This window comes from Mastigoproctus giganteus, chromosome 13 (assembly GCF_048544385.1).
Source record: "Mastigoproctus giganteus isolate SK-2022 chromosome 13, ASM4854438v1, whole genome shotgun sequence".
Lineage (NCBI taxonomy): Eukaryota > Metazoa > Arthropoda > Arachnida > Uropygi > Thelyphonidae > Mastigoproctus > Mastigoproctus giganteus.
Window position 1 is genome coordinate 54,753,043 of NC_143587.1, and position 72,089 is coordinate 54,825,131.

Below are 72,089 nucleotides of genomic sequence, written 5' to 3' on the forward strand. Positions count from 1 at the left end.
GCAATTTTTTTACAATTTTTTAAACTCTTATTTTGAAAATCGACACTGGAGGGTTATTTTTTTTAAATTAAAATTAATAAAAAATTAATTTCGATTTACGATGTCCCATAATAGGTTATCAAATTTGGCAATAATATCTAAAGAAAATGAAATATGCCATGACCTTGATGAGCACAGAATTATTAGACAATTTTCATTAACAAAGCCAGAAAAATATATGCTTTCTTTAAAAATTTAGTAAGAATAATGCTGCCGTTAAAAAAGTTGATTTGCTTTATATTATCTCAGGCTATATTATTTATATATTTAATAAATATTATTTGTTTTATATTAATATTGTTATGTATATTGTATATATTATACATTATATAGTCCATTGTAATTAAAGTATATTATAGAAAAAAATTTATATATATTAAAGCACGGACGAAGATGAGCAAGAAAAATTGGGAGCAAAGCTACAAGCAACACAAAAGTTAAGGGTTTAATGTTGTATAATTAGTTGAAAAAGAGAGGCAGACTTCTGAATAGCTACCTCAGAAATACCTCATTCCACTCGATCTGACTTCTCAAAAATTGAGTGATATCGAATCGAACAGAAACTAAAGCTAATGATTGGTTGTTGTTGGGTTTTAGGTGCATTAGCAGCTTAGGCAATATTGGGCTGTATACTGTATATAACATATCAGTAAATGACGTGTCTTCTGCTGTCGATTTGCTGGTTACTGGACGAAGAACCCGAATTTCCAGGAGAAAAAACCAAGCTAACCTCGCCTGAGACCGACTAACTCAGCCATGTTGTGAAAAAATGCCCATAAAAATTCTTCTCGTCATTGACGGGATTCGAACTCGAGTCTTTTCCACCAGGTGTGGAGAGGACGGTGATTGTACCAACTGTATTACCCACGAGGGCTAGCTAATGGTAATGTTATATTGGCTATATGCATATATACTATCTTTGGATGAAACAAAAGTAAAGACGTGTTTACCGTATTTCATCGAATCTAAGATGCATATTTTTAAATTTAACGTCTCTGAAATTGGGATACGTCTTACAATTGCTTTCAAAAGAAAGTTGCGGGAGAGGTAGTCATCGGGCGAAAGGGAGATCGCCAGGTGTGCGGGAGTGCCTGTGCAAGCGCATACATATCTGTTCATCCTGTTGTCACTTCAATTGAGTTATATTCATTGGTGCTAGTACACGTGTAACTAACATTTGGCACCTAATATCCGTTTAAAATGCCTTCAAAAAGATTTCACTATGATGCCGCATTGAAACGAAAATTTATCATGTACGCAGAAAAGCAGGGAAACAGAGCAGCGGAGGGGGGGGGATAAATATGATATTAGTGAAACAAATATTCATAATTGGAGAAATGACCGCAACTCCACGTTTTCTTGAAAAACAACCAAGGCTTCACAGAACCTAAGAAAGGAAGATACCCACAGATAGATGAAGCCGTATTACGTTTTGTTACTGAGATACGTAGAAAAGGATTGCCCATTACACGCCAAGCAATGCAACTGAAGGCAGGAGAAATTGCCAAATCCCTCGGAATAGATGAAAGAAATCAAATCAACGAGTGGCTAGTTTTGACCGATTCATGCGTCGTGTGGGACTATCGTTAAGGCGTAACATCGTTTGTCAAAACCTCCTCCTGACTTTAAACAGAAGCTACTTAACTTCCAGAGACACATAATTTAGTTGAGGACAAGGCGAAACTATGATTTTAGTCAAATAGGAAATTCTGACGAAACCTCGGATTCTTCGATATGCCTCGAAATTATACTGTGGATGGTAAAGGTGCTAAAGAAATCAAGATCATTAGTACTGGTTACGAAAAGCAGTGTATCACTGTGATGCTGCTGTGCGTAACTGCCGATGGTCGAAGATTGCCGCCATGTATCATTTTAAACCGTAACAAAATGCCAAAGAATGAGATTTTCCCCAAAGATGTTATTGTGTCAGAAAAAAAAAACAAAAAAAAGGATGGATGACGGCTGAGCTGATGGACGACTGGCTAAAAGTCGTCTAGACGAGACGTCCGGGTGCTCTACGTAACCCACCTAGTATGTTAGTTCTTGGTGCGTTTCGTGGACATTTATATGAACAGTTAAAAAATAAACTGGGCCAAAAGTATAGTGACTTGGCTGCTATTCCTGGTGGATGACCAGTCAACTGCAACCGCTAGACGTTTCAGTAAACAAGCTATTTAAGGACTATTTGAGGAAGTAATGTGGTTGTTGACCTTCCGTTGACACTTTCTGGTAAGATAAAGAAAGAGCCGCATCCAAACTTTCAGAATGGGTGTTAGCGGCTTGGAAGAAAATCCCGAAACATTAGTGGAGCACGTTTTTAAGAAATGCTGCATCACCAACGCTTTAGATTGCACAGAAGACAATATAAATAAATATTCTGTTTATACTCCGGGACGACCACCTGTCAGAGGAGTTCACAAAGTAGAGAGAAAACATTATTTAGTACCGTATTTAGCAGTCACGGGATTGAACACTGGTCACTTAAGGCACGAGTACTTATGTATCCTCGCGCTGACCACTCGGCTACGCCGGCCTATAATGTGAGGGAAAACACGGACTACGAATCGAAAAGTGATTCAGAAGAATTAGACTCTGAACGTGAAGAAGTCTTAAACTATGATACTGCAGAAGCAAATGAAGTATACCATACGATATTATAATTTTTTTTTTGTCAATTTATTTTAGCATTTCATTTTTTCCTTGTTAGTGATAGTACTGAAAATAATGGTGCGTCTAACAATCGATGGCGTCTTAGAATCGATGAAATACAGTATTCCCCATTGGTGCTCCAAAATGAATATTCCGAATTTATTAAAAAAAAAAAAAAAAAAAAAAACTTATTCTGATTCATGCAGAGTAGTTGTAGATATTTTTAAAAAATAAATCATATGCAAAACATATTAATAGTTTCTTTATTTCGCAGAATAATTATCTTATGTGTGTCATATTGTAAATAATCTACCATTTTATTAATTCTGGCACAACACGTTCATTTTTCCTCTCAAGGTGTTTATTGAATCAAATGTGCTGAAATTCATGACTATAAATATTTGCTCGATCCAGTGAGAACCTTAAACAAATCTTGTACCGCATGCTGCATAGTTGTATTTCATAAATGACAAGATCAGCTAGATAAAATGAGTTGACGATCTGCTTCGTGTATGAAATAATTTATTATTATTTTGTCAAATGCGAGAAATCTGTCCATGTATAAAATAATAAAATATCACCAGGATGAAAAACGAACTTGTCTTTAAATTGGCACTTCATCTTATTATGTTTTATCGTCTGCAATATCTTGCGATGAAGCATTTGTCAGTCTTGCCAAACGTGTTGTCCTCTTTCTGTTGATGCTAATCACTGCTACTAAGCAAACACAAAGAACAGATAAAACTACAACCAGAGCTACCATTCCCCACGTGACATTCGCATAAGATTGATCACTTTCGACTTCGGTTTCATCGTCAGTACTGACTCCCTGCAGATCAGGAACCAGCAAATTCCAGAAATCCATGTCCACTTGACGGTAGCCTTGTTTATTAAATCCAGAATTGCTTTTTTCAACGCTATAATAATTCATTTCCGGTTCCTTGAATGGAATCCAATTAATTCTAGCACCGGACTGTGGTACCCTGCAACAAAAAGATATTTGATAAAATATGGCTGCTATTAAACGAGTCAACAATTAATTAGAATATGTTTCAATGAAAGTGCACCACTTAGGTTTCAACATTTTAATGTTTATGTTATTTTACGATAATAACAAAATTTTAATCAAAAAATAATAATAATTCGTTGCGAGAAGGATATTACTGGTAGTTCATAATGAATTTTACATTGATACATTTAATTGAACCCTGTACCCTCTACCCTACACAGGCAGCAGCAGCCTTCAAATCTTTCTTGATTATGCCTGTAGACATCCAACATGGAATGCAGAAACGTCGACAATTATTAATTAGTTCTATTGTAGTAGTAGTGGCATGTGATGCAAGAAAGCAAGTGTATGAGCTTATGCAGCATCAGCCAAAAAAAAAAAGAAAAAAAAAAGTCACACCATTCTCTCCAAATGCTTGTCCAGTTCCTCCTTAAATTTATTCAACCAATCAACTTCCACAACGACAGATGGAAGTTTGTTCCAGCAATTAACCACCCGCTGGCTAAAGGCAAATTTCCGCATATCTATTCTACATCTGTCCTTTCTTAATTTGAATTTATGCCTCCTTAGGTACGTAATCTGAACAAGTGGAAGGATCCCATCAGAATTCAGTGTGCTCAACCCATTCAAGGCCTTATACACCTCAATCAGATCACTGCGCAGGTGCCTAGTCTCCAGCCACTGCAATTTGCAGAACTTAAGCCGCTCTTGGTAACAGGATCCCTTCATTCCCCTCACCAATCTTGTTGCCCTTCTCTGTACACGCTCAAGCAAATCTACATCCTTCCTAAAATGAGGCCTCCAGACCTGTACGCAGTACTCAAGACGTGGCCTGACCATTGCCTTATATAGAGGGACAATCACCTCCTTTTTCCTGCTAGCAAAATTCCTATATATCATTGACAAAACCCCATGACCTGTCCTGGCAGCCTGTCTGCATTGCTCAGAAAACTTCATATCTGACTGCACAATTACTCCCAGGTCTTTTTCATTTTCTACCACCTTAAGTGTAGTACCACACAGTTGGTACTTTTCTCTGGGGTTACTTCTACCCATATGCAGTACTTTGCATTTGTCAAGGTTAAACTTCAGTTGCCACTTCTTAGCCCATCTGCCCAAATTATGTAGATCCTGTTGCAGTAGCACACTGCCATTACTGTCATTAACAACCCTGCCAACCTTTGTATCATCTGCAAACTTCGACATTAAGCCTGATATATCTTCATGTGCAGGAGTTTAACTACTAATATTTAATGTAAAACGTTTTACACAACAAATTTCACATGGAAACAACAATTCAGTTTAACTAGTGTTATTCATTCAGTTAATTCATTTCTAGACACGTTCGCACATGCGTAAAGCGTCTATTGTTATCACCATGTCTGTCCCTCCACATGTAACTGGACTCTCAATGGATGGATTTTCATGAAATTTCATATTCGGCTCTTTTAGAATGATCTGCCGCGCCACCACAAATTTCTTTAAAATCGAACCAATAGAAAACCGACAGTTATTTCCTTTTTTCATATATACTCACAGGTTATCCATATACCGTATGTATCAGTTCAAGAACTGCATATTATGTTTGTTACCATGCAATGATTGGAGGAATAAATGAGAAATATGGCTGATAAGCAGAAACAAAATGTTTTCGGTCCGCGCATAAAGGCTGCTCTTTGAGAAGCTCATTATTGTGTTATCCGTTTGCAAAATATATACCTCATGAATTGTTACTATTTGCTTATTATATTAACCACTGCAGAAATGTTATGTTTCAATTGCTATTATCCAGGAAGAAACAGAATAATTGCATTATGAATGCGTTTATGGTATGCTGCTGTTGCGTGATTTATTATTAAATCATAGCGCCTGAATTGTTGTTGTTGTTGTAGGATTTTAGGCGCATCAGCGACTTAGGCCACAATGCGCCATACTGTATATATGTATTGTGTCTGTAAAATGAGTGTGTTCTGTGGTCGATTTTCTGTTTGCTGGAAGTAAAAACCGAGTTTCCGGGAAAAAAACCATGCTACCTTCGCCTGAGACTGACTAACTCAGCCACATTGTGATAAAGACCCATAAAAATACCTCAAGTCATTGACGGGATTCGAACTCAGTCTTTTCTACCCCTTGTGGGGAGGACTGTAATTCTATCACCCGTGCTATCCACGAGGGCCTGATATAGGAGTAAGATCTTTTCTACCCCTTGTGGGGAGGACTGTAATTCTATCACCCGTGCTATCCACGAGGGCCTGATATAGGAGTAAGATTTCACTTTCAGTTCATTACAAAGTATTCCAAAATGTGTGGATATTACTATTATATATTTTAGTTAATTAATTGGTAACAACATAACAGGTAACATAGACACGCGTTTTTTCTGATGATATGGGTCAAAGTATTGGACACATCTTGAAAATTCTTATTTTTTGCCACAATAGCCAGTTGACAATACAGTCTGCGGGTGGCAACGTTTCAAATGCGCAGGTAAAGTTAAGGAAACAAGCCAAAATAACTTCATGGGGTGTGTCAGGGTAGTAAACTGTAGAAGAATATTTAGTCTTAGGTGTGTCTACAGTAATGTCAGGAGTGTTACCAATAAAATGAAAGCGTTTGAACTCCTAGTTAGGACAACTAAGGCTAACATAATAGGGCTAACAGAAACGTGGTGCCACCGGGAAATTGGGGATGACGAGTTTCACTATGATATGATTAATGTATTTAGGAAAGATAAGGAAGATGGGAGGGGTGGTGCTGTCACACTTCTTATCAAAAGCAGCCTTGAGTGCGAAAAAGCTTTTGCCGAGTCAGGAGTTACGCCCGCCAGCATAGAATCTGTGTGGTGTGAATTAGTTCGAAGCAAAGGTATACCAGAGGATTGTGAAGAGTATGACGAGTTAAAAGGAATATTATAATAGTATGACGAGTTAAAAAGAATATTATAATAGTATGACGAGTGTTTCTATTGCAGATGGAATGGGCAAGAAGTGTGAATATCTTATTAGGGATGACATCAATCTGCTTTCTAATTGATTAGAATAAGTGGAATAATTCACCGTGGGGAACATAAAAAATGATTATTATTTGCACCAGCATATTAGAGAAAATACTAGGAGCAAGAATATTCTAGACCTCATCAATACCCATGAATGAGATGACATCGTAGGGCTTACAGTACAGGAACTGTACTGTAAGCCCTACGATGTCAGTACAGTTCATCGCTCTATAACTTTCTATAACATCGCTCTATAACTTTCTATAACATCGCTCTACGATTACAGTTCAGTTCCTGTACTGTAAGCCCTACGATGTCATCTATCATGACTGCATGATCACTATTTGGCAAGTAGTGATCATGCAGTCGTTAGTTGGAAGATGAAAAAAAATGTAGTAGTTAAAGATAAAGGCACGGGTTTTAATTTCAGAAAAGGGAACTACGACACTCTAAAGGGCTGCATGGCATCTATTAATTGGGAGGATTGCAGAGTGAGGGCGAATATACTTGAATTATTGAACACGTTTAAAGCAAAAATCACAGAAGCCATGAACGCATACATACCATTAAGAAAATATTGAAAGAGGAGGATGCGGGGTAGATGGATACGGAACTGCCCAGTCTAATAGAGCAGAAAAACGCTGCACGGGAAAGTTATAGAGCGATGAAAAGTACTGAAACCTACAACACCTAAAAGTTGATCTGTAATAGTACCACAGATAAATTTAGGGAAGCCAGGGCTGAGTATGAGAAAGCACTGGCTATGAGAGCACAGAATGGGGTCAAGGAGTTTTTCATGTGAATACAAAGAAGAAAACAAATCAGATCGGACACTTGTGTGCTGGGTTTGGGAAGGTCCTGGATAACCGAGCTGATTTTGCTGATGAATAAACACTGATACTTCACATCAGTGTTTACTGACGAAAGACCATGCTGAGAAGTGGTTGTGCGAGTGAGGCTGAGACATAAATTAGTGATTTCAAAATTACAGATGACTGTTTATTATAAAATCTTTTGAGCCTAAAGGTAAGCAAGGCTCCTGGATTTGTTGTCATATACCCAGTAATTTTGAGGGAGGCGGCCAGAGGGTGGATTGAACCACTGAGATTAATTATGAGGACATCGTTTGACTCGGAAGAAATTCCTTTAGATTGAAGAGTAAGGAGCTCTGAGCTGGATGTAGGGAACATTTCGACATTACACTACGAACTCTCAAATCTCGTAACCTTGAAGCAGATATACGACTGATCCGAAAGTTCAGGGATTGGAAGAAGAAGTAATGATAGGAATATCCGGTCCTCCTCACTGGTACCGAAGAGGTATCTTTATTTCGATTTAGACAGACCTGTTCAGAGCTGATCTTCCTTAGGATCAGCCCTGAGCAGGTCTATTGCTGGATTTCAAAATGACAAGGTTATCATATACTCAATGGCCAAAAAATTAGAAATCTTTATTCAATATCTAATAGAGCCACCTTTTGCCCAAATTACAGCCGCACACGTCGTACTAAGGATCCCACTAGATGTCTAAGGGAGTCCAGCTCCAGATTTGGCCATTTTTCCTTCAGCTGCTGTGTAGTCGTCGGTACAGAAATGCCGATTTGCGCTTTCCAACATATTCCAGGCATTCTCAATTGGATTCTGATCTGAAGAATTAGGCATCCAGGGTTAACGTTGGAAGTCTTGAGTATGTTCCTCAAACCATTCAAGATACAAATTATTTATGTTGGATAGTTGCATTATCGTCTTGAAAGAACCCATCGCAATCCGGCTAAAAAATGAAGCGTTTCCAGGTGAAGTTGGTACGATTCCAGAGAAAAATATTCACTGGAGGTAACATGACCTCCTTCTAATAGTATGAGCAGACAGTCCGTACCAACAGAATATATCCCGTTCCATGATATCACCTCCAGCCACTTGAGTGATGGACACAAGGCAATCTGTATGCATGATTTCGTGAGATTCACGCCACATTTTCACCTTCCACTAGCGCAAAAGCGTAAATTGAAACTCATCGGAGCACATGATCTTTTTTCATTGTTCCACAGTCCAGTCGAATCTTTCGATTTTTTACAGCAGTGACTTTCACATGGGCACACAACTACTAAATATCCCAGATTATTCAACAAAGTCCGAACCCATTTCAAACCAGTCCGCATAGTTTGGTATGAAATGGATCTCTCTTTGCCTAAACTGATTTTTTTAGTCCTTTTCACTGGACCTTCTACTCTGAAGCACAATCCGCTTTAAATTCCTGCGGTTTCGTTCTTGGAGAACCGACTCTCTGCAGCATTCTTCCTTTTAGAGATGCAGTCACCTTTCGTCTTCCACTCCATGTGTACTTTTGAGATGGTTGCTTTCGACATACCAGTAACTTTGTTTTTTTCAATTGTGGAAAATTTGCTCCAACAAAGAAAGACCACCTGTCTTCTTTATGACCAGATCTACTAAGAATCCCGAGGAAAGCGTATGGTATTTATCTGATACCAAGATCTTGTGATTATACCATGTGTACCAAATTAAATTTGCATACTGTACATTTAATTATATGTTATTGCCAATTACAAAAAGGTTTCTAAATTTTTTGGCCAGTAAGTGTAGTTATCATAGGTGTCATTGTCATAAGTAGATATACACTGATGATAACTGAATTATAACCACCTACCTAATACTTCGTAGGTCCTTCTTTTGCCCTCAGTACAGCAGCTATCCGACGTGGCATTGATTCAACGAGATGTCGGAAACGTTCGGGAGATATGGCCAGCCAAGCTGTGTGTAATGTGGCTAGCAATGCAGGTATTGAGATGATTGGTGTATCGACGCCTGATATGCCTTTCCATAGTGTCCCACAAGTGCTCTATGGGATTGATATCGGCGGAATTCGGAGGCCAATCGATATGCTAGAAGTCAGAACTGTGTTTCTCAAACCATTCCTGCACATCAAGTGCCCGATGGCTCGGCGCATTGTCATCTTGGAAGACACCATCGCCATTCAGGAAAAATTGTAACACAGCGGGGTGTACAGTCAGCGAGCAGTTGATGATAGCGGAGACCAGCGATACATTGTTCCACATGCACCAGGGGTCCAAGTTCATGCCAGTGGAATATGCCCCACACCATACAACCGCCTCCACCGGCCTGCGCTTTTGATACCATGCATGATGGATGAAGAGCCTCATGTTGTTGACGCCAAATTCGTACACGACCATCCACAGTGTGGAGTAAATAACGTGACTCATCCGACCAGCACACCTTCTTCCAGTCTTCTAACGTCCAACTTGCATGCTCTTTGCACCAGGCGAGTCTTTTACACCAATGAACCTTGGTTAGGAGAGGATGCCATGGGGGGTGGTTTGTTGGTATAGCCCATGCGTGTGACGCATGGTCATGGCAGATATTGTTCCGGGTTGGCCCATGTTGTATTGGGCAGTTAACTCTTCAACAGTGCTGCGCCTGTTCGCCTGTACGAGTCGTCGGACCCAGCGCTCACTTCTAACATCAACCTTTCGCTGACCTTTGCAGTTTTGCCGTAGGGTCGTTGTTTCACCATTTTGACGCCAGTACTGGTAAACTTTAACAACGGCGGCTCTCGAACACCCACCAGTTCAGCCGTTTGGGAAATCGAGGCACCAGCTCGTCGAGCTCCCACAATCTGTCCTTATTAAAGTCCGATAAATCCTTCCTTTACCCATCACGCTCGGAATTATACTACCTACTGAACCACTGACACCTTATCTATGCTACGTAGGTCGACTAACTGCTCATTCTCGTGGTCAACGGGTCGCATTTAGTTTTCATAGGGGTGGTCATAATTCAGCGATCACTCAGTGCATATTGATAGATGGTTATCATAGGCATTACTGTCTTCCCTTATAACGAGTTTATTTGACACTTTCACAGCGTCAAGTAAAAAGCACTTCACCTCTAAAAGGGGGCGTTCTTTAAAAATGCAATAGAAACTGAACATATGTCCTTTTACTATTTTATCCACAAAAGGTAGCTTTATTTTTATTTATTTGTTTAAGTAAAAATTAAAAAGCTCTTTCTTGATGAGCTTTTTCTTACTTGCGAAAAAAATGAAAATTCATCTTAAATTTATTTTCTTCATTTGTATATTTCCACATGACCGCTTTGATTATACATGTATTGGGACTTACCCATTGGCTGCAAATTTAGACCACATTCCAGTCATGAATTTGATAGCTATGCTATCTGCAGGCGAGGAAACAGCAGCACCACCAGCAGCACCACCAGCAGCTTGATCATAAGTAGTATTGAAGAAGTAGAATACGTCGTCCATATGAGCAAAACCTGAACATAAAACATCACATAGTTGGCGTAACAAAGAATTAACAAACATATATGTATAAACTTTGCTATTTATTTTATGTTTCATGTGCTATATAGGAATAAACTGTTAATTTTTAAATTCTTGCATTTAATCGTCAGATTGGTGCTGTAGATATGTGACGTTAATGATATTATATTATATGCATATTGTTTTACTTAGGGCATGATTTTATTTATTTTGGGATCCGTTTTTGCTGGATGTATTTATAACTTGGATGGAAGACATTAAGGCCTAATGGTACTGGCAAGCAATTTGTTCTAGCAGTAGTAATGTTAAATTATAATTTTACTAGTTAAATACTAAATTTGAATTTGTATGACCTTATAGCAAAATAACCACGTTGAAAAAATCAATAAAATAAAATAAAAAATAATAATAAAAGAGTCATTTGAAAAGGAATATTAAAATGTTGGGGAGGAAATGGAAAAATTACATTCCTCCACTTGGCCATCTCTCCGCTACTTCGTCAGGGGTTTTAAAGAACTGACAGATAGCCATGAGAAATTAATGTTTCATGCATACCCGTTTCTGTAGCCCCAATAACAGTTTTACTATTATTAATTGTAAATTTTCAATTTTGGTATATTCTATTTAATTTTGATAATATGTGACCGAAAGTTAAATTTATTTTATGTTTGGTACTTTACAGCAAATTGGGATTGGAACCCAAATCCCAGTGGGTATGCATCTATTTACCTGAAATATCCGAAAAACATTGCGAGTAGCAGTCGGTAGGAAAAGAGACCGTATATCAGACTGTGGCTGAATTTATAGGTTGCAAGGGGCGCCATCTGGCCAATTTGATGGCCAGTCAGCAATCATAATTATGTTATCTAATTTTAGGTTTTCACAACTCTATGTTAATGTTGGATGAATGGAAAATTTAGATATTAACGGATCATTTTGATAACTAAAATTTGTCAATGTTAATGTAAAGACATTTTTGATATGATTAGGATTAAAGGTAGATATAGAGAGGGGGGAATAAGTTATAACGTAATATTAATACTAAATTATAATATTATCCACTTGGCAAGGACTGGTATAATCTTTCTACAGTATAACAGTCAATGTATGCCCAGTGGGATACCTATTTACGTATTTACATCCTCGCACAGTGGTGATTTTTTCTAGCTCTATGGTGTGCATGGAATCAATGTTTAACTGTTTGGAATAATATGTAATTAACTAGACTGAATGGAATAGTGAGATGAAGCAGGTATGTGTACATTTGTGATATGATTTTATTTATGTCAAATAATATGCTGGAAAATAAAACTCTTAAAAACTATTGAGGGAAAATTTGTAGAGAAATTTATAAAGGACAAAAGGGGAAAAAGAGAAGTGGGCGGAATAATCCAGACGCGGGTCAGCTAGAGGATTATTGATTTCAAAAGTGAATTGTAGGATTAGTTGCTATAGATCACGCTTTTTCTCCATTTGGCTTCAGCTTACTATAGTTGAACAACCTGTGCAGTCATTTAAATATATTAACTACTGTATAGGTATATATGATGTGTTAATATAATAAATATATTAATTAATATACTGCATTCATACCACACTGCATTGGAATGGGCAAGTGAGCGTGATTGTCTTATTATGTGTCATTTTAATTTGCCTCTAATTGATTGGAGCAAATAGGAAGGAAACTGCACATGGGAGATAAAATTTTTAAATCAACTAGATGATTTTTATTGGTACCAACATGTCAGGGAAAGTACCAGAGAAAAGAATATTCTAGACCTGATCAATACGCATGAACCAGATGACATAATACAGCTGACAGTACAGGATCCAGTAGGAGGAAGTGATCACTGAGTTCTACATTGGACGATGAAGTGAGAGGTAGCAGTAGTTAAAGGCAAGGGAATGGATTATAATTTCAGGAAAGGAAATTACAACAGCTTAAGGTGCTGAATTGGGTAGAATAATCACATTAATCACAGAAGCCTTGAATACTTAAATACCATTAAAAAAATACTCCACGAGGAGGATTCCAAGTTGGATGAATAATGAAGTTGCCAGATTACTTGAGCAGAAAAAGACGGCGTGGAAAAGTTACAAGCAATAAAAGGTATGAAGCCTATAACAGCTACAAAGTGATCTGTAATACTAACACAGAAAGGATTAGGCAGGCAAAGGCAGATTATAAGAAATCGCTGGCAAAGAGAGCAAAGAGTGGGGATAAGGAATTCTTCACATAAATAAATGCAAAGAAGACAAGGACAAACCAGATCGGATCCTTAGGTAATGAACTTGGGATAGTATTAGATACCACAGCTGAAGTTGCAGATGAACTCAACAGTTACTTTGCATCAATATTTACAGAAGAAAAACCCTTTGTGTCAATGAGAAATTAAGGGAGTGAAGTTGAAAAAAATGTAATTAATGATGTTGAAATTTCACATGTTTATTTAATGAAAAAACCTTCGGGCCAGTAGGGCTCCTGAGGTTGATGGCATATATCCTATAATTTTAAGGGAGGCGACAAGTGAGTACATAGACCCATTGAGGCTAATTATGACTGGACTCGAGAGTAATTCCGTTGGAGTGGAAAAGCGACAATGTATCTCCAATTGTACATAAGGGCGGTTCAAAGAGTGAAGTGGGAAATTACCGACTGGGCAGTATAACTTCAGTAGTAGGGAGAATCATGGAGGCAATGATCCAGGATGGAATTCAGGATCATTTAGATAGATATGGAATTCTGAAGGATACTCAGTATGGGAAAATCGTGTTTAACAAATCTGGTAAGCTATTTTGACAGGGTCACTCATAAGCTGGATTTAGGGAATAATTGATACTGTTTATTTGGATTTAGGGAATAATTGATACTGTTTATTTGGATTTCAGCAAAGCATTTGACTCAGTCTCACATGAGCGGTTACTTTATAAGTTGGAACAAGTTGGAATCACAGGAAAAATCCTTAGATGGATAGCAGAATAGCTTCAGAGCAGGAGGCAGAGAGTTGTCATAAATGGTTATTCCTCAGATTGGGTTAATTTAAGAAATGGAGTTCCCCAAGGATCAGTATTAAACCACTGTTGTTTTTGATTTTCAAATTCAAATTATTATATTAGGGCGGCCACCCATAATTTCTTACATTTGCCCATATATGTATTATGTCTGTAAATTGCGTGTCGTCTGGTCGATTTGCCTGTTTTGCTGGGCGAAAACCTCAGTTTCTGGGGGGAAAAACCTTGCTATCTATGCCTGAGACCAACTAACTCAGCCACGGAGTGAAATGTTTTTGATTTTCTTTAATGATATCGATGAAGGGATAGAGGGCGTGATGTCTAAATCTGCAGATTATGTAAAGATTGGTGGAGTAGTTAATGATTACCGCCAAGCAGAGCTTCTTCAGAGTGGCCTAATAGACTTCAGGGACGGTCAGAAAAATGGCAGCTATGCGTTAACCCAGCAAAGTGTAAAGTGTTACACCTGGGGAACAGTAACTCCAAAATAACATACACCAGGTGGAGTTGAACTAAAGCCAGTAGTGGAGGAGAGGGACTTGGGTGTCACGATACGGTCAGACATGAAGTTCTCCGAGCATTGTAGACAGGTTGCAAGAAAGCCCCATGGTGTCCTGTCGATGATTTATCGAACATTTGCTAATAGAGATAAGGACGTCATAATCCCATTATATAAGGCGATTGTTAGCCCACACTTGGAATACTGTGTTCAAGTATGGATACTGCACTTAATGAAAGACACTGAGCTTCTTGAAAGGGTCCAAAGATGGGTAACTCGTCTGGTGGGATCGGCAAAAAGGCGAATATGTGGGTTGCAGAGCTCGGCTAGGCACCTTAGACGAGACTTGATTGAGGTGTTTAAGGCTCTGAGAGGGATATGTAAAATGATTGAGGACGAAATTTTCACGGTTATAAATGATTCTAAAACTAGTGGCCATAAATTCAAGTTACGGGGGAAGATGTTTAGAGTGGATTGCAGGAAGTTTTATTTTAGCCAGCGAGTTTAAATCACTGGAATAAGTTACCTACATGGGTGGTGAGGCTGGCAGTTTGGGGAAATTCAAAGGTCAGCTGGGTAGTTACCTATGGGAGGAGGGAAATGCATAGCTTGTCTGTTTCCTTTTCTTTTATTAATTAGTTTTTAAATTTTTCTTCTTATTCAGTTAGGGAAGGACGTTACGTGGTTGTTTTCCATTATGATTATTATTAAATATAATACCACTGTTATGCCAGGTGAAATTAATAATATAGTTTATTAAGCTTTCGCCTAAACTACTATACATTAAGGTTAATTTAATGTATAGTAGTTTAGGCAAAAGCTTAATAAACTATATTATTAATTTCACATGGTATAGCAGTGGTATTATATTTCTTCTTATTATTTTATTTTTTTATTTTATTTTATTTTTTGGCTGGTGCATCATAGCCATATTAATATTAATAATTCTATTGATGTTAATAATATTTAATATTTTAAAATTATAGAAATATGTTTTACCTATTGTTGGTAGTTTGAGAGTTCGCTTACGATCAAAAGTTGATTATAATTTTTATAGCGCCTTTGAAAAACAAAATGGAGAGACACCATAATACTTTTATATTAACTTTTAATTATCATTATATTATTTCTCCCCGATGGGGGCTCCATCCGTGACGGGTACTGATACCAAGTGCACAGTACAGTTACGTCCGGTGTTACTATTGGTCGAGAAACTCTCTGACTATCCAACAGGTGTTAAGGATTCCGACTTTCTGGAGTTCCTTATAGGTTTTCTCTCGGAGACCTATTGCTGCTAGGCTCTTGTGTAGGGTCTTTGGCACCATACCGGTGGTTGAGACGATGATCGGGATAGTTGTTACTTGTTGCATATGCCACATCTCTTTGATCTCCTGTCTTAGGTCTGTGTACTTCCTGATCTCCTCCTGGTTTTTCTGGAGATTTCCAGTGTTGTCTCACACAGCAGACCGGACAAAATAAAGGTGTTATCCGGTCTGTTGTGTGAGATTCTCTTGCCCGTTATTATGGCGCGGACAAGACAATTTAAATGAGATTGTCTTTTGCTGCACTATCGTATCTGTTGGAATTTTTCCCCCTTTAACCTTTAAGCTTAGTATCACACAATGACTAGAGACCCCATCCAAGTACAGCATGTGGGTTGGGGTCTCTAGTATGGCTTGGATTTCGCACTTGTAATACCGTACACTTTCTTTGATCAACTAGTACAGTATTTCCTTGGGTTTCCTGTATTATCCTGGCTAGCTGGTCGTATCTACGAGTGTACTCCATCTGGGTGATCACCCTGCATCCTGCGGTGGCATCGTCGCCATGTGTCATCTGTCGCTCCGGACTCCTTGGCGATGTATTTTCTATAGTTCCTAATTATTGTTATTATTTATTTTAGTGCATTAACATAAAAATTTAGCTTAATTTTTTTGTTTTAGCGAATAGGGGAAACCCTGGAGCCCACCAAAAAATAATAAAATACTTTGACTTTGTTTTATGATTAATTGTCTGAACGGGTAAGGCGCCTCCATAGCCAGGTGAGAAGGAGCAGCAGTGCGTAGCACACGCTTCTTGATTAGACCGGGGTTCGAGCCCGTCACCACCAAATACGGAGGATGCGGAAAGGTCAGGAATGACCACCGCATATTCCCGGAGCAATATGGCCTTAGTTGCTAATGCTCCTAAAAACCAAATAACAAACAAACAAACAAACTGCACGGGTAGCACAGTGGTATCGTCACTCTCCTCCCACCCGGGTGGAAAGGCCCGGGTTCGAATCCCGTCGATGACGCGAGGAATTTTAGTGGGCTATTTTTTTACTCCGTGGCTGAGTTAGTCGGTCTCAGGCGTAGATAGCAAGGTCCTCCCCCCCACCGGCAACTCGGGTTTTTCGTCCAGCAAAACAGGCAAATCGACCAGAGAATACATTCAATTTTCGGACATTATACACAATTCACAGCAGATGAATTTAATTATTCGGGTGGCCTAAAAATAATTTAATAAGTTTGATTTTTTTTTTATAATTAATTAGTAAATTGAAATAATACACAAAATTTATCTTGTATAGAATTCTTTATTAGGCGAAAAATTAAACTTGACTGGTTCAGCTTAATAAGGAATGGTAGGGCGACCAAAATAGTTGAATCAAAACATGTACAGTACATACATATCACATACAATTGTTCTTGTTGTTGTAATAGGGCTTTTTGGAGCATCAACGACTAAGGCCATAATGCTCCGTATATACTGTCTTTAAATTGCTTGTGTTCTGTAGTTGATTTTCTGTTTCCTGGACGAATAACCCGTGTTTCCAGAAGAAAAGACCATGCTACCCGCGCCTGAGACCGACTAATTCAGCCATGTTGTGAAAAAGGCCCATTAAAATTCCTCGTCATCGACGGCACTCGAACTCAGGTCTTTTCCAGCCAGTGTGGGGAGGATGGCGATTCTATTAACTGTGCTGCCCACGAGGGCACATACAATTGAAATTAATATAAATAAAGGATACGTGAATATAGGAAAATGGAGGATACGATAGCACTGTAAAATTGAAATCAAAATACAGAAATAATTAGCAGTTGACTGAGCTGTTAAATGACCTGTTTAATAGCTTTGAAAGAGCGACAGATGTGAAATTAAAAACTGATTATTATTCAAAAACAGAGAAAAAGAACGCTAAGAAAATGAAATTATGCTTACCAAAATTTTCTTTAGAAACACTGGTTATGTTCAGAAGATTTCGTACTGAATTTCTTGGTGGATACTCTAACACATACATGTATGTGGTAGCATTTATTACGCTGTGCATCTTCACAGCCATATCATTGCCACTTTTGAAGATCATATCCGACAACAACTGAAAAGAGAAAAAAATACCTGAATTGTCATCTCTCTCTCTCTCTCTCTCTCTCTCTCTCTCTCTCTCTCTCTCTCTCTCTCTCTCTCTCTCTGTATTTTTCATGGGATTCTGTATTATTTTCATTAAATGATTTTATTTTCAAAGATTAACGAGATGGTTCAGGCGCTTGCCCCAACATAATAGAAGTATGTTTCTGCCTTGTAACAAGTTTGTCTTGCATTTAAACCATTCAGGCTGTATACAAGACAAGGCAAAATTTCACACCGAATCACTAGGTTTTTGGTCAGACTAGCAACGTGGGGACATGTTAGTTTCAGTCCAGAAAAATCACTTCCTCAGACAGCTGTCTTCCTAAGTATTAATAATACGGCCTTTGACTTTTCCAGTGGTGGACAGCATTATGTGGAGCTTATTGGTGCGACTACTCGTCGAATGGGTAGTGGAGCACGACGGAAAATGGGAGGATCGTTTATCCTTCAACATGTTTACACCGCACCTACAGACTGGCTACCATATAACAAGCTATGACATCAGCTCGCTGTCATCCCATCATCCATCGAACCATTGCACGCCGACTGACAGAAAGAGACCGCCATGCATACCGGGCATTTCGTCGATTTTCCCTGACCACTGCTGTCGGAACCATTCCAACAGCGTCTGGAATGGTTCCGCGCACGGGCCACCTGGAATACAGAGTGGTGTCAAATGGTTTTCAGCGATGAATCATACTTCTGCTTAGAGCCCGATGATCGCGGCACACACGTTTGGCGACGAGACTTGGTGAACGCAATGATCCTAGAGCCATTGTTAAACTCCATACTGCACGCTGAGCTGGTTCTTGTTAGGTTTTAGACGCATCAACAACTAAGGACTTATTGCGCCGACCCCGCTAGTGTTATGGCGGTGAGGAGTGATCAGTTTTGAGAGTTAGTCGTCGTCGCCGGTGTTCGTCAACGACATCTGACTATCGCCGAGATTCTGGAACTCGTCGCTCACCCCTTTATTACTGGCGTGCCTGACGCCATTTTTCAATAGGATAGGGCCCAAACACATACCGCAGGGGTTTCCTCTGGGTGTCATCGTGTTATGGATGTACTGGCCTGGCCGGCCAGGTCCGCGCACGTGTGGTCCACTCGCAGCCAACGTAGACTACGGATGTTCTACCCTCGTGAGTAGCACAGTTGGTAGAATTGCCGTCCTCCCGACACCGGGTGGAAAAGACCTGTGTTCGAGTCCTGTCAATGATGTGAGGAATTTTTATGGGCCTCTTTCGCGGGTTAGTCGGTCTCAAGCGAGGGTAGCATGGTTTTTTTCGTCCAGCAAAACAGAAAATCGACCACAAGAATACCCAATTTACAGAGAATATATACTGAGCAATATGTCCTTAGTCGCTGATGCTCCTTAAACCCTACAACAACAACAACAGATGTTCTGCGGGACCAGGTGCAAGAGCTTGGTGGGATTACTCAGGAGCCAATTGGGACACCTGTATGACTCCATGCCGGGACGCTGAGTTCAATGTATACAAAACCATGGTTGATTTACATCATATTAATCGGTCCATTGTAAGCATCATTAGATGTGTTCACACACACATTAGCGTCTGCAGTTTTTATCATATGTTCCTTAACCCCTTGGTTATCATTACTCTAAGTATCATCTCTGTATTCCTATTCCTTCAGGATGCTGTAATTTCAATGTCAGAGACTATACTGATAATAAAACTTCCCTGAGATCAACCAGTTTGGTTTTCAAAAATAAATTAATAAATAATAATAATAATAAATACTTTAAAAATAAATAAATAGCCCTTTTAATACTGCTGAGAGTTTCGTTAAACTCTATTTGTTGAAAACTGAAATTAAAATTTACTTACATCGGTAAAATTAGGAGCACTGTTATGCATATCAAAAATATTTAAGCTTCTCAGGTAGTGGTATGAAACTGCTTTAATTATACTTTTTGTATTGTTCTTGCTTATTAGATGGGGTTCAATCAAGTAACCAATCAAACCATCAACACTTCCTTGTTCTCTTGCCTTCGGATAATTGGCTATGAAATGTAAGAAAACAATAAATAAAATAAATAAACCAAAAGTGGAAATAATTGACAATTACAACTGCATTGACGTTCACGCATTATAAATAAAATACAGAATATAATTAATGGTATAGTTTTATTATCGTTTTTATTTATCTTTATTATATCACTGAACTTTTAACAACTGAAACAAACTGTCTTTAATAATTTTGAGTAAAATTAGCATTAGTAGAGACATATGTGCAAGAAAGCAAGCTTATGCAGCATCAACCAAAAAAAAACCGCTCCCATTTCACCCCTCCGTTCGTTCCAAATACCTGTCCAGCTCAGCCTTAAATTTATTTAAGCTATCAACTTCCACAACAAAGGATGGAAGTCTGTTCCACCAACCAACAACCCGCTGGTTAAAGGCAAACTTCTATCCTACATCTGTCTTTCCTCAATTTGAATTTATGCCCTCTGACATGATTATTCCGAGGAAGAATCCCATCAGTATTGAGCATGCTCAAACCATTCAAGGCTTTATACACCTCAATCAGATCACCTCGCTGGTGCCTAGTCTCCAGACACTGTAATTTGCAAAACTTAAGCCTTTTTTCGTAAGAGCAACCCTTTGTTCCATTCACTAATCTTGTTGCCCTTCTCTGTACTCGTTCCAACAGCTCCACATCCTTCTTAAAATGAGGCCTCCAGACCTGTATACAGTACTCAAGGTGTGGCCTGACCATTGCCTTATACAAGGAGATAATCACCTCCTTATCCCTGCTAGAAAAATTCCTGTATATCATTGACAAGACACTATGAGCTACTCTTGCAGACCGTCTGCACTGCTCAGAAAACTTCATATCTGCCTGCACAATTACCCCCAGATCCTTTTCGTTCTCTACCACTGTCAGTGTAGTACCACAGAGTTGATACGTCACTCTGGGGTTACTGCTTCCCATATGTAGTACTTTACTCAATGTTAAACTTCATTTGCCACCTCTCAGCCCATCTGCTCAACTTTTCTAGATCCTGTTGCAACAGCGTACTGTCATTAGTGTCCTTAACAACCCTGCCCATTCAAGATAAATAATTAAATAATATTAAATAATATGCAGATTTATAAACTTTATCATAAAAGTAATTCAAAACCAATAAACAGGAAATTAAATTTCATACAGAGAATGGTGATCGATTATGGTGATTAGGAATAATATTATTAAAGTTAAGGGTTCTCTTCACAGTTCCCTCGTGCGTAGCACAGTTGGTAGAATCACTATCCTCCCCACACTGCGTGGAAAAGACTTCGAAGGGTGGGGTTGAGTTCGAGCCCCGTCGATGACGTGAAGAATTTTTATGGGTATTTTTTTACAACGTGGCTGAGTTAGTCGGTTTCAGGTGTGGTTTTTCTTCCAACAAACAGAAAATCGACCTCAGAACACATGCAATTTACAGAAAATATATATACGGAACAATATGGCCTTAGTCGCTGATGCTTCTAAAACCCTACTACAGCAACAATCTCTTTCCAGTATGCACAGTCAGCATCACCTATTATCGAAATTCTTATACTTTCAAACTCTCTGGGAAATAGAAGAAACTATCAATAGTAGCTTAAATATAAAAAATGAAGGAAGAACACTATTTTCTCGTGCAAACGTATATGCTAATTTGTATATGCACTACATATCTAGTACAAAAATTTCTGAACAAATTGTTACAGGCTACATTTCTAGATAATTTGCATGATTCCGTCATGAGGTCAAAATTTGGGATTCAATTCAAATACAGCTCTGCACGTCCTCTCTCAGTAGAGCATCTAGGATTTTTCTTTTGGAGAGATTCCTTATTTTTAAGTAAGGAACGGATGTTTTATCTAAAAAATTACGCAGGTTATTTTTTGTTATTTCGTTTTAATCAAGTCCGGCAGAGCCCCCCCCCCTTCCCCTAATTGCACCCTTGTTCTCCCACCACCAAGCCAGAAATCGAAATGCAAGGAATTTCAGTTGCTGACCTGGTAAAGACTCAAAGAGTCAGAGATGCTAAGACAAATTGAAAAGAGAGCCAACGAAAGCGAAAAGTAATAAAGATTTTTTTTATTTTTGTATATATGAACCCTATAAGGGACTGAACCATAATGGTCCACTATATAATAGTGCTGAAACACCAACCATTACTCCGTAGGGACAGCTTCAATAATATTTTTCATTAGTGTCAAGTATGGCTTGAAAGAATTATTGGCTCAGACGAAGATTGTGCGACGACTGAAAATGGACTGGAAGAGAAATTATCACGCTTGAATGCTAAAATGGCATGCAGAGTTTATGGGATTTCATTTATCCTATGCTGTCGAAGGAAGCAGCATGACAGATTGTTAAACCCCTATCTATTATAATTCATGAATCACTGGCCTCAGGTAAAGTACAATACGGCTAAAATCCAGGAATGTTTCTCGAATTTACAAAGTGCTTCCAAGGATGAAATGAGTAAATGTAGACTCCTAAGTTTAACTTCTGTAGCAAGGAAAATTATGGAATTATACGAGAAACACAGCATGGATTTTAGCATTAGCATTAGCATTAGTAGAGGCACATGATACAAGAAAGCAAGCTTATACAGCATCAGCCAAAAAAAAAACCCTTCCCATTTCACTGATCCATTCATTCTAAATGTTTGTCTAGTTCTGCCTTGAATTTATTTAAGCTGTCAACTTTTACAATGACAGATGGAAGTTTGTTCCAACTATCAAGCACCTGCTGGCTAAAGGAGACTTTCTGCACATCTGTTCTACAATTGTCTTTCCTCAATTTGAATTTATGCCCCCTCAGACGAATAATCTGAGCATGAAAAAGAATCCCATCAGCACTGAGCTTGATCAATCCATTCAAGGCCTTAATACACCTCAATTAGATCACCTCGCAGGTTCCTAGTCTCCAGAAGCTGCAATTTGCAGAACTTAAGCCTTTGTTGGTAACACCAACCCTTTTTTCCAATCACCAATCTCGTTGCCCTTCTCTGTACTCGTTCCAACAGCTCCACATCCTTCTTAAAATGAGGCCTCCACACCTGTATACAGTGCTCAAGGTGTGGCCTGACCATTGCCGTATACAAGGGAATAAGCACCTCCTGATCCCTGCTAGAAAAAATCCTGTATATATCATTGACAAGACCCCATGACCTACTCTGGCAGCCTGTCTGCACTGCTCAGAAAACTTCATATTTGACTGTACAACTACCCCCAGGTCTCTTTCATTTTCCAATACCATGAGTGTAACACCGCTACTGTCATTACTGTTATTAACAACCCTGCCAACCTTTGTATCATCTGTAAACTTTGATATTAAGCTTGATATACCTTCATCAATATCATTGATAAATATACAAAACAACAATAGGCCCAACACTGAACCCTGAGGAACACCACTAATAACCTTAATCCACGTAGAGCAGTATCCATTGATTACCACTCTCTGTCTTCTCCCACTCAACCATCCTTTTATCCATCGTAGAAACTTGCCCTTAATGCCATACTGCTCCAATCTGTACAGTAGTCTTCCATGTGCAACAGTTTCAAAAGCTCTCCTGAAATAATTTTGATATCGTCTCACATAAACGCCTTTGCTAAAGGAAAATCGAATGATTTTTTAAAGGAAAATCGAATGTGACTAATTGTAAGCGTCTCACAAAAGAATTAAATAAATTAAAACAATATTTTGAACGTGTATATTTAGTATTTTTGAAAGCTGTTTCATATTTTGAAAGATATTTTAAAAAATATATTTTTTAAAGTGTATATTTAGACTGTAGTAAGGCTGTAGACTGTAGTTTTGATATCGTCCCACATAAACGCATTTTTTTTATTAAATGGAATAAAAGTGTAATATGTGGAACGGTACTACGATGGATAAAAGGTTAGCTAAATGATATAAAACGAAGGATGTTTATGAATAGCTGTGGTTCTCAGTGAACTAAATTCTTGCGTTTGGTGAAAGGATCCAGCAGGGTTCAATATTTGGTCCCTTGTTGTTTCTAATATTTGTTAATGACATAGCTGAATACACAACATGTTTTATGTCAAATTTTGTTGATGATGCAAAGGCTGGGAGGTTGGTAAACAACAGAAAACAAGGTATGTGGCTTCAATAAGACCTAGATAAATTATTCAGTTGGTTGTGGAAAATGGCAGTAAATATTTAGAAATGTAAAGTTATACATTTCGGTAATACTCCTAGTAATTCCAGATTATCGTATTACTTAACAAAGCTACAAATGTAATGTAGTTGAAAATGAAAAAAGATTGATAGATAACTGTGAAATCCGACATAAAGCTCTCAACATAGCAGACACGCTGCTAGAACAGAATATGGCGTTTATGTACGGGAATTTTGTAAGTAGGACCGGTTACCATTCCAACAGGTTGAGCCTTGGTTAGTCCATATCTTGATAATTGTATACAGTTGTTGGAACATCTATTTCAGAAAGGATGTAGATCTGCTGGAAAGGGTGCAGTGAAGAGCAAGTTTAGTCCTGTTCTTTTTGTACACCAGCACAACTGCATGGATCAGAGGATTTACAATTACTGTAATCATTTTGACAAGAATAAAAGCATTAATAGCGAACTCGATGCAGTAATATGGCTGCTTCTTCTTCTTCTTCTTCCAGTCACATAGTTCCCTGAGGGGCTGTTGTGGCCACCAACAAATTCCTCCAAAATGCATCGATCATGTGCTATACGAGCGGCATCGCAAAATGTCACGCCCAAAAACTCACTGATCCCATCCTTCCACCTAGTTGCAGGTCTTCCTTTAACAGCAGTTTTTGGAGTTGATTTTGTTATGGCCTCTGTCGCATCAGATAATGTGGTGGTATGCCATTGCCTACCACATGGAAATGGCATACCATAACAGTACAGTAGATTGTATATAACAGATCTATATTTTATAGCTTGTATATATAAACGTACAAGGTACATAAGATAAAAAAAAGCGCAAAGGAGAAAAAAAATTACTTAAGGGAATAAGAATCATTGCAGAAAACAAAATAAAAAGTTTCCAAAATCAGATTTGATGACAGGAATTTTTCCCAAAGGAATAAAATATTCGATACTTACTATAAAACTCTGTAGCTCCTTCGTCCTTTGTCACTCCTAATATGTATGGGACATTAGCTACATTTCCGCTTTTGTAAAGGTCTCTTGGATGTGCCGGCAGGAAAGGGGACGGATTCCAGTCATCGATTACAGGCCGAAATGTTATCTAAAACAAATCATTAAAAATTATTTTTTCTCCTTATCAGAGAAGAAAGTTCTTTGAATGGAATGGATTATTTAGGTTCACCAAGGCGACTCATGTATCGTGACACCTCTAATGGCGTATTTTGTAAGGCCGATTTGTGTTTATGTGATAAAATCATCTGGAGAAAAATGTGCACCTCCGCCTAATTGTTTCGCTCGAAAATTCTTCTATAGTTCATCCTATTATTGAAGAGATTGAAATTCGGACCTCTCCAAACAGGAAAGGTCTTGCAAACTCTTTCAACTTGGCATAACCGGAACGATAATAACGAAATGGTGCAAATAATAGAGAACAACACCAAACAAAGCTATTGGAACCTACACTATTCTAGTAATTCGTCCAGATTGATGGTTTAGACTGCAGTGATGTCCAACCTTTTCCCCGTACAGGGGCCATATTTAAAGTTAGATTTGTTTCGCGGGCCGCACTAAGTGATTCGAGAAAACTTAGTGTTGCATTTTCCATATCTTGTTACATGCAAAACGAAGTTTCTATTTTCATGTTAACGTTTTTTATTAAAATTATAAAAATATTACTTTTTTAAATACCTTACTTTTGCTTTTAAATGCCCACTTAGAAAATTTTCAACCTGAAAAGGTGAATAAATAAATATAGCGATCAGTTTTCTTCAGAACAGAAGATAATTGGGCACTAACTTTTTCCAATATAGTGGAGGTAATATTTTTCCAAGAAATGTAACCTTCAGTAAAGAAATATGTTTCTTTACTGGAGATTACCTTTCTTAGTACTGTTTATAAATAAATAAATTTTCTGTTTATACTCCGGGCCGACCAACTTGGGAACAGAAGACTGTTTTTTGTGAGAAATTAGACTGTACTGAGCTTTGTGAGGATTGAACTTAGCTCAGCTTTCTGCTTTCCATGGGAGAATTACATTACGATCAACATTTGAGGAACTGGTAATGGAAATTCGAGAAGTTGTGGCTGTTCGTGTAGAGTAAAAGTTAATCAAACTTGAAAGTTGAATGTAGCTTATTGTCATCAGAAAATTATGGGCAGGATTTACAGTTAATAGAAGATCATTAATATACAGGAGAGAAAAGGGCGGGGAAAAAACAGAATTTCGGGAGACTCCAGCATTAATTCAGAATGAATCCGTTCATTGGTTCAAGACGGAGAGCCATGTAACATTATCTGCAGTGAGTAGTCAGATTACGTAAAATTACGTAGCTATCAAATTAAAAAAAAAAAAAAACTTAAGGTAAACCATAAGAGGGAAACCAGCTTAGAAACAAGAGGTCGTCAGTGGATCAGTACTGATGGAATCTATATTGGGCTATCTTTGATCAGATAGAAAGTTTCAACATAATGTAAGAGTTGATGGATATCTCAATTATATTGGAAAGTGTTAAGGTAAATGCAATACAACAATAATTAGATAGGAAGAAGTTGCCGCCTTTTTTAGGAATTGGCCTATGAACAAATTTCCATGCAGAAGAGAAAATAACAAGTGGAAGAAGAGTGTTGAAAGGAGACACAAAATAACCCTTAACTGTAGAGCGCAAAATGTCTTATTATGGGGATTTTAACTTTCCAGATATCAGTTGGAACTCACCTATTGACAACTCGGTAGCAGAATGTTTCTTAACTTGCCGAATGACTTTCTATACTAACATGTTAAACGCGCAACAAGAGACCGCAATATTCTTGATATGGTTATCAGATATGATTCATCACGTATTAAGAATTTTTAAGTAAGGAAACCTTTAGGTGGCAGTGATCATAGTGTATTGATGTGGTATTTATTCAAAGAAATAATTACTGTCAGGGTAGAGGGAAAGGATGTTGTTTTTGCAAAGGTGATTACGTAGACTTAAATATTTTTAAAACCGTGTGAGACCAACTGATGTTAAAAAATACGAATGCCAAATGAGAAGTGTTCAGAGAAGGAATCATGGAGGCTACTAAAAGTTTTATACCAGCTGAGATATTGTTAAAATTTAGACCAAAATGGATATCTGACGAACTGAGGAGCATAGTAGCAGAGAATCAAAATGTCGCAAAATCATTAACAACGTCATCAAAGTTCGTATTGAGATTAAGTTAGTGCAGGAATAAGTGTTGGAAATAACTTCAAAACCAAATTTATAGAAATGCTTTCGAATTCGTTAAAAATAATTTCTTTAAAAGCAAAAAATTAGATTTAACGCAATGGCATTTTAATATGTTTAATATAATGTAGTAGGCCTAGGAATGAAAAGTACACATACCCTATGAAAACCAAAAGAAATGGGATACAGAGTTCTACAAGTTGTTGTTTGTTGTTTATGGTGCATTGGCATCTAACGTTCTACAAGCACAAACTAGTGCGCAATCAAAGTACTAAGATACAAGGTACCAACCAAGGCAACTCAATGTATCGAGGCAACTCTAATGGCTTGTGTTGTAAGTCTGTTTTGTATTTATGTGATTGGAGAAATGATCTGAAGAAAAATATGCGCCTCCGCCTAATTCTGTTTTGCCTATAGGAGAATAGCTCGAAAATTCTCCTATAGACTAAGGCAGATTGTAAGAAGTCAGTTAAGATTTCAAAGAAACGTAGCATGGAATCCTTTGTATATGTTTGAAGGAAGTATAACACTAGAAGGAAGAAAATGGAGCACATTGGATATAAATGACATTACTATTGATGATAATGTTCAAATTGCTGATAAGCTGAATAAATTTTGCATCTACGGTTATGTATGAAGAAGTTTTTAAGAGACAGGGTTAGCAGAAATCTGTATAATGCGGATTGAGAGCTAAATGATTTTATAAAGGTGGAAGGGAAACTTCTGCAGCTAAAGGCAAACAAAGCGCCTGAGGCTGATGGGATATATCCAATTATATTTAAAAAAGTTGTAAAAGATTTAACTAAATCTTCAGCCATAATAATGAGTGCATCCTTGGATTCAGGAGAACTCGCTATACTCTGGAAATGTGCAAATGTATCCTCTATTATACTTCCGACTGTTAATGAAATTTTAAAAAAATATTATAATCTTAAGAATTTATTCCAGCCAGTAATTAAGTAGTGCTATTGGTAATCTAATTTACGGTATTTAAATTGAAGGCAAGTGCAATTCAAAAAAATAAAACTTACGTTTCCATGGGTTTTAGAAGCGAGTACAAGCTCTTCCATGTTTTTCTGTTGTAGACACTGAATCATAGAGAGCATTGACTTCGTAGTACATGATACAGACCTCGATAATTTTATTGCATTTTCACGAGATTCGCTTGCAAGAGCCCATGGCATAAATACCGTACCACTCGAAGAGATGGCATGCGAATACAATCCTAGAATAAAAGAATTAATATATTAGTGTCAGAGGTAATCTTTCTTTTTTTTTTATTGAAATTTCTACAAAAACAGCATGTAATATTGCAGATATAAAAACAACACAATTGCAGATATAAAAACAACACCTTACAATTGCAAATATAAAAATAACACCTTACAATTGCAGATAAAAAACAACACATTATCCAATAAACATGCAATAAAAAACAGAAAAAAAACCATGCTACCCCCACCTGAGACCAACTAACTCAGCCACATTGTGAAAAAGGCCCATAAAAATTTCTTGCGTCATTGGCCGATTCGAACTCAAGTATTTCCACCGGATGTGAGGAGGCCGGTGATTATAATAACTGCGCTACGTACAAGGGCCTCACTTACTGTATTGCCAATAAATGAAATCGAGATTGCATTCGATAAATCCAGACACGTGACTTTTAATTTATATGGAGTTATATAACAGTATAAATCAAGTTGTATAACATATAAACTTTACAAAATAAAATCTTGATTTTGTAAAGTTTATACGTTATACAACTTCTTTCCATTAGTTCATAAAGTGTTCTAGATACTCGATTAAAATGATAATTATACAAATGATTAGTTCTTTAAAATTTACCTTGTAATAGCTGATGGTTCCTAAGTGGATATGAGAGGTATTTAAAATCGATAATACCTAGTAAATCTGGAGCGTCAGCTTTATTTATAAAAGTCGGATCTAAGTAAACGGGTGTACCATTCAGAGTAGTTATAATCCAGTTTCAGTGTATGGGATACGTAATAGATACATGATTTCCGAACTCGTTCAATAATTTTCATATAACCATTTGATGAAGGTGACCAGACTTTCGATGAGTACTCGAGGACAGCCGTTTGGCAAATTGTAATTAAAAATTTAACATCATGGAGGTCTATCATTTTTATTTTAATTTTGATATGGAGTTGTTATGGAATTGCAGTTAAGGTGGCAAAGCGTTATGTAATAAATGCCATTCGGTCTAGCAGAACTATTTGGAGAATTTTGGTTAGCTTCGTTGAGTTCAGTAACAGTGAATGATAGATTACATGAAAATGATCGATTTTAGCAATGTTAATTTTATATTGTTCCACACACTTTTTTGTGCGACTAAATGAGCCTTCATAGAAGTAGCAGAGGATGAGGTGGCAGCGAATGTTTCAGTAATGCTTCTCCAATGTTGATCGGAGAATAAATATGTTTTCCTTTCCAAGACACAATTGCGGACGAAGTTTGCTGACACTTTCCACGAAGGGTGCGAATCTTTCTCCATATTATTATGGGATCAGTGTTTCTGCAGATGGTAGAAGTGAATCTAATACAAGCATCCTGTTTTGCTTTCCTGCAAATTCGGCGAGAATCGGCTCTGAATAGTTAATAGTTTATAAGATTCTCTATCCCAACATTTCGGCGAAAAATATTCCATGCTTTATTTTGCTTCATTTTGGCAAGAAAGCAATCTCATGGCCACCATCCACTGTATTGTTGTTTCATAGTATTTGATTTCAGTATTGCACTGGCAGCAGCTATAAGTAGCTGTTCTATTATATGTATAATAGCATTTTTAATAGAAGTACCCTGCTCGACAAAATTAACATAATAAGTAGAAAACGTGGTGTAACTTGTGTAGCTTGCGATGAAGTGGGACTGAATTTGGTACGGTGGTGTACCATAGAATAACGATGAAATGAGGAGACAGCGAGAAACTTCGGACAGGTATAAGGGGCAATTATAGGGGTTGTATAAGAATTACTAAAAAGGTTACATTACAGAAGTCGGTACAAGTTGCTCGGAAATATGGTCCCATGACATCAGTACGGCGCATGATCCCCTCCAGCAATTAAACAGGCCTGGCTGCGGTGAATCATGCTCGATATAAGGGTGTTTATAAGAACCTTTGGCAACAAATCTCATTCTTCCACCAGCGCAGACCTTAGCTGACTGCTGAACACAGTCCGGTTGGAAATGTTTTCATCTGTGGCCGCAGCAATCTTAAGCGATAGTTGATGACAGAACATCATAGCATTACGTCTTGTCAGATAGCAGTCTGTTCTGGTTGCGCAGTCCTCGGGCGACCTTGGCCACCTTTTCTTGTAATGATTTCTCTCTCCTGAAACTGCTTCCATAAGTGTAAAGTGTGTTCAGTGTCTAACGGCACCAGGGGTTCCCCCATCTCCGCGCTGCTTTCATTGTGGGTGTACCACTTCACTGGGAAGGCCAGAGATTTAAAAGTGTGTGGTTCATGTGAGTGTGTAATGTGTACCGTTGTTCTTCAGGCCATTTAGCCGCTGGACTCCTTTTGAGTTCCAACGTTGCCCGCACTTCACCCCGTCGAGGCAGACCAGGTACCCACTAGTTTAATTTAGTACCCTGGCAGGTCCTGCCACCTAGTTTCCTGAGATTTCAGTGTCTAGAACCAAAAAAAAATAAATAAATAATAATACAATATAAAACCGCGGCGTGTGGAAATTGCGCTAGGATTGGAAAGGCCAAAATGGTGAGCGAACGGTGTAATTTCGATACGGTTATTTTTGGTGTGTGGGGCATTCCCTTGCGTACAGATAGAGTGGGGTGGGGAGAATGAAGATTGGGGGGATACAGTCAGAAGGATGAGGTCGATAGGGAAGGCGACCCAGATGGTTGTCAATGGGGCAGGCCCATGCCCCACCAGAGGGAAGAATGGAGATGGCGAAGAGGGGAGGAGACAACAGGGCCGTCCCCTCTCCCCGCTGGAGTGGGAGAGAAAAGGGCCGGGCAAGGAAGCCGCCATAGGTCGCCAACATGGCGTGTGCGCTTGGCAGCATGATCGGTCTGCAAGTCCAATACAGGCGTCACGATAATGGTGTTCAGTAGTCCAGTCCAAGAGGTCCTACTAGGGGTAAAGTCACTTCCGCCACTGGTCCATGTATCTGGATGTCAGTGTGGCATGGTGTCACACATGGGATCTTGGTCCCGTCCGGTTGAATCTATCATGTTTTGTCTGTTTCAGTTATCGCGTCCATGGGTCATTCCTGAGATGAGGTCATGTTCACTGTTGGTCCCATTATCTGGATACCAGATAATTGGACCAATTCTGCATACTGTGTAGAATGGTGTCACACATGGGACCTGAGTCCCATCCAATAGATCATGTTCATGGTTGTTTATCTGTTGCAATTGTCAGGTCCAGAGGTCGTTTCTGGGGTGGGATTAAATACACTAATAGTTTAGTTGTCAGGAGGTCAGTGTAGGGCGATGTCACTCATATTAGCCATGGTTTGTTTTCTATCCCTTCCGGTAGTCACGTCGAGTTGCTGGGATTCCGGCATTAGGTCTGGGGTAGGTGCGGTATTGCGCTTAGTCGAGAGAACAGCTCGTGTGCAAAGTGAGAGTGTTCTGTAGTGCTCCTCCTCCCGTAGAATAAGGTGCTCCCGATCTTTCGGGTTATTATTATTATATTGTAGTTATTCGTAATTGATTACATTAACCCGTGTTTGTGTCTGTAAATTGCGTATGTTCTCTGGGGAGAAAAAAACCTTGCTATCTACGCCTGAGACCGACTAACTCAGCCACGGAGTGAAAAAAGCCCATTAAAGTTCCTCGCGTCATCGACGGGATTCGAATCCGGGCCTTTTCCACCCGGTGTGGGGAGGACGGTGACGATACCACTGTGCTACCGCGCAGACTCCGATCTTTCGGGTTTTTTTTATTTTTTTATTTATTTACATAAATACAAAAATACGTAAACAGAAACACTCTCTATTTACAATCATTCGAACCTGTGTAAGAAACTCCAGCAGAAAATGGAGCTTCTCTTACAAAATTGTAAAACACAACAAAACTCTCAAGACTCAAAAGTAAAAGAAATGCTTGTATGCACACTCAATGACATTTATGTATGTGGCCTGTTTGTAGCGGCTCCAGGCCCTGGGTCCATCTTCGCAAATTGTCTCTGTCTTGACTACAAAATCTGTGTAAACAGGGCCTGAAATGTGAGCATGTGGACATGTGTATATGTAAAGGGCGGCTCCTAGAACGTCAGTTCAACTCCGCCTCGTATCACTGTGAAGAACAGTATCACTACAAATGGGCCAGATATGTGTGTGACGAAGTTTGTGTTTATTTTGTGTGTGTTCTGTTGTTCTGTTCTGGCCTCTTGGCTACCCAGAAGTATCAGTCACCTGCACAGATGATCCTGGGTACTCGTCCACACCACGGGAAGGTGGACCAGTTTCAGTAGTGCTCGTACTGTCCCAATTCGCAATGCTGACCCACCTGATGTAGCCAAAAGGTGGGCCAGATTCCTCTGGGGGCCCACTCCAGAGGGGGAGGAAAACAATTTTTTTTTTATGTTCAGTTATACATTATATACAAAATTAAGACAAATGAGGTTACAATCAGTATCAAATTAGGTCCTAATCAGTATCAAATGAGGTCCTAATCAGTATCAAATGAGGTCCTAATCAGTATCAAATGAGGTCCTAATCAGTATCAATATTGATTAATCCGGATTATCCATTACTCCGGATTATCCAGGGTTTACTGTACTTGGTATTTCTATTATTATGAGTTAGTATTATTATGAGTTTTTGCATCGTTTTTTTTTCTTTTTAAGTAAGTGATTTGTAATTAGTCGTGATAATACATTATATAATATCTGTTTTAATTGATTTACCTTGTGAATGTGGAGACAAAAGGTGAATCGAAACGCTGACTCCCCCGGCATCGTGTCCAAAGATGGTCACTTTGTTTGGATCCCCACCAAAGTTTTCGATTTCTCTTTTCACCCATTCAAGTGATTTGACTTGATCCAGAAGACCAACATTACCAGGAGCTATGTTGGGATCTTGGGTACTTAGGAAACCTGAAAACAAAATATCTTATTAATATAATAATAATATTCAGTTGAGACAGTTACTAGTACAAAGATGCGATTTATATGCGACTTATACATAAAAATTTCTTGCGCCATTGACGGGATTCGAACCCTTTTCCAACTGATATGAAGAGGTCAGTGGCTATAGGCACTGTGTTACCAGCGAGAGCTCGTTATGGCTGAGAAAAAATAAGGCTATGAGGCATCAGTAGATGGTGGTTGTAATAGTATATATTTTTCGGTCGGTTTGCTTGTTTGCTTGACGAAAATCCCAAATTTCCTGGAGATAAAAACATACGCCCTGACTTGAAACCCACTAATTGGACTATATGAAAAGAGCCGATAAAAGTTGCTTCCGCCTTGACGGGATTCGAATCCAATCTTGAACCCATATCCACTGTGCTACCTGGAGAAAGTTAATCAGTGGAGTGAGGGGGGAACCTTCCTAATTGATATAAGTTTAAACAAGGTGATAACATTGATAACTATGTTTATGTAGCCAGCACTTCATATTTTTTTATTTATATATGTAAAATGTTGTAAGTCATATTGCAGAGCTCTCTTACAGGGGCAAAACATAATGCTTAATTGAGTTATAATGAGCATCACATATAGAGACTTACCAAACACACCAAGACGATAGTTTACAATCACCAAAACCAAATCGTTGCCTCTGTCCAGAAAATATTTTGGTCCATAATGGTCCTTTCCCCCTTCTTCAAAGCGACCCCCATGAAAGTAGACAATGACAGGAGACTTTTTGCCGCTACCATTGGATTTGGGAATCTAAGAAGAAAAGAGCATAAATTTAAAAAATTCGCAACTAAATTTGGTGAACGGATAAAGAAACAGAGAAATTGAATACGTATCCATTAATACTACTTTCTCGAATTTTCTGGTGTATACAGGGTGTCTCAAAAATACACGGCATAACTTCAGGAATGAGTTCTTCATATGTAGACAATAAAAATATTTTATATCAACATAGTTCCGGAAATGCTTGGTTCCCAAGTTATTAACCGGAATGTCTTATCTCCCACAGGCGATTTCCTTCATCACAAGGTACTGACAGAATCTGGTGGTTTTCCATTCCGACCATGTACTCGAATCAGGAGCAAGCGGATATGCACTTTATTTACGGTTTAGAGGACGGCAATGCTCTGGAGGCTCATCGTTTGTACCACGAAAGGTTCCCAGAACGATGTCCAGACAGGAAAACGTTTGAAGGTATCCACGGCCGCCTTTGTGAACATGAGACCTTTACACCTCGTTCTGCCGACAGAGACGACCAAGATCTACGACTCCTGAAGTAGAGGAGGAGATTTTGGATGTTGTGCATGCCACTCCTGGAATCAGAACACGCAGAATCCGAACATGAAAGTGACTTATAGGTGCTACCTTGGCTGCCGAATTAGCTGAATATGAATCCCATAGAACATCTCTGTGATTAAGTGAAGCGACAGATTCGGCGTCTGGATCCTCCACTACGGACTGTCGCAGATCTACGGGACGCAATCTTGGCAAAATGGCACAACATACCTCCTCCAGCGTTCAGAGGCCTTACAGAGTCCATTTCTCGCCGTGTGGCGGCGGTACTGGTGGCAAGAGGAGGACATGCCCACCATTAGATAAGTGGTCGTAATGTTGGGAAAAACTACTACAGAATATATATAAAGAATGTATTTCATAGTTTATTTCTCTATAGCTTCTTTCCATGTGATGTATGCATTCTGTTATATACTGTATGTACACGAGTGAGGGGACGTTCAATAAGTTATTATTATTTATTCAGTTTTCTAAGTAGTTATTTACGTTGACTATAAATATGCTTAAATTGCAGTTTCATCATACTTTCATGATGTCTGTATCTGATTTGTGTTAAGTCCAGCTCAATTATGGAAGAACAGAAGAGATTTTAAGTAGCCATCCGAAAAGAAAACATGGATATCACAAAATTGTAGCATCGGGCCGTTATCAAATTTTTGACAAAGACGAATTAACGCACGAAAACTGTATATGGTAATGCTGTTCCTTCTGAATATCAGATAAAATTTTGGTCTAAGCAGTTTAAATTGGTTCGAGAATCCATAGAAGATGATCCCCCCCCCCCCCCCCCCAGCTCTGGACGACCACTAAAACGTGGTTGTCCTGAGCGGAAAACTCAAGAAATAGTCCAAAAAATAAAAAATAAAGGGGCAAAAAAATTGAAGACCTGATTATGCAGGATAAATGTATTAAAATATCTATAATTGCCAGAGAATGTAATATTTTTGAGGGGTTCAGTATTGGCTATCCTCTGTGAACACTTAGCCATATCAAAGGTAAGTTCTCCCCGTCTCTGAAGAGGTATAAATATTCCTGTGTACCAGGAATACTTATAACTCTTCAGAAACTGTGCAGGGCTCAAATTTGCGAGGAAAATAAGAGGATATATATTGAAAAAATTTTCAAAAAATTGGCTAAGTTGTTTCTTTATTACTGAGGTCGATAACTTTTTTAGATAACTTCACGGATATTCATCGATGTGAGTCCTCTTGACTCACAAGTAGTACTTGAATATCAGTTCCATCAGGGTTTTAGATTCCCAGGTAGCAAGCAGAGACATTCCTCAGAGACTATATATGTATTTTTTTTTTATCTCTCTATGTATCTAAAATCCTTGCGCCTCCTACTTTTACAATTTCGCGTGGACATTGTTTAATCTACGCTAAACGTGAGCTGTAAAATTTTATTCATTGGTGAAACAGATAATTTTTATTTTATTTTTGAAATATCTGTCGAAATATCTGTTTTGTCAGTTTTAGCGTTTAGGTTAAGAAATAATTTCCTTGGGAGAAGGGGTAGCATTAATTGAAATAAAAGCCCGGCTACGTTTATAGGCGACTTGCAAAACAAACAATTTTTTTAAACAACAGTTATGACAAAAATGAGTAACGTAAATTATATATATATATACTGTATATATATGTAAATATTTAACTGCACCTGTAATAAAAATAAATAAATAAGGTACAACAGGGAAGTGATAGGGACAATTGATTGATGGAAGAACTAGATGCAAAGGAGATAGAACTCAGCTTAAAGAATTGTGTGACGGGCTGTTGCTTATCTTTTATAGGTAATATAGCAGCTTCCAGTTTCTTAGTCCTCAAAACATGCAAATCGGTTTGTGAACACACACACTTGCCCAGACATAATATATGATAAACCGTGTAAACCGATAAACCAGCATACGACCAAACAAGGATACAGAACAAAATACCCAAAACATATTTTTGATAATCTTGTATCGCAAAAGATATTATAATTTTTTTTCACAAATTTAACAATAACATAGTTTAAAATGTGTGCAAAATACAGTATATGTTCAGTAGGCATATATATACTTGCACAACGTGGAGCCCACGGACAGAATGAGGACTGGAAAATTTTCCTGGTGCCCAGAACAGTATTCCAAAGGTCTATCAATAAAAGGCATTTCCGATATCTACCCGTTAGTTAAATGAATTATTTTTTTCAGAGGCAGAGAAGAATTCGTTGCATACTTTATAAACAAATTTGTCTGTTCCTCAGGCTGTGTTTCAAAGTTTATTTATTTTTATTTATTTATTTTTTTTTTTTTTCAGGTTGAGCAATATTTAAACATAAATTTAGTCAACGCAAGGGTTATATTTCATTTTGACAGGGTTCACGGAACGATTGATTTCCCAATAAATATATACGTATTACGAAAGATAACTTTTATCATTCATAAGAGACTGACCGGTGAAACTTAATAGGTCTAAGCAACAACAAAGATGTGAATGTTTGAATATTTAAGCGGAAATTCAGTATGCAAAGGTCCAACTGAATTTATGTTTCTTTGATTATGCAAAAAAGTTTCCATTCCTCAAAAATTCCAAAAGAATCTTCTAATTGGATACCAGAACTCTTCCTCTATGTTAAAAGTATTTTAACTACTTGACACTTTTCACAAATTAAATATTAAATCTCAGCTACAATTACTAGTTTATGGTATTTATGGAATTTCATCCACATTTCATTTATGAAACTTAAATTTCATTTTTATTTGAACTTAGTTGAGTGTTTTTGCAACAAGAAATGAATTAAACTTTTGTGTATTTTTTTTAAAAATAAATTGACTGATTAAAGTTTTTTCCTCTATACGTCATGCATAATTTTAGTAATATTATTCATTTATTTTCTGTATTATTATTATCTCTTTCTTTTCCTAATGGGTTTCCCCCACCCCGCAACGGGTATTCGTACCAGATGGGTGGGGTGGTTGTTATGTCCGATTAGTATTATTGGTGGGGCCCCGGTAGCCATGTTAGCATGAGCGCATGGCTGTACTGAGTGGAGTGTGCGGTATTCGAGACCACTGTTGGTAGTCGTGGATTTCCTCAGTATCTTGAGTTAGTCAATTTCAAGGCCGGGTGCTATTAGCAAGTGAAATCCAAGGATCCTGACGAGGAATGCATTCGAAATAAATAAGTATTATTGGTGAGGAACTCTCTTACTGTCCTACAAATGGTCAGGATTGTTGCTTTCTGGAGTTCCATGTAAGTGTTCTCTGGGAGGTGTGTTGTTGCTAAGTTCTTATAGAGGCTCTTTGCCACCATGCCGGTGGTTGACACGGTGATAGGGATGGTCATTACTTGTTCTATATGCCACATTTTTCTTTAACATTCTGTCTTAGGTCTGAGTAATGCTTGTTCTCTTCCTCATATATTTTCTGGGGGTTGCTGGTGTTGGGCTCCGCTATGTCGATCAGGTAGGTAGCCATTTTCTTCTTGTCGATGAGGGTTATGTCTGGTCTGTCGTGTGGGATCATCTTGTCCGCTATAATGGCAAAGTCCCAGTATAGTCTTTGAGTAGGGGTCTGTAGTACGGCCTGAGGCTTTTTTTTTTTTTTTTTTAATGTAAACCCCAAACACGAGAGGTATTAGAACCTATAGTACTTAGTACCGTGCTTGGGTTGGAGGTTGAGAAGACGAAAGAAGATATTTGTTGACATTGGACTTACTTGGAATACAGTAGATTTCCTTTGATCATCTGGTATTTTTGCGTAACCTGACCATCTGGTCGTATCTGTGAGTGTACTCCGTCTGGTTGATCACCCTGCATTCTGCAGTGATGTGCTGGATTATTTCTGGGGCCAGGTAGCATCGTTGACATGTGTCATCTGTCAGTACGGACACCTTGGCGACGTATTTTTAATAGTTCCTGGTGTTGATCAACTGATCTTGGATGGTGAGCATGAAACTTTCGGTCTCAGGGAAGAGCTTTCCGTTCGTGAGCCCAGCGTTGGAAGCCATCCTTTCTACGTAATCTTCACGGAAGTCATTGTAGTGTCTACCATGGAGTGGCTTCTTCGCCCATCTTTGTGTCTTTGTTTCTTCTGTCTGTGTGAGTATGGTTTCCTGTTAAGGTTGAATGCCGTTTGTCTGTTTTTCTTATGGTTTGGTAGATTTGTGCTGTGTTTTCCTGGAAGTAATCCCGCAGGTTTTTAATCGCCTTCTTCGTTCGACGTTGGTCCAGTCTATGATCCCGAAGGAGTGCGTTAATACTGGGCCTTATGACCATATTCCCGCCATTCAGCTTTCTTTAATTTTAGCAGGCGTCTCACTCTCTGATGGCATTTCCCAGTCAAGCTGGCCTTGATATCCTTGTGTTCTAACTGGTGGAACTGCATCATCCCCAGATATTTTTAGATCTCTCCCTCTGTCATGGCTTCAATCTTTTTACCGTTCTTCAGCTGGTAGTTTCGTCCGACTGATGTCCTTGATGCAATCCATGGGTCTTACATTTGTCTAGGTCAGATTGCATTCTGGCGTCAGTGCTGTACGTCAGGACTCGAACGGGGGTCTTTTCCACCCGATGTGGGGAGGACGGCTATCCTACCAACTGTGCTACCCACGAGGACTCCAGTTGGTTGGGCTGGGTAGTGTTGCTCTTCAGTTGTGGTAGCCATACGGGTAGCTCCACTCTCCTCCTTGGGAGACTGTCTCTCACATTTCGAGCCGACCCCTCTGCCTAATACCTGAACGCGAGTGACTTTATCCTGCTCCACACTCGATGCAGTATGTTAAATATTTATTTTTCTCATCTTCATCCAACTATGGAGGGAGACCTGTTTAGCTTTGGCTTTTGCATCCAGTGGTGGGCGATAGTTATGGGAGCGACACAAGATAGCACCACTCTCTTTCTCAGCCGTAACTTCGACCTTCGGGAGATAGTCCAATGAAGCGACTTTCACGATTTTCCCCCTTCCCATTGGGATTCGAACCCAGGTCCATGATATTGGTGGTGCGGCGTCGTAACCAGTGGACTAATTGCGCCCTGTATTATTATGATTATTTAAATATCTATTGTATTGTATTATTATTATTTGATATCTTAATAAGCCATATATACACATTGTTTTAACTATCACTTATAAGTAAATTGCATACGAGAATGGTAACTGAATCAGAGATTAATTTTAGTATTTATAGTACTAAATGTGTTTTTTCATTAAGTTTACAATTGCACTCACTGTCTTCACGTAGACATCCAGGTACAGACAGTCTTCCCCTCCTAAAACCGATTGTGAGCTACTAAATCTTGGTATTTGGGGACACAGAACCATGTCATTAGCCTTCCCAAGGACTCCTTCCCATGCCTCTACAGGTTCTGGAGGCTATAACAAAGAAAAAAGTCATATTAAAAACTTTCTATTTCTGGTTCTATGAGAAGGGCCATCCATTATGCTACAAATTGGTTTTCAATAAACTTAAATATAAGGTTTCTGTTTATACTCCAGGATAGCCACATAGGGTCAGAAGAGTTTACAAGGTAAAGAATATAACAGCATCACTGTATTCAGCAGTTACGTGAGCTCGAGTAACTGCTGAATATGAGATCGCAAACTTAGTTTGCTCAGTACTACGTGCAAAATCAAGCTACGCTCTGTTTTGTGTCATTTATGAATAAATGGCACAAAACCAAAATGTCAGATGTTTGGGTCTTCCCCAAAACCTTTGGTGAAATAAATCCATAATATCTCTTGTCGCGTGTTTTCTCTGCATTGCCTTAACTAGAGGGTGAATTCTCTTACTTCAGTATTCGGGGCTGGGGGGAGGATTCTGTTACTTCAATATTCAAATCAAAATGAGACTTATCGCGTATTAAATGTGTTTCTTGGCATTTTGGTTGTCTTGAAATATATTTGTCATGGTTTGAGAACTGGATATTTCGTTCCCATTATCTGTATTATTGTAATTGGCATAAAGGAACGTTACCCCTTTTCTGAAGACGATTAGAATGAAACTATTCACCTTTAGCCGTTAAACATGTTGCGCATACACAATGTCCTACCAAAAGTCACATGACATTTGTAGTTAAGAGCAATCGTAACTTGTAGTTATGATTCCTTCAGATAGATAGATGTATATAGATTAGATTTTTGGCAGAGAACTGGGAATATTATATTCCAATCCTTCTAAACCCAAAGAGAGCTAGGCCGTTTTTTCATTCACCTAATTTGGCATTCCGATTTATTCTAGAGACGTTTGGTCGAGTTGAGGTCGCTGCAGTGTTCCGATGTTATTCTCCTCAAGCCACACGTTCAAAATCCTTTCTTTATGACATAGAGTGTTGTTGTCCCGATTACATAAAACTACACAATGTAGGACGCACAGAATTATCCAGATAGTAGGACAAAATATTTGTAGTTCCACCCTCTTCAAACAGTGAACCTAGTCCATACCACGAGAAACATTCCCAGATCACGACACCTCCATATTAACAAATTCCTCCAACTCCTCCCAACTTCATAGTTCTAAGTGAAGAATAATACAGCAGGGCCGGTGGGGACAGTAACTAAGATATTCGTTTCACCAAAACATCCAGGAAAGGAAGGGACCCGTTCGCTTCCAACTCTAAAGTGAACTGGATGAAGGGGGATAATCACCATCATCCCCCGTGGTTCAGATGCGGCACTGTTGGAGTACCTCAACTCCTTATCCCCCATCATCCAGTTCACTTTAGAGTTGGAAGCGAACGGGTCCCTTCCTTTCCTGGATGTTTTGGTGAAACGAGTGGCCCACACCTGGGAACCTCAGTATACCGAAAGCCAATGTGGTGCAGGCAATTCACTAACTACAGGTCAGCCATTGCTCCTCGTCATCTAAACAGCAACGCACGCGCTCTACTCTCTCGAGCTTTGAGCCATTCCGGCTCAGAGGAAGCCAGGCGCACCGAAGTTTCCAGAGTAAAAGCTGACCTAACCAATTGTGGATACCCAGCCCGTGTGTGTGTGTGTGCCTGCTACAAGCACAAGAGCTTGCAACTCACCCGATGCCCTCGTTCCCCCGCGACAGTGTACCTACTGCCTATATTCCTTATTATCCGGGCACCTCAGACCAGATTTCTAAGATCCCGCGTAAGTACCGCATGAAATGCATACAACTTGCCAGGGTGGCCGAGTGGTTAAGGCGCCAGTACCTCTCAACCTAACCTAGCATTCAACTCCCTGGTAGGAGTTTACGATCTCTGGTCTCGAGCGTAAATACACCCATCGCCCCTCTCTTACGCAGCGGAATTGTATACCGCGTAACTTGCCACGATTACGACAGTTGCTATACAGGGAAGAGCTCCAGACGTCTTCAGGACCGCCTCGCGGAACACGATAGGTCGATCCGCCTATCGTGTTCCTATCCGCCTATCGTGGGTGACACTGAGCACTCCGCAATCGCGGGGAATTTTTGGTCAACTCATCATGACCTCAACCCCAGACGCGATTGTGAAGTGATCGACCAATCTCAACACTATCGTTACCGCCTATGGATAGAATCGTTAAATATATCCAGGTGTCCAAAAGTCTTAAATCGCCGCAGAGTTACAAGGCTACACCCTATTTTAGAGTCAATAGTTTTGAAGCACGATAAACCCTGGCAGCAATCCCATGTACGCCCCGTGCACCAACAATGAGCACTTGATCTAGGGACTGAATGTCTGTACAATCTCGCGTTCATGTGCGCGCTCTCCAAGTCATCTGAGCACGCACAGCCTATTTAGTATTTATTCTATTCCTAACGTTTATATTATGTTTTCATTTCTGTATGTATGTACTTTTACTTGCTGAGGAAGGGGTTCGTCACCCTGAAAGCTTCTTGTATTAATCTTAGCTTATTAAATTTGTCTTAGTTACTGCCTCCACTGGCCCTGCTGTATTATTCTTCACTTACAACTATGGAATCCAGTGCCACAGGCCCATTCTCATTCATTCATAGTTGCAATAACACTCTCAGGTAGTAAACATTCTCCAGGCATCCTCCCTACCCAATCATGTCAGTCAGACTGGAAGAGCATGTAGCATGACTTGTTGCTACATTGAGGTTGGGAGGAATTATTTCCCTCCTCCTGATATCGGTTAACTACGGCTTTTTTTTGAAGCGGACTTTAGAAATTCCTCCAATCATAGATGGGAATCAGTGCCTGTCGGCGATGTATCGTGCCGATTAAGCTGCCACCAAAGGTGTGTAAACACAGTCTGTCTGTGGCCACTCGCAGTTCCGAACTCAAATTGTAATCTGATGGCAAAAAAAGGTAATTAGCTGTCTCAAGGCGCCTCGGCTTCTCTCAGCCAGTATGTCATGCTTACCTCTGACCTTCCACTTCTTCAGCAAATACCAAATGCCGTTGTCAAATATGAATGCTTTGTATTTCATGGCACATGTAATCAGGAGAGTACGCAGAACAGAATCAATGGATAAACCATTGCCTTCCCTCCATATACGAATTTTGGGAAATATCCTTTTTTTTTAGATATGATTATTTGATATGCAAATGTAAGTTATCTGACAATAAGTCACATTTTTATGTGATACTCATTTTTAAAATAAAGTGAGTTTATATATCTTAAATGTGAATACTTTTGTAGTATTACCAAATTCGTGGTATTGACCAGTTGTTTTGTTTATTTTCTACTGGAAAATAATCTGATCTGTCTGGCAGCTAATGACTTTTCTCATCAACATCGACCCTTCTTTGTAAACATAATTCTCTACTCCTCTGACCTCGATGAATAACCTAGCTCTTTCCATTTTTCATCTTCCCTCTCTAGCATATCAAGTGCAAACATTCGATGAGAGCCCAAGTACGTCCACGTGAACTTTGCCCTCCACGTTTTTGATATGAGAATATACCTCTTCTAGTAGAGTATAATTAAAGGACTACCAAAGATCAACCACTTCCAAATGAAAAATAAACGATGATGAATATCGCATAAAGATATAGCTGAAACAACCTTGGATATGTAAGTATTTGGTATTGTTACCTTCGCTAGGTCGTTTTAGCGATGCTCAGGGACAAATAAACATCTGCATAAACCGAGCGTTAACGAATATGAAGTGAGAACGCACACGCACGTTCGCATTCTGTCCTTGACCATTATGACAAGTGAAAGAACGGAATGCCTTCACGATATAGGACATGGTAAGCTGAAATTTGAGAAACGTACTCCATCATACAATACAGTCATTGTAATGATTTAATGTCTACGAGGGGTGTTGCAGTGCAGTGGCATAGCAGAACACTCAGTAGACCCCATGTGTAAGGGACATGGAAATTTCTATGATATGTCCCATGTGTAAGGGACATATCATAGAAAATAAAATTATATCTCCTGTTATCAGACAAAAATTTCAGAAATTTAATTGTATAATGAGCTCATTACATGCATATTAGTTCTTTAATGTTTGTTCGGTCATGGGTGGGGACAGAGTGTAGTCTTAGATATGGTGTAGGGTTCATGAAACCTCCCACTTCAGGATCCAGAAACCAGTCATAGTTCCTGGAGGATGCCTTGGGAACACAGCATTTCCAAATTTACACAACATAACATAATGCATGACATACCCAATGCTTTGTAAGGTATTTCATGATATTTATTTTATTTTGAGTTTTCGGAATATTGTGAGAGGATATATTGTTTGAAGTTTAGGTTCGAATCGAGAGCTAAACCTAGAATTTTGACACTGTTCATGAAACCACGAATATTGTCAAATTCCTTAGCTTCAGTTATAGTTGTCTGCTTCGTCGCTGGGATCTATCAAATGATTAGCTTCCTGTATTTGTTTATTTATCTGTTAATATCTTATTATCTTTAAATATTTTAACTTTTTTTAATGAAAACCCCAATCACGAAAGGTGTTAGAACTGATAGTATTTTGTACCGTGTGTAGGTTGAAGATTGAGAAAATGAAAGAAGATACTTGTTGATATTAGACTTGAATTTCTGTAGATTGCAATTTTCAAGAAATACGTATGAAGGGAAGTTATTCCAGAAAACAGAAGTTGAAGGAATAAATGTGGAAGAAGAAAATTTGGTTCTGTAAGTTGGAAGTTGAACAGTAAAAGGATGTTGACTGGTTGCGGCACGTTTTTGGGTTTTTGGTTTGGAAGAAAGAACAGCATTTTTAAAAGCCAATTCAGAAGAACAGTGCCCCTTGAAGTATCTATAGAAAAGACATGCAGCAGAAACAACATCTACGAGACGAAAAGTGGAGAGATTTTGTTAGAGATGAGTCATTAATTAACATAACTTCCCTCCATTGAATGGAGTCTAGAAGCCTGAGAGAGGTTTTGGGCGCACCATCCAAGATGTGGGAACAATGTTCCATGGGCATAAGTTACATGGAGCTGCAATTGCACGATGCTGAGCTACCCAACGAGGATCTGACTGAGTTCGGCAACAAAGGGTAATAGTGCATGATGTAGAGGAGCCAACACCGCAAGTAAAACAGTTCACAACAAAAAGGATGACTGAAGTCTTCCTAACTAAAGTTTGTTCGAGAAAGAGATGGCTATTCTCATTTAAGATGGCCTAAACTTCCACTGTTCCGTGGAACGGAGCAGTTTATTTTAGCAATTTGCAATTCATTCAAATATTAAAGCGTCCTTTTGCGCTGCTTTAATGATCTGCATCAAGAGAGGAAATAAATTTTGCTCAGATTGCTTTTCTTGACTTTTTAAAATATGAATAATTTGATATGACTAATACAGTATGTAAATAATAAATGTTTACGTATATAGTGCAAAATGTGTGTGTGTGTGTGTTTACTACTTTCTTGTTTTGATATTGAGTTGTTTTTAATGAGCTAAGTGAATCTAAGTTGGCGACCCCAAACATTTTACTACTGGAATGTATCTCCCTTTCATAACATATACTAAATGTAAGCTGTTCATAGGAACACATCCCCGATGTAAATCGGGGATGTCTATTCAAATTAATATATCCGTGACAGATTTTCATGTTGTGCGGGAGTCTGAAAAAAACCGGAATTCAAGTCTCTTCACGTTACTATTTTGAAATTCTAGAGAAAGTTTCAATATGTTCAAATATTTAAAAGCTATGTATAATGTTTCCTTCATAAAGCCTGAGAAAATTAATTCATTAATTGAATGAGAGAAAATTAATTCATTAAAATCTACATTCTGGTATTCTACTTACTTTAAATCTCAAGTCTCCTATTGGGGGTTTAGCATAAGGGATTCCTTTGAAGCTAATTATGAGAGTACTGCTTAAAGATCCCCTGTCCTCTTTCTGTCCTCGAACTTTTCCCAAGGTTGTGTCCACTAGAAGGTCATTCTGAGCTATAACGTGATAAAAGAACAGATAGCTGATCCAGATTAACAAGTACCAAAAACGAGTCATTTTATGTACCTTTGAAAACTGAATTACTGCAAAACTGAAAAAAAAAAAAAACATGTGGTCCTGAATTTTTCCGTCTAAGTAAGAGTTTCTTGTGAGAATGAACAGTGCCAGGCCTTCTTTTTATACACACTTGTTCTCGGAACTTGACACTTTCCACTATAGAGTTTGTGTTTACTTAATGCTTATCGAAATAATGATTTCGACAAGTGATCGCATGCCTTGAACTCACGTGACTGCTCTAAGTTATATGAAGTGATTCACATACACAGTAAAAGAAGGGGGCTTCCAATATACACTTTTAATTGTCCAGGTAACCACTCATGTGGAGTAATTTAGTTGAGGAAATGAATACTCAACACCAATTCAATGTCAAACAACGTATATACAGGAGAAAGAGAGGGGGGGGGGGAATACTCCCACTTCTAATATCAAATTTGTGTACCAGGACAAAAGATAAAGGAAAACGAGAGCGAGAGCGAGAGAGAGAGAGAGAGAGAGAGAACGAGAGAACACAAACAAATTGGCACCAGAATTAGCGTTAAGCTGATTGTCCTTAATCGATCTAGTATTTCATTTCTTGGTTATTTTTATTTTTATGTTTTCTGTTTCTTGTTTTAGGTTCCCTTTCAATACTAAGGGAACCTAACTTGGCTTTACTATTATATACTACTGTACACCATTTCCAACTGAAACGTACAGACCGAAAGAAAAAAAAAATATATACAGTATATATTACTAACACTGCAAATATATATTAACTACAAATATTTCAAATGATTGATATTTTACACGTAGATTCATTTTATGACCAGTTTTTCACTGATCACTGCTTCTTTTATCGTGTAATTAATTTTATTTAAAAATAGTTTATATGTTTTAAGTTATAATCGGGATAATGATAGACAAGTTTATTAATTAATTTATTTAATTTTAATGTAAATTTAATAAAATTTGCTAAATGTAAATCTAATCAAGAATCAAATGCCATTTCTGTTTTTCAGATGGCGAATATAGCCAAAGGTGTCAATGGCAGAAAATATAAACGTTTAACCAGATTGTATAAAAAGCGGTGAGTTTGCTTCACCAATTTCATATATGATGATGATGATTGGATTATGCCATTAACTGACATAAAGCGAAAAGCCTAAGGTAGTCAGGTAAGGTAGGGTAAATAAAAAAATAAAAAAAGAGTGAAAAAAAAATTGATATTTGGTATAGCATCCCTAAATCCAAAACACAGAGAGAGAGAGAGAGATAGAGAGAGAGGTCCCTGGGTGTTCCAAGCCCATACTCACCAGATGTGAGTCCCTGGGATTACCGGGGTTCAAGCCCGTGACTGCTAAATACGGTGCTGTTTCTTGTATGCTGTCTATATTGTGAACTCCCCTGACCGTTTAGTCGTCCCGGAGTATAAACAGAAAATTTTAAATCAATTTTTTTTTTTTAACTGTAGTTAACAATGTTAATTTTAATTTACTGCAATTATAGCAACCAGAATTTCCCCACAATTCTGAATAAAGTACAGGTCCTTGGGAGTTTAAAATTTCGCTATATTACTAAGCTATTTATCTCTCTCTCTCTAAAAGGTCAAATTTATAATGTAAATTGCACTACCTTTCATCGTTATCATATTTTTCCCCATGGGCGGCGTCTCCGTAGCCAGGTGGGAAGGAGCAGCAGTGCGTAGCACACGCTTCTTGATTAGACCGGGGTTCGAGACCGTCACCACCAAATACGGAGGATGCGGAAAGGCCAAGGGAATGACCACCGCATATTCCCGGAGCAATATGGCCTTAGTTGCTAATGCTCCTAAAAACCAAACAAACAATCCCCATGGGCTCACATCTGGGTAAGTATGGGCTTGGCTCACCCAGGGTCCTGAGCTGGATATCATCATTCTTCTCTTTCTTGGTGATTTCCTTTTACTTCTCTCTCTCTCTCTCTCTCTCTCTCTCTCTCTCTCTCTCTTGCGTGGTACAGCATAAGCCTAAAGCTTCCTTGTACCATATGGCTAATAATAATATGTTCCCATTATAAGAACCAATTTTAAACGCCTTTGTGGTATTTTTCTAAGGCACGTTTCTGGAGATCACGACCAAAACACAATAAAAATAATTTGCACTTTCCAGTTTAATCGACTTTTCTGTTTACGCAATCTATTATAAACGTGTAGTAAACTCGATCTTATTGCATTGGCGATAATCCCGATAACTGGAATTCTGTGGCTTTTTACATTACGGTATTATGGTGAAATGTGTTCCCCATTCACCGAAATCTTCAATCATATAAAACACAAATTTTCAGAAACTTCTCTTCCCTATTTACTTATTACAATGGTGAAGGCAAAGGGGCCAACGGAAAGTGCAAGTGCTGGCAGTGCCAGAAAACGAAACGAAATTGATTTAGAAATGAAGATGAAAATGATTAAGAAGTACGAAGCAGGACAAAGTTTGTCATCTATTGTAAGAGAATTACGTCTTGCTGCTTCAACAGTGAATACTATTTTAAAGGACAGTGCGCGTATAAAAGAACATGTCAAAGGATCAACGCACTTAAGATCAACAGTGATCACAAAACTGCCGACCGGGCTGGCCGAGTGGGTAAAGTACCTGCCCGGCAACCCAAAGGTTGCGGGTTCGATTCCCGCCTCGGGCTTGGATCAAAGTACTGCAAAAACCTTGGGAGGTGCAATATGGCCACAGAAGCCGATGCGCCAACAACTACCAAATCAAAAAAAAAAAAAAAAAAAAAAAGATCACAAAACAGCGTTCATGCGCTATATCGAAGATGGAACAGCCATTAATAATATTGATGGAAAATCAGATCCAGAAGCGAGTGCCCCTGAGTCTAATGACCATTCAAGCAGAAGCAATAAGTATTTATAAAGATATTAAGGATAAGTACGGCGAACCCCAACCCAAGTTCGTGGCAAGCAACGGGTGGTTTAATAGGTTCAAGCATCGCGCTGGTTTCCAAAACATAAAATATGCGGTGAAGTCGCCAGTGCCGGTTCTGCAGCTGCAGAGAAATTTTGTGATGTGTTGGAAAAAAAGTATTGATGAAGGCGGCTATTCAATGCAGCTAATTTTTAACGAGACTGCTCTGGACTGGAAAAAAAAAAAAGCCGGATCTAACAAACCAAAGAGAAAAATACAATGCCAGGTTTCAAGAAGTCAAAAGGCCACGCTCTTGCTTGGGGTTAATGCAGCGGGAGATTACAGATTAAAACCACTGCTTGTGTACCATTTTGGAAATCTTCATGCATTTAAGGACATCAATAAAGCCACCCTACCCGTGCATTACCGATTGAACCAGAGAGTGTGGATAACAATATCTCTTTGAGGCTTAAACATTAATAAGGCCTGGGCGGAAATTACTAAAAGTTTTTTAAATGAAAATATGCACACGGCACGTAAAAGGCTTCAAAGGATTTGAAAAAAAAAAAACTAATCATATGAAGAGGTTACAGATCAGATTGTAAAGGTTGCAGAGCTACTTCAGTTGGAGGTCGATGCCAAAGATTGTGGAGGAGTTAATAGAGGAGGAGTTAATAGAGGAAGAAGAGAAGGAATTATCTAACGAAGAACTTATTGACTTGCAGGCAGCAATAGTGAAAAAAGAAAATGCTGACGAAGCACAAGATAACCAAATGAGGAGCCGAGATGCTTCATTACCAGAGAGAGATAGCAATGGCATTTCGTGAAATTGCATCGGCAATGGCGAGGTTTGAGAAGATGGATCCTAACAGCGAACGATTCTTAAAAGTTAACAGAGGGGTGAATGATATGCTTGCTTGCTTGATACAAAGAAATCTACGATGAAAGGAACAAAGCCACCGTCCAGTCATTCATTAATATGTTCTTTCGTAAGGTTGAGCAGTCGACCCCTCCTAAATCTCCAGAGCCCTCAACCTCCGCAGCGGCGTACTTATCAACTGCAGACGTGGATTCTGGCAAAGATGCTAGAGAGGTAAAAACTTACTTATGCTGTCTCCTTTCTTTTTTTGTAATTTTATAAATTACACGCTTTTGTAATTTTTCCTGCGCATGAGATAAAAAATTTGAATAAATACAATAAATAATTCTATTTACATGTTCGTTGAACATTTCTTTTTTGATTCAATTAATTCAGCGAGCACAGTTCGAGTGCTGCACAAGCATGGAGGAAATTCCGACTTACGTAGCGTTCCGCGGAACGCAACTCTTACGTAAGTAGGGGAGTTCCTGTATAGCCTTAGTAAAGGGGCGCTGAAAAATCTTTCTGCCAGGGGCGCGAAAATACCTTTGTCCGGCACTGATCAAAAGTCCTAGAAAGATAATTTGCGAACCATTATTCACTCGTCTCATTCACTTAAATGCACGTTGCTTATAATGGCGGCGCTATTGAGACGCCCGTGACCACCAAATACGGAGGATGCGGAAAGGTCAGGGAATGACCGCCGCATATCCGCGGAGTAATATGGCCTTAGTTGCTAATGCTCCTAAAAACCAAATAAAAAACAAACAGTTATTGAGACGCGACACCCTGCGTGGAGTAGCAGGTTTTTCTCACAGCGCTCAGCTGGAGCAATCACGGGTCGGAGCTATGATGGGCTTGGAAGGCTGAAATTTGGAATGCTATACTATACTATATGATTACCATGCAAGTCGAAAATATCCACAAAATTCGACTTTCCATAGGTCGAAATGCCAAACAAATCTGATTTTAAGTGAATGAGGAATGATATGGCATAAATTATTATTATTATTATTTTTTTTTTTTTACGATTTTCCTTAACATTCTGTTTTCTATCGCAGACGAAGTTATTCGTTTAAAAACAATAGTATGCAGCTAAATAGGTACTGCATTTTCGATAGTAAAATTTTGTTTCAGAAAATATGTTTGAAATACTATTCCACTTTATCTATTTAACGTTCTCTTTTTAACTTAGCACAACAACAACAACAACTGTATTTCTCTAGAAATAATATGAAAAATATACATATAAAAGTAGTGAGAACTTCCTAGCGCGATCACCAATTTCCTGGCGGATTTTGACTTGGCGCATTATGGCCTTAGCTGCCAATGCGCCATAAAAAATCAAATCAAATCAAAAATCAAATCAAACCTGGCGGATTATTTAAAAAAATAATAATAAAAGAAAAAAAAAAGAAGAAGCCTTGAAAGTTTAAAAGCAATTAACATACTAGAAATTATATTCCAAATACTGTATTTATATAACCTTGCATTTCTTTTATGTCCAAACTGCCGAACAAGCCAAAATAATGAAGCCCAACTACTATAAAGATGTCACAGAGAAAATTCCCTTAATAATCTTATAACATTTTAAACCTAATATTAGCAACGTATATTTAGATTTATACGATTGCAAATTAATCCTCCGTGACGGTATAGTAATTTTGACACTTTTCACGCGTTTAGAGAAGTCATGGTAAAGGCTAGAGGAATTTCCAAGTTCTTCTTCAATAGGAGCTGAGTGACCCAATCTCGGGCTGAAGAAGTTAAGGGTTTATTCGTGAGTTATCCCGTTCTTCCAGTCTGCACAACATGCAGATCAGCTTATGAACATACAGTGGAACAGATATATTACTGGACAGATGCTGATGAAAACGGAAACCACCTCGTGTAAACCGACATATTTTCATTACTTAAACATTACGTTCTATGAAAGTTCAAATAGTAATAGTAATAGAGGCATGTGATGCAAGGAAGCAAGCGTATGAGCTTATGTAGCATCAACTAAAAAAAAAAATTCACACAACCATTCCCTCTAAAAGTTTGCCCAGTTCCTCATTGAATTTATTTCAGCTATCAACTTCCACAACGACAGATGGAAGTTTGTTCCAGCAATTAACCACCCGCTAGCTAAAGGCAAATTTCCGCACATCTATTTTACAGCCGTCTTTCCTCAATCTGAATTTATTCCCCCTTAGGTTCTTAATCTGAGCAAGCGGAAGAATCCCATCAGAATTCAGCGTGCTCAACCCATTCAAGGCCTTGTACACCTCAATCAGATTATCTCGCAGGTGCCTAGTCTCCAGCCGCTGCAATTTGCAGAACTTAAAGCTTATCTTGGTGAGAGGACCCCTTCGTTCCCCTCACCAATCTTGTTGCCCTTCTCTGTACACACTCAAGCAAATCTATATCCTTCCTAAAATGAGGCCTCCAGACCTGTATGCAGTACTCAAGGCGTGGCCTGACCATTGCCTTATACAAAGGGATAATCACCTCATTTTCCCTGCTGGCAAAGTTCCTGTATATCATTGACAAAACCCCATGACCTGCTCTGGCAGCCTGTCTGTATTGCTCAGAAAACTTCATTTCAGAAAACTTTGAGGAGAATATGTGAAGCAAGTAAGAAAAAAAGGATTGTTTCTGAATATGTGTAAAACTAAAATTATGGTGATAATCTCTATTCCAGTAAAGTGAAGGTTAATGGGCAAGATATCGAAGAATTTGATTACTTAGGGTCAAGAATAAATAAAAATAGTGACTGCTCAAACGATATAAAGAGACGACAGGCAATTGCTAAAATATTGATCGCTGATCTGATAAAATTATGGAGAGATCATGATCTGCCCTTAAAGACGAAACTGAGAATCATTGATTCGTTAATTTTTCCAATTGCCACTTATGGATGTGAAGGATGGAATCTGAAAAGAGTTGACAGGAAAAAAATTGAGGCATTTGAAATGTGGTGTTACAGGAGAATACTGCGTATTTCTTACTTGGATCGAAGAACAAACGAGTGGGTATTGAATAAAATTGGCAGCCCTAAATTCTTCTTCATAACATCAACAAAAGAAAACTCAAGTTTTCTGGTCATACAGTAAGAAGGGAAAACTTCCTTTTGAAGAATATAATGGAAGGAAAAACCGAGGGGAAGAGGTGCAGAGGAAGACCAGCAACTAGGTGGAAGGCTGGGATCAGTGAACTTCTGGGAAGACACTTTGCGATGCTGCTCGTATAGCACACGATCGATGCAGTTGAAGGAATTTGTTGGTGGCCACAACAGCTCCTTAGGGAGCTATGTGACTGGAAGAAGAAGTGTAGTACAACACAGTTGGTACGTTCCTTTGGGGTTACTTCTACCCATATGCAGTACTTTGCATTTTTTTTTTATTTGTCAATGTTAAATTTCAGTTGCCACTTAACCTTTCTGCCCAAATTTTCTAGATCCTGTTGCAGTAGCACAATGTCATTAACAACCCTGCTAATCTTTGTATCATCTGCAAACTTCGACACTAAGCCTGATTTACCTTCATCAATATCATTGATGAAGGTAAATCATCAATGATCCCGTGGGACTCCACTAATAACATTAGTCCACGAAGAGCAGCGTCCATTGATTACCACACTCTGTCTTTCCCACTCAACCACCCTTTTCTCCATTGTAGCAACTTACCCTTAATACCATACTGCTCCAATTTGTACAGTAGTCTTCCATGCGCAACAGTGTCAAAAGCTTTCCTGAAATCCAAGTAAATGATATCAAAATTATTTTTTGCATCCAGTTCCTTTGTAACCACATCATAATATCCTATCAAATTTATCAGACAAGACTTTCCCTTAACAAACCCATGCTGTGTCTGAATTATTGCTGCAGTCTTGTCTAGATGATCCTGCAATGCATCTTTAACCAGTGACTCCATTATTTTCTCCGGAACAGAAGTTACACTAACTGGTCTGTAATTACTCGTGTCACCCTTTGATAACCCCCTTTTTGAATTGGAGATACACTTGCACATCTCTATCAAGGATACTCTCATAATTATGGCTAAGGGTTTGCTTAGTTCCTTTGCCGCCTCCTTTAAATAACTGGATAGATCCCATCCACCCCAAGGAGCCTTTCTTATGTTTAACTTCAATAATTTCTCTTCACACTTTGCTCTCAGTTATTACAAAATTATTAAGCACCCTGTTACAGTTTAATAAACTTCTGGCATTTTCCTCCCTTAATAACTCCTCGTGTGAATGTAGCTGCAAAATACTCCTTCAGTTTGTTAGCTATCTGAGCAGGATCATCAACAGTCGAACCATCGATATCAAGTGGACCAATCTGATTCATCCCCTTCCTTTTAGTTTTTATAAGTAAAGAAGTCCTTGCTGTTTTTCTTAGCATCCTTTGCCAAAGATTTCTCGTAATCTGCCTTCGCTTGCCTAATCTCCTTCGTGACTTGATTACAGACTAGCTTACACTGTATCTGCTATAGGCTTCTGTGTCGCCTGATAATTTATATGCATCTCATGCATTTTTCTTCTCTGCCACGAATCTCGTTAGTTCATCTGACATCCATTTAGGCCTAAACCTTGAACACAATATTTCTTAATTGATATGAAAAGCCTAGTAGCTTCCATTATTAATTCCTTGAATGCTTCCTAATTAGAATTTGCTGTTGGTAACATCATCAGTTGGTCCCACTGTACAGAATTTAAAAACTGTCTGAGACCACTGTAGTCACCTTTACGGAAGCAAAAACCCTTCCCTTTACCCCTGATGATAATTATATATTTAAGTAAATCCCACATCAGTACACTGTGATCACTGCCACCTAGTGGTTCCTTTATCTGCAAATTCTGAATACACGAATAATCACTGCTGTTTAACCAGATCAAAAGTATTACCCTCTCTCCTGTTGTCTCACCTAGAGTACTGTGTACTGGTCTGGAGGCCTCATTTTAGGAAGGATGTAGAGTTGCTAAAACAAGTACAAAGAAGGGCAATAAGATTGGCGGGGAAACAAAGGGGTACCCTTACCAAGAAAGGCTTAAGTTCTGCAAATTGCAGCGCCTGGAGAGTAGGCACCTGCGAGGTGATCTGATTGAGGTGTATAAGGCCTTGAATGGGTTGAGCAAGCTGAATGCTGATAGGATTCTTCCTCTTGCTCAGATTAAGAACCTGAGACGGCATAGATTCAAATTGAGGAAAGACAGTTGTAGAATAGATGTGCGGAAATTTGCTTTAGCCAGCGGGTAGTTGATTGGTGGAACATACTTCCATGTTTTGTTGTGGAAGTTGATAGCCTAAATAAATTTAAAGCTGAGCTGGAGAGGCATTTGGAAGGAATGGAGGAGTGAAATGGGAGGGTTTTTTTTGCTGACGCTGCATAAGCTTGCTTTCTTGCATCGTATGTCTCTTCTTATATTAATGCTCTCGAACATGCTGCAGCAGAAAACAATCATCCAATAAATCCACAAGTCTTGCTAGTGTGCGAGTGACCAACCACAAGTTTCAATCAATATCTGGTAAGTTAAAATCCCCCATTAGAATACATTTTGATTTATTAGCCCACTCTATTTCTCTGTACAATTGTTCGTTGTGCTCATTAGGGTACAGGGCTCACATCTGGTGAGTGTGGGCTTGGCAAACCGAGGGTCCTGAGCTGGACATCATCATTCTTCTCTTTCTTGTTTTCTTGGTGATTTCTCTCTCTCTCTCTCTCTCTCAGGGTAACATCGGAAATTTTTTTTTTTTTTTTGTTTGGTGCAGCATAAGCCTCAGACTTCCTTGCACCATATGGCTAATAATAATAATAATAATAATGTTATGGGCTTAATGCAGTCCCGATGCATTGTGGGACTGTGGCGACAAGTTTGTGACGGTTATTTTTAAAATAGTAGCCGCTTTTAAAATTTAACGCAATGAATCCAAATTATACTCCTTGAATTAATGTTTCGAAACTAACAGAATGTCATATTCTTTCATCTAAAGCCCACCCTAAGCATAATAATGCAATAGATGTCTACTTTGCACTCAAAATTTAATTTAATGCATTTACGTTGAGGAATTAGTCATAGGTTCTCGTCATCAGAATGAGAAACCATTCTAATGATGGAAGCGTATGATTAACTGAGTGATTGTGACTAATATTAGAAGAATGTATAGCACCTGAGTGGGAAGTTGACGATAGAAATGGGATATTTTATGTGCCTGAAATATCCAAAATTTTATACTGATCGGAAGTTTCAAAAGTTAAATAGCATTTCTGTTTAAAAAAAAAACAACTAAAAACTTAATCCCAAGGACTCACATCTGATGAGTATGGGCTTAGCACACCCAGGGTCCTAGCTGGATATCATCATTCTTCTCTTTCGTGATGACCTCTCTCTCTCTCAAGGTAACTCAGAAATTTTTTTTGGCTGGTGCATCAAAAGTCTCAGGCTTCCTTGCAACATATGGCTAATGTAATAATAATAATAATAGAATCCTATGTATAAAATAATAATACTAAAAAGATTTTATTTAATTAAGCACATTCGTAAAATAATCGCATTAATAAATTTACACTGTATTTCTGTCATACATTGTATTCATTTTGTTAATTGGATATATACGATTAATACGGCCGCAACTTTATAGCGAAACTGCGTTAAGCGGAAAATTTGATTAGAACAAAAAAAAAAAAAAAAAAAAAAAAAGAAAGAAAACGTCGTAATTCGCATACATTGCTGGTTTGTACTTAAATCAATTGCCTTTTAGCGCTCTTCTGGTGACCTAATTGCTAACATTACCTCTACGCTCCATCCGGCAATTCATGGAATGGTGGAGGGGTGGGGGAAGTTATTCAAAAATGCCGATTCGGTAAACTTGATAACAGTTTCCGCTGTGCTCTTGGGGACCGACAAATAGTGATTGCTCAGTAGACAATTACCTATTGACAAAAGTTACTTCACCCACGCTTATCAGTGAGGCTGCAAATATCCAGTGCAGTACTTGAGAAGCAAAGGCTCTTTGTAATTATGTTTCGTGATGATCAACGCAAAAATTAACAAATAGTTCTTAATTTTCACTATTCTTTCAAAAGTAGCCTTAAACTTTGACCATCTCATGCAAAGTAATCCACAACCTGTAGCTAAGCAAGATTAGTATATATATAAAAAAATTAAAAGCGTATGTGCCCTGTACGCACGAAAGATGTTTTATGTAAAAACATCCTTGGCTTGGAAGAGGTTAGCGAAATCCATTTGTAGAACAGTATGACGTCACAATATCGATGGAACAATCATAAGGATTGTTCCATCGAGATTGTGTGACCTAGACAAATATTTCACCACACCACAACACTTGCATTGTTGCAAATATTGTGGAGATATGTAACGGAAGGTATTTCCGTTACACCTCCATTACATTAAACTGTTAGGTGCCGCTATAGACGTTTTCACATCAAAAATATATTTCTGCTGAAAGAGTAGCGAATCCAGGAGAGGGAGGGGGTGATCATACTCCAGGGACCGAGTAAATTGGACAAATATCGGGTGTGTTTTGTGATAGACAGGTCGTTGTATGGTAACTGTTCGTGCTAATCCTGGGGGCTCACATCTGGTGAGTATGGGCTTGGCACACCCAGGGTCCTGAGCTGGATATCATCATTCTTCTCTTTCTTGGTGATTTCTACTTCTGACACTGTCTCTCTCTCTCTCTCTCTCTCTCTCACACACACACACAGTTAACCCAGAAATTTGTTTTTGGCTGGTGCAGCAAAAGCCTCCGGCTTCCTTGCACCATAATTCGAGATAAATTTCACATATCATGAGGTGGTTTGCGGGTGGTCCTAATATGAGGTTTTTTTTTTTGTTTGTTTGTTTGTTTATTTATTTGTTTGCCCTTGGAGGGAGGGGAGAAGAGAGAGAGCAACGAATTTTCGAACTGCAAGCATTCAAATTTCTTTCTGTAACAAATACGAACCTTCATAACTACTGATGATCACAAGGCCACCTCCTTCCCATAGGGGGGGGGGGGGGGGTAGAATGCCGAAACGGATCCTGGGAAAAATAGCTAAACCAGATGGGTTCACATTTCCTTCTCCCCCTCAATGTCCACGCCCTTAGAAATTCACCCGCTACTCCAAAAAAAAAAAAAAAAAAAAAAAAGACATTTCTAAAAAGTCATGAACAAATTCCCTGAAATTAAGTTCAGCCAACATACAACAATTATCTTATTGTTATCTGTTTTCGATAAGATCAGAAACTGTCGCTAATAACCTAACAATTGCTCTGCATAGAAAAATTGTTACTGTTTTCTAACTTATCGATTACAATTTTCTTTTGTAACTTCTTTGAAATTCAGCAGATTGAATTTCAAATTTGGAGCTGACAGATTTTAAAGCAATGTCGCTTGAGGTAAAACACAATGGGTAGCTTGAGAAATAGTTTTTCGAGAACAATACCAGTACATCACAATCATGGAAGGAGTGAACGTGGAAGAAAGGATTGCGACAAGGTCCTACGACGTCAAAAAAGATCTTAGAAAAACGATGGAAAAATTTGAGAACACAGGAAAGCTAAGATGTTGGAAGACATTGCTTCCGACGTCTTGAATGGGTTGAGCACGCTGAATTCTGATGGGATCCTTCCACTTGTTCAGATTACGAACCTAAGGGGGCATAAATTCAAATTAAGAAAAGACAGATGTAGATTAGATGTGCGGAAATTTGCCTTTAGCAAGCGGGTGGTTAATTGCTGGAACAAACTTCCATCTGTCGTTGTGGAAGTTGATAGGTTGAATAAATTTAAGGAGGAACTGGACAGGCATTTGGAGGGAATGGTGTGATTTTTTTTTTTTTTTTTGGCTGATGCTGCATAAGCTCATACACTTGCTTTCTTGCATCAAATGCCACTGCTACTACTACTACGTGGTTGAGGAGGGAATCCGCCACACTAATTAAAATGGTCGATGCCTGCGTGAGTAGCAGTGCTCGGGTGTAGAACGTTTGGCGTTGTGGAAGACAACTGCAGACAAAGAGCTATGCGCTGGTATGAATGGTAAATTATACAAAAAAAAAAAAAAAAAATCAGTTGTCTTTCCAAAAAACCTGATAACACAAATAGAAACAAAGAATGCATGGCCATGGAACATCAATAGTGGAACAAGGCTCATATCTACTTAAGTGAAATTGTAAATACCCAAGCTGAGTTCCCCATTCTAATTTATTTTAAGGAGGTCCATGCAACAGGACCTTTGATACGCATATCACAACAATACAATTCATTATTAGGTCATGGTTCAGCACTATAAAACAGGGCTGGATTTTGGTGTTCATAGGCCCTAGGCACTTTTATCCCAAAATGTGCTAAAATGGGGGGGGGGGGTGTTTCTTCTATTTTAACACTTTAACTGCGAATCACATCAATTAATGACTCAAGTTTCAACTATAGTAAATGATAAACCACCTCAATTGACGGAGCGACCATCACTTCTAGTTTCGAGAACAGTCGCTAGATAGCTTATGCGTATTGAATTGAAACTCCTGGAATCGATTGCAAAGAAATATCACGCGTAGAAAATTATTTTCGAAAACTGTTTTTTTTTTTTTTTCCCCTGTGCTCAGCAACTAAGAAACAAACACAAAAATGGAAATGAATTAAAACTTTTTGTTAGATTACGGCAGAACGTTAATAAGGTATTCCCTTTATTAATGTGTCCTAATAATGCACAATGACTGGATAAATTTGAATCTGAAATTAGAGTTAGGGAAATTTATTTCAAGCAGCCAAAAATGCTGCTTGAAATTAATAATCCATGGAAACCTAATCTAATAAGGCATGCGATCTTCGTGGGCAGCAGCAATACAGGCGTGGATCGGCTCCCGTGCTGAGAAGAAGACGGTTAATTAATACTAAAGATATTCATTCCCATTCTTGTGTAGACTATGATATAAATTCAATGAGGTTTTTGATAGGGGTCTTAAGACTGACAACTCTGCTTCCTAGAGCATTCCTGGTAATGTTCTATTGAATTTGATGCCTGGGAATTTCGATGGCCATTCCATGTGGGCTATGCTCTTTCTCTGGAGGTATTAGTTCGTTAGGAGAGCTCAGTAAGGGCATTAACATCCATTTTAAGAAAGTCTGGACAAGTTACTCCTGCAAACAGGTTCGGAGAAATCAAGGTCCTTGTTTCCATACCTTACAGCGGCGGGAGTTCCTAGCGGAAGCATATGGGGATCTGTATAGAAACTGGTGGTAATTAGTCTTTACCGTTCCACATGCTAACGTAGTGGGTTTGCCACTTGTCACTCGTTTGGAGACGGTTGAGTTCTGCCAGACGCTGGAAAAATTCTTAAAAGGCCTTTTCAGTCAGGGTTGTAGTTAGCCGATTTCAGGTGGAAAAAGCAGTTTCCCTATGAGTTATTCCGAATTTTTCAGTGCTGCACAATGTTCTTTGTCGCTGAGGTCTGCTGGTGCACTCTCCTCGAAACAATCTCCTTCGAAGTGTATATAATTGTTCTATCGATGAATCCACTCGTAGAAAAATATCTGGAAGCCATTTCTTACAAAATCTTTAATAGTGGTCGTTGTGGTCACACATTTTCGGCCACCACTTTAATGCATCTATGCCACTTGAAAAAACCATGGTCGTATTTTGGTATTCGTAAACCTTAGGAACTCTTAATTCTGAGGCCTCACTACATTGTACCAATTACAGTATATTAAAATCTCCTTGCGGCGTTTAATCTAATATTTTTATTTTTAATTCGAAAACTTTTTTTATAAATTTTGTTCTTAAGTTATTTCTGTAATACTTATTCCAAAACTAACTTACTCGCAATACAAACTGATGACATTGTTAATGATTTTGCTAACAGAAAAAACTGAATGAATTTATCTTAGAAATGTGTTTAAAAATTTGTTTGTAGAATTTTATTGTTGGAATAAAATCATTGAATCCTACTTGAATTATACAGTGCAGTCAAAATATGACCATTCGTGTTTTACCAATCAGCTGTTCTTCCCCACATAGTGCTACATGTGTCACTGTGAGAACTGATATGTGATATGCAGGTTCGTGGCATGTGGTTTGATGAAGTACTTAGTCGACGTGGGGAGGGTCGTGATCTGATCGACTTCGAAATTGTCGAGTAGCAGTATTATGGAAACTGCAAATCTTGTGAGCTGTTTGCAGAGTATTGTAGTTGAGGTGTTCCAAGAGTGGACAGACAGTGGGCAGCGCAACAGTTGCTGAACCAATGGTGGATGCCCATGGCTCATCAATGGTAGGTGAACATAGGCTGCCCCGCCTTGTGCGAGCAATAGACGGAAAGTGGTGAAATGGCTGACCATGGAATTTAACCAATAGACGACCAGCAGTGTTTCCAAGAACACACTCCAACAATCCCTCCTCTATATGGAAAATTACCTATCCACTGTGCTTTTGCAACTCATGGTACCATTGGGCAGTAAATTCGAAAATGAGAAAAAAGCAACTCTGTCCAAAGGGAAATGATCTTGGCCACCCATTAAATCTGCAGGACAGTCTCTACAGTGGCTATTCAGGTTATTTCAGAAACTCTCCTGCATGATCTGTACATGGTTTTTCGCAGGCTCTGCTTCAGGAACAAAAGGAGAATCCGAACCTGTATCTTGGCCAATGAACTTAACTGTGTGGCAGATGTTAAGCACGAAAAAACTGTGCTTCAATGAACTGGTAAACATCTGGCAAACCAGGTAGGAATATGTCGCTTCTTGGTGAAGTCACCAAAAGATTTCTCCCTGACGTAACGTTCGCAATGTCCAAAATCATGAGATCCTGGTTTTCTCTTCGACTTGAAACATCCCTCCTGGTAAGTGAGAATGGTGCCCTGAATGAAAAATTATATCAACTGGGACTTCTTACTACCGACTTGAAAGGCGTTTTACCCTAGTGGTGTTTTTTTTTTTTTTTTGTTTTGAGCTCTGGCTTTGTCGATTTGAATTCAAATTCAGTCTTTTCACTGAAATAACTTATATATATATATATAAGTATGCTTTGTCTGCAATGGATAAACGAATCCCATAGAACTTCTCTTGGGATTATGGATCAACAGATCTGGCATTTGGATCCTCCACTATGGACTTTTCCAGATCTACAGGACATAATCCTGGTGTACCATGTCACCAGGATTATGATCATGATTACAACATGCCTCCTGCAATGTCCAAAGATCTTATAGGGTCCATGCTTCACTGTGTGGCTGCCATACTGGTGGCTTGTTGGTTTGCTTAGTGGTTTTATGGCACAGCATCTGAGGCTATATTGCACCCCCACTGGTGGTAGGACATACCATTAGGTAGGTGGTCATACAGGTGTATAGTTTTTGGTGTATAATTTTTTCAGATCCCTGTTGAAAACTGCAATTTTCTTCAACCGCTTCTCTCTAAACCTCTGATATTTTCTCACAATCTCTTTAGTGGTCATACTACACTGATCATAATAGCAAATAACCAAAGTTTGTTCTCTCCAGATCTTTGTTCAGTCTTTTTTTTTTTTTGTTAGTTGTTGGCGCATTAGCAACTGTGGCCATAATGCACCTCCCAAAGTTTTTGCTTTGCATTTTCTACTCTGATCCAAGCTTGGGGCAGGATTCGAACCCATGACCTTTGGGTTACCAGGCACCTTACCCACCCGGCTAGCCCGGTCGGCGTTGTCTTCTAAAATTCTTCCACTGTGCAGCTCACAAAACAGTTCATACTAACAGCATATAACTTAAGGCTGTTTTTCAACTGCCAAGCATGGCAAAACTTGCAACCATGTCAGCATATTCCTGGATGTGCACTCTCTTGCCATCTACTGGCAGTTCACCAAAAATTGAGTGGTTGTACAATGGCACTACTATTTTGTTAATTAGCCTGTACAAACAAACACTATATTATCAAAACTCCCTGGGATTTGGGAAAAAAAATAAAAAATTATACCCACTATCTAGGAGTTCAGGAAAAGGTATATAAGCAATTGCGTTCATGTTAACAGATCAAAGAAATACAATAGGTGGGTTGAGGCGTGCACAGTCACTGCCAATGGGAAGTTACCATACGATACCAATCGATCTATTCATACCTGCACCGTCCGAGTCAATGATGGCTGACTTAATCACCGAATGAAAATGCCGTGGTGCTATTATAGCTGAGAGATATTTGGGTAGATTGCAGAAACTCATGGCAAGAGACTGGATCATGCTCAGAAGTGGTTTAGATCTCATCAGACCTCAATGAATACTGTCAGCCACAATAAGAATTCAGGAAAGTTACAGGAACTGATAACAGTAACGTGGATAACGTGTAATGAGCTGCATAGTGTTGGATTTTATGAAAGAGCTGCACCACACAAACTAAACATTACAGCATAGAATAGACTTGCATGATGTATAACCCACCATAATCGGTCTCTGGCATGTTGTAAAACTGTCTTAAGGAATATGGTTTCCCATTCTCCTTAACATAGTTTTACAATTTTACAACATGCCAACTAGGGCTTGCAAACCGGTTTTCATATTGAGTTGTTAAAACCCTAAACCGAGCTTCTAAAACCGGATTTGAATATTTTCTTAGTTAGCCCTCGAATATAGTTTTTTGTTACGCACATTTTCTTTTGTTTGTTCGTTTGTTTGTCTGGATCGTTCAACTGCTTTATGTTTTAAACATGTTTTTTTATTTTATTTTATGTTTAGGTACGAATCTCATGGGCAAGTGGCCCAAATCCAGCAGGGGTACCTTTTATCTTCCCACCTGTATCGTGGCACGATGCAGGTGTACTCATTTACAACTGAGTGAGTCGGAGCGATAGCGTAAAAGAAAATGCTCAACATTTCTCCGTTCCATCTATCTTGTTCGCCAGGCAAGTTATGGAACACGCCTTATTGATGGTTACCCACTAGAACAGATTTGCTGAATATTGTATCAAATTTCAGTCGTAGAAAGTTTTTTGCTTCTTTATTCCTATTAAATTTGCGATCAAATGTTCTCCAAAAAGCAGCTTCACCAAATTTAGCTTTTATGTAATTTTTAAAATACAATAGATTTAATTGGGGGAAAAAAATTGCAAGTAAATAAATAAAAAATTTCTTTCGTCAAAATTTTGAAACTTGCCTCGTTTAGACTCTTCATTCAGTGCTTGCAGGAGTGACGCATAGTATTGTGCCTTTGTTATCTTCAATATTTTTATTTAAAATTGTCGGTGATATAAATTCCTACTAATTAATATTTATTACTCTTAATATGTCTAAGATGAAATCAAATGTATGGAATTATTTTGCTCGAAAAAGCAAAGATGAAGCACAATGTTCAAAATGTCAGAAGATAATGAAGTTGTCTGGAGGATCTACATCATCTTTGATGTTGCATTTAAAGAAAATGCATCAGATTGACATTAAACAAGATAACAGTGAACCTCCCGTAAAAATGGTAAGAACATTAGAAAACTTTATCGTTAAAAAGTCTATGGAAGAAGAGATTTCAAAATTAGCTGCTTTAGATGGATTTTCTTTTAATTCAATTGCCAAGAGTGAGTTTATACAATCAAGCCTTCACCTTCAGAAAAATATATACGATAAATTACCACCAGCCTCAGTGAATGGAATTAAAAATATAGTTCTGAATTATTATAAAACTAAGAAAGAAGAACTCATTTAGCATTTCAAAAATTCATTGGTTTTGGGTGCACGGTATTCATTGACTCTAGACGAATATACGTCTATACAAAATAAAAGGTATATGAATATAAATGAGCATTCAAAAGACAATCATTGGTCGTTAGGTCTTATTGAGATTAATGGTTCACTTGATAGCAGAACTGAGGAAATTGTGAAGGGACACTTAAAGGAATTTGGTTTGAACTTGGATGAGGATATTGTTGCCTGCACCACCGATGGAGCAGCAATGATGATTAAGTTTGGCAAGCAAATTACGCCTAATCATCAACAATGTATAGCCCATTGTATACATCTGTCAGTTATAGATGTACTTTATGAAAAAGCAATCAATTATGGTGCCACAGTCTCTGAGTCTTCCAAAGACAATGAAGAAAATGAAAATAATGAAGAAAGTAGTGATGATGAAGAAGTTGAAGAAAGACAGAAAGTCATACTTTATCAAACCGACTTTACCGATGAGCTCATTTATTTCTTTAATCCAATGGCCAATATTGCACAAACTATTAACAAAGTCAGAAAAATTTGCAAGCTTTTTCGAAAATCGCCTACCAAAAATTACATATTACAAAATTTTGTTAAAGTAAAATTTAATGGGAAAGAATATAAACTTATATTATATTGCAAGACTAGATGGTATAGCACATTCTATATGATTGAGATTTTTGAAATTGAAAAATTGCATTCCAAATGCTCGTGCAGTACTGTCAACTGAAACTGTGTCTGACGATGACTGGAAAACACATGAATTGCTATGTGAAACTTTGCGACCAGTTGAAATGATTCTGAAGGCTATAACCTCAGAAGATACAGACTTACTTAAAGCAGTCTTCAATAGAATTTTTGCTTGCTAAGCTTGATACAGCAGAAAACCCATTTGCTTTAAAGTTTCACCAAAGCCTTTTGCAGTGTTACAAAGCAAGACGAAATTGCCAATCTGTGGCTTTGCTGAGCTAGCTATACAACCCCAAAAAAGTTTAGGAAAGAAGATTCAGGTTCAAGAACTTTTGATTTTCCAAGCAAGCAAGTTTTGAAAAAGCACGCTGAAGAGATTTATCAGAGATTATTTTCAAAACATTCCGAAGGAGTCTTAGAAACTGAACGAAGAAACCGAAAATAAACGAACAGTTCTTTTAGAAGAAAACAAAGACTCGTCTAGTTCCGATGTTGGAGATACACTCATGCGAGAGTATGATAGTGTAATAAAGAGATTAACTGAAGAGCCCTCAAAATATCCGAGTGAATTGGAAATCAGCAAAGAATTTAAAATTTTGGAGGCAACTAGCAGTAGAAGTGAAAAGCTGGAGAAAGTTTATAGAGCACTGCTGACCATTAAACCAATAAGTGTCCAATCTGAGAGTGTGTTTTCGATCACTGGTCTCTTTAACACAAAAATAAAGTCAAGTCTATCATGAAAAATGCTTAATATACTGTGTTTTTTAAAGGATAATTTTCAGAAAAAAGCTGAGCAATAAATGGTAAAGTAATTTCCCCAAGCTGTTTTTTTTCACATTATTTTTATTTATTTATTATTATTACAGGGCTTATTATTTTTTTGTTTACTATACGAGAAGATAGTTTTTATTCAAAGGGTTTGAATACAATTTGTAATTTTGTATAATCTCAAGCCGGTTACTTTTTTGGAGCATTTTAATTTTTTTTTTTTTTTTTTTTTACTATGAGGTGATAGATTTTGTTTAAAAGATTTGATTACGATTTGTACAATCTACCCAAGATAAAATAAATACCTGTGTTATAAGCTTTTAATTATTTTCCCTAAGTCAGAGAAAATCGGTTTTAAAACCGGTTTAAAGAGTAAACTTCGGTTAAACTCGGTTTTATGCAAGCCCTAATGCCAACATTTGGTAGATGCCTGGAAAACAATATCTATCAGTCAACTATGAAGTTAGATGGAAGTACAGTAACCCATAATCATCTGAGATTATACTTTAACCCACTGAACAGTAATGCTGGTCTCAAGTAACACCAATATGCCCACAATCAGTAACTGATTTGACTGCTGTGCAGAAGGAAGACTGGACTTCACCTTCCTGTTATCAAAAATTAGATCTGATGATGAGGATATATTAATTAAGTGCCCCAAACAGCAAAAACCAAACCAGATCATTAAATCACCTCCAAACTTGTCTCTTTCCATGATGTTATAAAGTTGAATCCCTTGTTCCCCAACCCCTCCAGTTAAAGTGTATGGGAATCTGGTAGAAGGTTGCATCTCATTAGTGAGGAACACTATAGCCTATTACTCCTGGATTCATTGAACAGTGTTAGCATTAATTCAAATGAGCTCTTATATGTAGGAGGAAAGGGAACATAGCTGGTGACTGTGCATAAAGATCCCTGTATAGATGGTATACTTGGATTAAAGCCCTTCTGAAGGTCCATCAGTTTTGAGAATCAGATTGTAGGGCCGTGAACTTTCTGTGATGCTTTGCACTTAGGGCTGGAAGGTGGTCACTGCACAGAAAAAACTAGGATCGCTCCAGAAAGATCTGTGAGAAAGTGTGTTTGAAACTTATTCCACAGGTTATACAATGTTACAAGTGAAATTTGGCAAATAATGTTGGGTGTCAGAGATTTGTTTAATATTATAGTAGTGATGGCAAATGATGCAAGAAAGCAAGCTTATACAGCATCAGCCAAAAAATAAAAATAAATAAATAAATAAAAAACACCTACACAGTTCATTCATCCATATTCCCCAAGAATTTGTCTAGTTCTTCCTTGAGTTTATTCAACCCATTCACTTCCATAACAGATGGAAGCCTATTCCAACAATCAACCATCTGCTAGCCGAAGGCAATCAGGTGCTGGATTGTTGGAATAGGCTTTACCAAGAATCTAATCAGCATTGAGTTTGCTCAAACCATTCAAAGCTTTAAACACCTCAAATTAGATCATCTTACAGGTGCCTAGTCTCCAGACACTGAAATTTGCAGAACTGAAGCCTTTCTAGGTAAGCGCACACTTTTGTTCCCTTTGCCCATCTGGTTGCAATTCTCTGCACCCATTCCAACAGATCTACATCCTTCCTAAAGTGAGGCCTCCAGACATGTATACAGTAATCAAGATGCTGCCTAACCATGGCCTTATAGAAGGGATAATCACCTCCTTAACCCTGCCAGCAAAGTTTCTGAATATCACTGACAAAACTCCATGAACTGTCCTAGCAGCATGCCTGCAATGCTCAGAGAAATTCACGTCTGACTGCACAATTACCTCCAGGTCTTTTTCATTCTCCACTACTCTGAGTGTAGTACCACACAGTTGATAAGTTTATTTGGGGTTACTGCTACCCATATGCAGTAGTTTGCGTTTATCAATGTTAAACTTCAACTGTCATTTCTCAGCCCATCGACCCAATTTTCCTAGATCTTGGTGCAATTGCTCACCCTAGTGACTGTTGTTAACTGCCCTGCCAACCTTTGTACTATATGCAAACTTAGACATGACGCCTGATATACCTTTAGTAATATCACTGATACATATTGAAAAGGGCAATGGGCCCAGCACTGAATCCTGGGAACTCCTCTAATAACAATAGTCCACAAAGAACAGTGCCCATTGATAACCACTCTGTCTTCTTCCACTTAACCATCCCTTTATCTGTAGCAGTAACTTGCCCTTAATGCCACATTGCTGCAGTTCGTACAGCAGTCATTTTTGTCAGCAGTATCAAAAACCTTTGTGAAATCCAAGTATATGATGTTACAATTATGTTTTACTTCCAGTTCCTAGGTCACTGTATCATAGTAACCTAAAAGATTGGTTAAACAGGACCTCCCCTTAACAAATCCATACTGTGATTGCAGTATAATTGCATGCCTGTCCAGATGGTCCTGCATTACTTCTTTAACTAGTGATTCTATTATTTTTCAGGGAACAGACATTAAGCTAACAGGTCTGTAATTACTAATGTCGCCTTTTGATCCCACTTTATGCATTGGGGATACATTTGCACATTTCCAGTCCGTGGGATCTCCCCCGAATCCAAGGATGTTCTCATAATTATGGCTAAGGGTGTGCTTATTTCCTCTGCTGCCTCACTTAATATATAATTGGATAGATTCTACCCACCTCAGGTACCTTTTTTATATCCATCCTCAACTATTTCTACTCCACATTCCTTTTAGTTATCACAAAGTTTTTTAGTTCCTTGTTAGAGTTTGATAAACTTCTGGCACCCCCCTTCCTAAAGAATTCCTCATGTGTCAAAGTAGATGCAAAATACCTATTCAATTTGTCCACAACCTGAGCAGCGTCATCAACAAATAACCCATAGACATCATCAAGTGACCTGATGTGGTTCAACACCCTCCTGCTACTGTTAATATAAGCATAGAAGTCTTTGCTGCTTCAGTATTCTTTGCCAGAGACTTCTCATATGCTGCCTTAGCTTGCTTAACCTCCTTTGTGACATGATTACAGACTAATTTATATCTACCGTAGGCTTCTGTATCACCTGACATCTGTTTAGGTCTAAGCCTTGAACAGCATTTCTTCGATGGTATGAAAAGCCTAGCAGCTTCTTTGATTACTTTCCTGATATATTCATTTAACAGTATCATATTCATATAGGCAGTGTTTCCCCCCAGAAAATTTTGCCAGCTGGATGGGGAAGTGTAATACTTCACATTATAAAATTTTCTGTTATTTATAAATGTGACTTAAGCAATCCAGATAAAAAATTAATTGCATAATTTAACATTATGTACTCCTGTCGCATTGACCACGATCGCACAGTATGTTCGAATTAATACTGATCGAGATCAGTACTAAGAGAATCGCTTAAATTTTAGCCAGGCAGTCAGTTAAATTCACCAGGCAGTATGCCATTCATTAGGTCCTGGGGAGAACACTGCATATAGTATTATATTTACCTAACAGTATCTTAGTATTATATTCACCTAACAGTATCAACTATGTAGGTGAATCAGAGTACTTTTATACAATGGCATATGGGGAATACTACTGCTCCCATAAAATGAATATTTTATGGGGATAATTCACATAAGTTTGTTATGTAAGTAAATCACATTTTCTGACTTTAGGACAAAAAGGAAGGAAATAGTACTCCTCCCATATCTCACTTTTAAAATGAATATATATTTGTTATAAGTACCAAATATAATATTGTGCAAGTCCCTGATAGCTGAAATATAATATGGAGTGAGTCCTTGATGTTGGAAATGAAAATGTCCAACATGCATCATCCATCAAATTGACCAACATCTTCGTGTTGTTCAGTGGTTGCCTGAGATTAACTCAACTGTGAAAAAAGCAGATAAAATTTCCTTGTATCACCAACAGGATTCAAATACAGGTCTTTCCATTTGGTGTGGGAGGATGGTGATTATAATCACTGTACTACATGCAAGGACATGGTCCTATGATTAACATGCACAGTCACAAGGATGTTGCTAGTTTGAGCCTGTATGCTACAATGCAAAATACACAGCTTATTGTAAACTGTGGCATCAAAAAAAATTGGCTGTCTTTAAATCAATATGTAAGCCCTTCTGGCTTCAGCCAACTTGAGGATAAACTTATCCTTTTAAGACTTTTCTATTCATTCTACCTGGCATTCTTCCTGCAATATAGAAAATTTCAACATCTAATTCTAAAAGAAAGATATTTACTGTACATTTATTGTACAGTTAATATTTTTCACTGTACAGGAGAGATATATTTCATATAAAAATTTTCAGTTCTGTACTGTTTAGTCCTATCAGAGAAATTCTAAATGATAGGTCAATAGCAATAAACTCCATTTAAAGTCGCAACTGTTACAGAGCTGAGCCAAAAAATGTAAAATAAAATCTGTAGAGGACTTTCCCACTTCACAATTATTTTTAAACAGGCTTTGCTATGCTATGCTTCCTGCAGTGAGAGAGCCATTTTCAGGGAAAAGACAAAATCACAGGGTTGTGGCTTTTTTAGTTTTTTTTTTTTTTTTTTCCATCTGTGTGGTGCTGTTTATTTTATTTGAAAGTCATTGGTGCTAGTTTCAAAAAATTAACTAGCTTAAACATAACTGTTATGACCAGAATAAAAATTGCACACTGGCCATTTATGTACTGTATATATGGAGTGTAACATAACCTTACTTCAGGATCAATTCAGGAGCTAAAATCAATGAAAGGAGTTTATATATAAACATATACCTGAAATCGGTTTGTTTCTGAGTTATAGCTCTTTTTGTATTCCACAAATTATCCAGTGAATAACCTGTTGGCGTCTTGGGTAGGCAAACCACATTTTTTTAAATTTGGAACATGAATAGATGGAAGAAATTTGGAAGAATAGATGAAGATACAGGATCATTCAATAAGCTAGTTGCAAAGGGTGGTAGACTTATTAGTGCCAGAACCAGCTTTATCTGTATCAGATTCAAAGATTACAAGGCCTTACTGAAGCAATTTCCCACCACAAAAGCTTTTGCACTTGGTTCCTGCAATAGTGCACTTGGAATCCTCTTTTTCTATCCTCTCTTGTTCTGACTGTGGCAGGCTTTACAATAAATAGCATGATCAATTTTCATACCACTCATGATCGAGAAAAAAAGAATACACATGCCATCATCCAGTCAAGGTACTAGCAACAATTCAGTATTAATTTACGTGCAAAGAATTATTGCCAACTACTTAATCAATCGTTTTGCTTGTAAGATAGAACTAGAGAGAATCCTATTCTGACTTTTTGAGGAATGATTTACACAATTTACTAGATGCGATTTCTCTTGGAGTCCAACGTCATATGTGGTTTATGCATGATGGTGTTCTGCTCATTTTAGTTGAGTAGCCAGACTAAACATTTATCACTTCTCTGATAAATGGATAGGCTGTGGAGCCCACTGCATGGCCTGCTTGCTCTCAAGCCTGAATCAAGTGGCTTCAGGTCCAAGAATTAATCTAAATTTATAATTCAGATTGATTTAAAATACAGTATTTTAACATAGGTTATTTTAAGATGCAAGGAGAAATCTGTCCTAATATACATCATCACTTTGCATCCATATACACCATCATTGCAACAGTATCCTGACTGGAATTTAGAAATTCTCTATTTTCTTCTAAATCTCTTACAATACATATAATAGCCAACATCCTTTACATTTTGAAATGAACCCATCTTCCTCTTCATTCATCTGTTCTACTTTTTGTTCTCTGACGCAATCATCATATATATATTTCCTGAAAATTAATCTTCAGAAATTCAAAACTTTTGAACATAGGGCTGACAACCATGGCTTATTTGCTTGTTTGAAGCCACGTGAAAATTGCATTGGTCTGTCCATTCTGAAAGAAAGTTGGGAAAGCACTAATGAAAGATCACTTTCACCTTGGTAAGACTAGCTTGTCTATTCTGCCATCTGTGCACATTTGAAGAATATGAAAATTTTTATAAAATAAAACTCCAAAATCAAAACTAAATATGAATAATTCTTATCAGTAGTATTAATGGCTAAAGAGTGCAATAAGTGAGCTTTTTTCTGTATCTGCCAAAAAAAAAAAAAAAACATCATTATTCATATCTTTCCCATTGCCAAAAAAAAAAAAAAAAAGTCTGTCCAGTTCTGCTTTGAATTTTAACAGACTATCC

The 72,089-nt window shown here is 38.2% G+C and overlaps 1 protein-coding gene across 1 annotated transcript; it reads right to left on the reverse strand.

Moving 5' to 3' along the window:
- Positions 1-19,745: 19,745 nt before the first annotated feature.
- LOC150076068 (juvenile hormone esterase-like) lies at positions 19,746-46,068 on the reverse strand. Its single transcript, XM_090387249.1, has 7 exons — positions 45,865-46,068; positions 39,907-40,050; positions 33,992-34,154; positions 33,168-33,356; positions 28,303-28,496; positions 25,017-25,161; positions 19,746-19,936 (listed from the first exon to the last, which is right to left on the reverse strand). The coding sequence occupies exons 1-7, from the start codon at positions 46,066-46,068 to the stop codon at positions 19,746-19,748; spliced, it is 1,230 nt and encodes a 409-aa protein (XP_090243375.1).
- Positions 46,069-72,089: the final 26,021 nt, after the last annotated feature.

Bases quoted from the DNA above. Each gene is read 5' to 3' on its own strand.
- LOC150076068 (XM_090387249.1), bottom strand. From the start codon at position 46,068: ATGACTCGTTTTTGGTACTTGTTAATCTGGATCAGCTATCTGTTCTTT. The intron at 28,497-33,167 runs GTAAATCAATTA...CTTTTATTCTAG, and splicing joins TTTGTCTCCACATTCACAAG to GATTGTATTCGCATGCCATC. The intron at 19,937-25,016 runs GTAAGTATCGAA...TACATTTCATAG, and splicing joins AGGAGCTACAGAGTTTTATA to CCAATTATCCGAAGGCAAGA.